Genomic DNA, 70,631 nt, shown 5'->3' with positions numbered 1-70,631 from the left:
TCTCATTGTATTTTAAGTGTATCCTAACACATAATACAGAATTGATTTTACCACCTACAAAACTTCAGAAATAACTCAGACACAGTGAATAAGCTGTAGACTGCAGACAAAATTTCTCATGCAGCTTCAATGAAAAAAGGAAGCTTCTGTCACCTGAATTGTGCAAGTGGCTTTTGTGCTGTGCCCAAGAATTCTACGTTCTTTTGGCCACAAAGAGGTAATTGTAGTCTGTGGGGGCTTTATGGCTGGTAGAGAGCGAGGGTCTGATTTCACATTGTGTTGAACAGAAACCAGGAGGTTCCCTATACAATCAGCCCACAGGGCAGTGGAGTCTCACCTGTACTCTTATAGGCCAGCAGAGGCTTAATCCACTGAGTTATTTTCCTAAATCTTTAATTGGTGGGTGCACAGTTTTAGTTAACTTTCGTAAAGAAACCCAAAACTGTGATGCATATATGTAGTGTAGTATCTTCTTTTAGGTTCAACACAGAGTAAAGTGTTATTAAAAGATATTTTGATAGCTGAAAGTAGAACATGTCATTAAAAGTATTTATTTACCCAATAATGTAGCACAGTTTTACTGAATGATTGATTAAGTTAACCAGCTTTAATGGGGTAATTATGAAATATCTGCCCTCAATTCTGACTATCAGTATGAGGCTCTAATTAAACCTGCCCGTTGTTAAAAATTCCCATATTCACTTCTCCCAGGAACCATTACCACATCAATTCTGGGGCATCTTTAGACCCACCCAGCAACAGCAGGCCGTTAGTCTCCTCCTCTCACACTGGTATAGCTGTGCAGGTGAGAGTTTCCACTTATTATGTTGCCACTATAGTGCTGTTGGCAGGAAGGGGGAGGTGACAGAGAGCAACAGAGAAAGGAGACTCCAGAGGGAGAGAGAGCTCACTCACATCAACCACAGCTGATAAAAAAACCCCACAAAGTGCACGTCAGGTGAGTGGACTTAAACAGATTTTAGATGATGATTTTTTCAAGTGAAATTCAGCTAAATAGAGCTCTGATGTGTGTGCACAGGGAGTCACAGGGTGGTAGGCTCAACAACAGGGGTACTATTGTAGCCAGTGAATGATATAGCAGGGGAATGCTGTGGTGTCTTATGACATTGATATTTCAAATGTTATTTTTTGCATGTTTTATTGATATGTTGAGGTTGATTACTAATAATTTCGGTAAACGTGTGAATTTGTCAAATCAAAATCAGTCAATGTGAGAATCAATCCAAGAATTTCTTCTACTTTTTTATAGATATCATTTAGTTAAATTCTTTGTGTGTGTTACTTTTTGACTTGAGTCATATCCGACTTGATTTCCCCAGTGTGGGATCGATTTAGTTTTGTCTTATTTTAAAATGATCTTATATTGATTGCTCGCAAAATTATTGACAAACATTGGCAGGTTTTCTGTTTGTAGCATTAACACACAGACACCATTTAGTCACATATCCATAAAAAATAGTCTATTATGAAGATAATGCCTTTTCTGTATTCACAGCGGTATCTGTTGAGGGTTTCTTCTGTTATCGTCGAGTTAGTCCTATGATTACATCTTGCACAAGTTACTGGTGCAGCATGATGAAAATGTACATTGTTTATGTAACACTGCTAATAGGAAAGTGTGATTTACAGCATGAGGATTTAGCACCTCAACACATCTCTTGCTGTACTGTCCATCAAACTTAAAATCTAAAGAAATCTAATCTTCACTTTTTCCAGTTAAATTCTGTATTTTGACCTGGAAGCCAAAATGGCCACTGTTGCTGCTCAGTTTCCAGGGTGCAGAGCCCACAGGAGCTCGGTGGGATCCAAGGGAGAGGGGAAAAAAACAAGCCGTGCCGCTTAGCAGTTCTCCCAAGGGGGCTGATCGAGTGACAAACACATTTTAATTGTGTTCACTGATAAACCACTGCAAACAGAGAAAGGAAATCATTTTGTGTGACTATGCAAACAGGAATGACCTCATGAGGGGTTGACCATTGCTGGAAATTGCTTATCACGCTTAAACTTAAAATATCCTGACCATGGTTTTTCTTGCAGGTGCCACTAATGTAAGAAAAAGTGGGTAAAAAAAAAAAGTACGGCTTTAAATCTCACATTTATCAATTTCTTTTATTGTGGCTCAACCAAATAATTATGAGATCAGTTTCACCAGAACAAATAGTGGATTGTAAAAAGAGGAGAACGCAGATGAATTAGCTCTCACAGATCAAAAGAACTGCCCAGGTGGGTTACAATGAATGAGCGCGGCTGTAATTCAGATACCTATTAGCATGGGTAAACAGTTTGAACTGTGCACATTTAACCAACCGCCATAAATATCTTTTGTCAGCACACAAATTTAGATTGTAATCGCTCACTGTCATTGCGTCTGTATAAAACTGTGGACGTTATTAGCAGAACATCCATCGGCTGCTTCATTCATGTTAAATGTTTTACCCTTTACAGACATGACTTCCTTTCAGGCTGGACAAAGAGCTCTTTCCCTCTCTGCCAGTGTGATAATGGCCTCCACCACTTTCATAAAAGACACAGGTATGAGTGTGTCTTTGTTTATTTTGAATCACTGCCAGTGGTCACATACACATTTACACTCAGATGTGCATTGTAGTATCATGTGTCATTAGAATCAGTGTTTTGTCTGTCAAGTCAATTTTAGTTATATAGTCCAAAACCACAGAGCAGAAATTTCCCTCAAATGGCTCAACAATTTGTACAGCAAACACACCCGATCCTTGGACCCTAAAATCAGATTAACAAATTTTTCAATAATAGAATAAAACGAAATACATTCACCCTCTCATGCAGAGCCACTTGCACATAATGCAGTGCAGGTCTTTGAGCAATGTAACGTTGACATGTGAAACCTCCTTCTGCCTGGTGACACTCTTTATGGTTGATGTTTTCTATACAATGCATCACATATCAATTCTACATACTGTAAAAAGTATATATTGTGCCGTGTTGGCTGCAGAATTTATTGGATGAAAACCTTGTAAATGTCATAAGACATGATAGCGGGTGTTTGTCAAGAAATGAATGCAGGTTGAAGCACTGAAACTCCCAAAAGCAAAGATGTCATATTGTGACTCTCTCATGAATAGATGACACATGCATGTTGGCATAGTTACTGTTTTATGCACCAGCGCTACACAAAAGGTCTCACACACACACACACACACACACACACACACACACACACACACACACACACACACACACACACACACACACACACACACACACTCTTTATTTACATTCACGTTTCCATGTCTCCAGCAAACACATCATCTTATATTTTTACCTGTGAGTGGATGCCACGATCTCTGATGCTTGAATTGATTTTTAAAGTTTTTCTCACATAGTAGATGTGCCTAAATGGTGCTTTGATTTTAATGCTAACATGAGCATGCAACCGTGCTCACAATGATAATGTTAACATGCTGATGTTTCACATGTATAAAGCTTTCTATGTTTGCAAGCTTATTTTGCCTGTTTGCATGCTAACATTTGCTAATTAGCACTCAGCGCAAAGTGCTGCTTAGACTGATGACAATATTATTAGTTTTCCACATATTTGGTAATTTTGGATGGTGCTAGAGGAAAAGTTAAGGGAAGATAAAAGTTGTTTGAGATCATCCTGAGAATATCTATACCAAAATTCATCTTCTAATAATATTATTATATTATCTTATATATATATTCATATTATATATAATATCATAATATTAATGTTAGCCTACTGATTCACTCAAAGGAACACATTGGCAGTTATTTGTATGAAGTTTTGTTCCAATCTGTTAAGTAGATGTTGAGATGTTTCAAGTTTCATGGCATTCTTTTCAACAGTTGTTGAGACATTTAAATAAAAACCTCATGGTAGCACTAGAGAAAAAGTCAGAAGATACCAAAGTCAGCAGGCTTTATCCTCTGAGGACCATGAATCTGTTCATGACAATCCATCCCTGACACTAAAAAGTTTCAAGAAGCAACACTTTTCAGCAATTTCAAGAAATTATTCCAGTGTTTAGGGTAACCAATGCAAGACGAATACAGTGTTCCACAGTGAGTAATAAACTCCATTCCACTTTAACTCCATTAAAGTCCATTGTATCAGTGTCACATTTTTCCTCACCAAGGCATGAAAAGGATAAGTTCTCAATCCACCGTCAAGTTAGCAATAATTAATATGCTTGCTGAGAAACATTTCAGGTGACGGTCGCAGCTTGTTTAGGTTTAGGCACCAAAATTATTTGGTTCGGTCAAGGAAATGATCGTGGTTGGGTTAAAGGTGGGGTGAGTCATTCTGAGTGAAGATTGTTGATATTTGTTGAATTTCAAATTCTGCGAATATCCCCTCGCAGTCTGCCAGCTGTCTATTTTGTGTGGGCACTGAAAAAAAAAAGTATACAGCCGTGGCTCTGTAACTGGAAAACGAATGCTATGCCAGCCAATCAGCAGCAGGTGGCATACATGCTCGTGCACTGGACAAGGGGAAGGGGAGGGAAGAGACAGGGGGTGAGAGAAAAGGTAAATCTGGCATGTAATTGCATTGTACGTGAAGTATCTCACGTTGACTTCAGAGTGATACATGTTCAGTTTTCCGTCCACTGAAATCCATATTTTCTTATTATGTTTCCAAAAATGCCAGGCTGCGCTGGTATCCTGCGGCTCCTCCTGTTGGGAATACTTCTGCCATCAGTGTCAGGCCAAACTTCCTCCCCATCTAATGCTACAATACTCTCCAATTCATCCACTGCTGCCTCCACAACAAGCATCCAGCCTCCCAACTCTACCACCCCCATAGCCACAAACACTACCATCAACACCTCTGCAGCCACAACCTCAACCACCATGGAGACCACTATGATGACCACTGGCAGCACGGCCTCCACTGCAGCCACAACAACCACCAGCATCACCAGCCAGCCCCCCGCAACCACCACCACCACCCCCACCTCCGAAAGCACAGCAGCATCTACTACCCAGTCCACCAGTCCCACCATCTCTGGAGGTATGGACCACCACCACTCACTCTCTCAATCCACAACAATCATTGGACTCAGCATCCACCACTACCACCCAGTCCTCCACAGTTACTCTGGAGGCCCAGTAATCACCAGCACAACACGCACTGTATTTTTAACATCTATCACCTCTCATTCAATCAGTACTGCTGCGTAATTCACTGACCACTTCTGCCTCCTTCACAGTTACTTCAACAACCATGACCAGTTCAACAGCCACAACCAGTTCAACAGCCACGACCAGTTCAACAGCCACAACCAGTTCAACAGCCACGACCAGTTCAACAGCCACAACCAGTTCAACAGCCATGACCAGTTCAACAGCCATGACCAGTTCAACAGCCACGACCGGTTCAACAGGCATGACCAGTTCAACAGCCATGACTAGTTCAACAGCGATGACCAGTTCAGCAGCCACAACCAGTTCAGCAGCCACAACCAGTTCAACAGCCATGACCGGTTCAACAGGTGTGACCAGTTCAACAGCTATGACCAGTTCCAGTGGGCCCATGACAGCCTCAGGTTCAACCATGTCATCTTCCCCCACGACTTCAGGCCCCAGTTCCTCAACCTCAATGATGTCCACCAGTATGTCATATAGTACGAATGGAACCACGATGCCATATCCTACTCCAATGAGCATGGCAAGTCCATCTTATCAGAGATCAAAGTGTATTGTTGTATTTGTGTGTTTCTCTTATCCTTCCTCTTCATCCTTTCAGCCTCTCGTCTTCATCATGCACCTTTCATCTCTCTCAAACACAGATATACTGCCCCTCATTCATGTGTAACTACTCAGACTGCTACACTATGTACAACAGTCAGAATGCCACTCAATGCTCTGCTGGTGCCTGTTGTGAGGTAAGTGGTCAAATGATGTTGAGTATCAGCTGATGTATTGCCTTTAACAAATTATAATAAACTGCCTGAAAATGTATTAAAACTCATGTATGTGCTGACATACATGATGGAGTGGTACCAGTAAGTATCTACAAAGACAAAATAATTTTCCCATACTTAACTGTTTTACTGTCTACATTACATAATTGTCTAGTGTAGTGTTATCTTATTGTAAGTGTCGATGACATTCATAGCAATGAAACGAAACGGCAAAAGCAATTGAAAAATGTCTTCTAATGTGCCATTCTGCAATGTATCAGCTGATAAGAAAGACGGACATGTGCTACACTGTTAGCTGCAGCGCCGTCTGTGCTGATCGCTGCGTCAACAACTCTCAGACCAACTGCTCTGTGCACTGCTGCAATTCTACTGGCTGCCTCAACAGCACTTTTGCATCCATGATGATGACCACGACCACGGGTAAACAGACTGATCTTTCACATCCCTCCTCAGTTCATGACTCCCATAATTGTTTTATCAAAGTTATTATCCTCACGTCGTTCTTACAAGATAGTAAATTGTATTGCACTTTTAGTCACAGGTTTGTAATATTTTTAATGTTTTGCCCTTTTCCTTACATGATTTTACTAGTTGAAGCAACAACAGTAATGACAACAACCCCACTGGTTACTACAACAGCTGCCACCAGCACACAAACACCAACAAACAATGTAAGGACAAACGGCTGCATGATTGAGTGTGTGCTGGTATGAATGGATGCATATGCATGAGAAGAAGGCAAGAGAGTTGTGTTTATCATTGAATTCAGTTATCTGTTGCCTGTCTCGGTCAGCCACAGAAGGTCCTTCGACTAACTGCTAGCAGTCAATGTTTATAGAAAATAATTTGTTTTCAGTGTTGACTTTTAGCCAGTTCCCAGTGGTTAGTATCACCCTTTGCTTCTGTGTTGTCTTTTCAGGGAAAAAAATGCAGTAATGGTACATGTACTGGGGAAACTTGCTACACAGGGTTTGGAAATGTAGTCCAAATATGCTCCTCCTCACAGCCACACTGTCAGGTGAGACTGCCAGACATAATGACAAAATGCTCCAACTTCAACAACTTAACACGTTTTTTTGTCAATAAAAGTCTATGTATTCTTGTAAATTACATAAATATTAATACTTAATAGTTTTAGAAATTTCTTCAAAAAGAAATTTTGTCTGGTTTTCTTGGCTTGTCTCTGCATAAGAGTAATAATAATAATAATAATAATAATAATAATAATAATAATAATAATAATCTGCGATCGGCTGGTGACCGGTCCAGGGTGTACCCCGCCTCCCGCCCGTTGGCTCCGGCCCCCCCACGACCCCGAAAGGGATAAGCGGCATAGAAAATGGATGGATGGATGGATAATAATAATAATAATAATAATAATAATAATAATAATAATAATAATAATAATAATAATAATACATTTATTTATATCTTAAAAACATTAAACCAAAGCAATTCGAAACAAACGGATGTTAAACTGCTATTTAAAGGTCTAGATGGTGTCCTTAGGTCCTAAGTCCAGTGGGAGAGGGTTCCAAAGTGTAGGAGCTTCAAAAGCACAGTCTCCTTTTGTTTTGAGCCCAGAGTGAGGAGCAGCCAACAAACAGAGGACCTCAGATTCCTCCTGGTATCACATGGCTGCAGTAGCTCTTTAATGTAGGCAGCTACCTGACCATGCAAGACTCTAAACATAATGACAAGAATTCAACTGAATTGTATGGGAAGCCAGTGTAAAGACATCAGGATTGGTGTTACATGAGACCTTTGTTGCTATAAATAAAATATGGTAAATGTATTTACCCATGAATAGACAGTTAAATATCTCAGTCTCATATTTAGACTCTCAACTACCTGCAGGTCCCACACTGTTTCTCACCTACTATTACCTTTGCAGCTGAAAAAGGAGACTGTAAATTCCAACTTGCAGTGGACAGCAGGCTGCACCACCAACTGTTCTGGCAAAACCTCATGCAAGGCCTCAACACAACCCCCGTGTCATCTAGAGTGCTGCAACGCCACTACAACCTCGTGCCTGTGGTTGAACGGCACCCTGAATGTCCCCTCTTTTGCCACAAGAGGTCCTCATCTGAACACCGAATTGATTGCTTCTTTACTTTGCCTGCTCGCCATCACTCTGTTGTTGTGAGAGTACCAGCATACTCAGCTGCTGTGCGGATCATTAGGTAACCAGAGCTTTGTGTAACTCCTTATTCCTCCAGGGAAAATAAGCTTAGCAGTGCAGAGGTTAACACTCATTTACACCCACTTATCTCACTGATATTCATATGTGATTGTACTGTACAGAATATATTTATGTAATTATGTAAAGGCTCAGTTTCAATGTTAATATTCTTTAATGTTTTATCAGAACTTCCCAATCATGTTTTATCTCTGGTTCAAGACCAATGAAAAATGGCTTTGAACAGTATTTCCAGATGAAAATCAACTATATCAAACTCAGGCTTCACATCGCATCACATTTAGGGTGCAAAACCCTTTATAATTATTAAAATTATATGTTAGACTTATATGTCAACCTTCTTGTCAGTTAAGTTTTAAGAAATAATCTTAAATTGCTAAACACTGTGTAATTTGTTTTAGCCATGACCTTGCCCATAACCTGAATTCTTAAAGAGATTTTTTTCTGGTGTAATGTGCAAGATATGGCCAGAATTTCAGTTTAAAGCATTCAAAAAATTAACTAACATTAACAACACAATGTGAAAAGTAACAGTTCTGATGTTATGTCCAAGATGTCTATGTACTGAGTTGCAGAGATATCTGACATAGTTAGCATGCTAACCAGCTAGCCCCAGCCTATCCTGTCGTCCTGACATAATATAACTCAGGCCTGCCCCATAGATTCAGCTGGGAGATGTATGTAAATGGTGACTTTACTACATTTCTCAAACTTTCTTAGCTTTTTTATTTTAAGAAACAAAAATAAACTCACAAAAACTCACAAAAACATTTTAATCGAACATAAAAATACAACTGTACACCTTCTAAACTGAAGTTTCTCTCTTTTATGGAACGGAGACGAGCTCAAATTAATCATAACACATCGTTCATTCAGACCCAAAAGAAACAAAATGAAACTCACTAAACCATCTTGTTTGTCTATCCACTATTCCAACAATCACGAGCTCTGGTTTTGGTCAAAATAAACTCCTAATTCACTGAGTGAGATGTGAATCCCTTTCCTCTCACTCTTGTCCATGTTCAGCTTCTAAGTGGTTCCCATTGCCTGCAGTGTAAATACCAACAGTCGCCCAGTGGTCCGAGCTCCGGGTCAGTGCAGAGCCACAAATTGGCTAACTGATTTAAAGCCAAAAATACCTTCAGCAATTAACATTTATCAGTTACTCTGCGATATGCTGCCCCCTGTTTGTTTGGAGTGACCTTTGACAGCTGGCCATATCTTTCACATTGCACCTTTAAACTGACGGTGGACTTATTTTTTGGAAGGGGTGAGTGAGCCTAAACAAAAAATTGCTGTTAATATGGTTATATTTTCTTACCAAAAACCTCTCTCTAGTTATCATTTCTTCAAGCCATTTCAAGAGTGACGCAGCTATGACTCTATATGCACTTTATGAGACACAAATGTTGAGCTGTTACAGGGTGTTGTGAAGGTTTGCTGAAGCATTTCTATAGATGTTTTCATAATGAAATGTGCAATTTAGCACTTTTGGCTCCAGATATTTTTGTGAATCGTGAGTGAGATGTCTATACTGTGTGGTTTACAAAGCATATTTTAAGATATAATGGTGTCATGTGAATGTTAAATGAACTCAGAGTTGTTACAGTTTATTGTAGTTTTGTGTACTGCATAAATTGGATTTTGCCTTTAGAATAAATAAATCTAATAACCAACATGTACAAATAAGTCTTCGTTTGATTAAGTCATATTTTATAATGAAACATCCTGATTTATTTTGTGATCTTGTTGTGGGGCCCCCTCATGGGTCCTGACTGTATACAATACAGTTAAAAGTACCTCCACCTAGACCAGCTACAACAGCAAATGCTACCTGTGCATCAGTATTTACAATCTAATAATTAATAATATATGTAATAATATATGAGTCACAGGGGATATTTTTTTCTGTATTCTGTATTATATTTTTCTGTAGAAAAAGTACTTTTACTTTTGATACTTTAATTTTGCTAATAGTGCCTCCATTGTCTTACTTAAGTAGGAATGCAGGGCCTTTAACAGTCACAGAGTATTTCCACATATTAATTATTTTATTTAAGTAAAGGATCTCAATAGTTCTGCCACCAAAGGACAGCTGTGAACAGGTCTCATACTCAAATACAACTGATGGTCTTACAATACAGCAATAGCACGGTTGAAGCCACTAGAAGTGCAGAACAAATAATATTTTCTGCCTTTTACAAGACATTTCTCCCTGCATGACTGCTGGTAAACGCTGATGTATAGGTCAATAGTAGCTTATTGCACATGTCAGCGTATATCAGCCGATGAGCAAAAGAAACTGGAACACAGAAATGTCAAACTAGGTTCAAGGTAATTTCAAAACACTGTCACTATTACATAATTTGTCCACCACAGGTCATTTTTTACAAGGGATCTGTGTCATTTACTTATTTCTTTAGATTATCAGTAATATCATTCATATCATTATCAGATTTTTTTTAAACTTATAATATCGATAATAGCGATCCTACTGTGCGTAGGTCAGTGGTGCTTCTGTTCATCAGGCTCATGCCAAAACTAGGTCAAAGCTAGGTCTGGGCGAAATATCTCAGCATGATGTCAGTTCAGCTATTTTTGGTCTGTTGCAAAAAAAAAAAAAAAAAAAAAAGTTCACCACTAAGGAACAAAATTGACCCAGGAAAGCCAATTTGCCCCTGTTATTTTAAAGCTGAGTAAATGTATTCCAGGTGGGTTTCCCACTTGAACATATTCAACCTCCTCCTCGAAAGCTTTGATTTAAGTTTGCAGAAGCAGGGCATTGCTTGACACTCTGCTGTGGGACGTAATCCTCTTTGGATCACCGAGGCCTAAACCCAAACCAAGCTGAGTCGATGACAGCCCAGATGTGACGTCACTCTGGGCGCACGAAGCGATCCGGAGTCTGTGCGTGGCAGAGTCACGTCGGCCCAGCAGCGAAGGAAGAAGAGAAACATCTGGATCGACAGGGAACAATGTCGGATTACTACACGGGGCTACTGAAGCGTCTCTCCTCCTGCCGTGCGCTCGGCTTTCACTTGGGAGAGAAATAGACTCGAAAGTCCTTCGGGTGTTTTCGTGGGGGAAGCTTCAGGGCAGAGATTGCCACATAAATCAGCAGCTGTCTCGGCTATGGATCAGTCCGTCGCGATTCAAGAAACTTTGGGAAGGGGAGAAAACTGCATCATAGTATCCTTTTGTTCATGCGCTGCTTCGTGGATCATCAACACTTCGGACCTTGTGAGGATTACCTGCTTTAGAAGTTGGACTCCAGCTGAGTCCGGAGGGAGGCCTGGAAGAGTCCGCCTGTGCCACATGGTTGACATCTCTGAGGGAATAACACAAGCGCAATGAAGCTCTGACTTCAATCCAGGCAGAGCATTTAAAGCGCACGTAGCTTTCAGCAGCAGTGTCGGTTCAGTCGGGTGTGACCTGGCCTGCTGTTTGTAGTAAGAGCGTTCAACCACAAGGGGGCAGCTTTGTTTCACCAGCTGCTGCTTTCCCGTTAAAGGCGGGGGTGGATATAAATCCTTCACTGAAGTAAAAGTAACAATACCAACTCAAAAAAAAATACTCCATTACAAGTAAAGGTCCTGCATGCTTTATGTTACTTAAGTTAATGATGTACTGTCAGCAGGAAGTGCTTAAAGTATTAGATCTAACATGCACATTACTTCACTCTTAGAATATTTTGTTTTTATTAATCAAACATGTAAGCAGCATTTCATGAGATGATGATGCAAATATTTAAATTTACGAAGTAACTACAGAAGTCAGATAAATGTCATGGAGTGAAAAGCACAATATTTCCTTGTGAAATGTAGTGGAGTTAGCACAAAATGGAGATACTACATGACAGTACTTGTCATAGGAAGCAAACAAAAGCTTGAAATGTTGCTTGTTGTACCCAAAATAATCATTGGAATGAGAGGAAGGTCACATTTCCTGGTGAAATATGCAAAGTGCCACCCAAGGAACATGTTTCGGCTGTGTCCTTAACTAAACTGTAAACATGCTGTCCAGTGTGATGTCCTCCTTGATAATGTTACAGAGAGCAGACTGCTGGGATTGGTGGAGTCCACAAAAGAACAGGCGTGAGTTTTTACACATAGTACAAATTAGTTATAACGTGGCTTATGTGTATATTGAAAAGTAGAATTGACGGTGACGGCATTATGCAACCCAGGGGCAACAGCACAAACTGGCCTGGAAATGACCACAGAGTTGCATCAACCTGCCTGACACTGTAACCTTAATTATATATTGTATGAAAATGACAGGATTTACTGCAGAGCTGCAAGGATTTAGTATTGGTTTGCATATGTCTTTCTGTTGTGCGTATGCCTTCAGTTGTAAAAATACTGTTGAGTCAGACTGAAAATTAATGTGATTTAGTGTAATTAATATTTCTGTCTGTGATATTTTGTAGAATCTTTATTTATACCCATCGAAGGATGGCCATTACTGCTGATGACGTGTCACTGGAGGACATCATACCCATCTCTCTCGACTTTGCTGTTGTGGAGGGTGAGCTGCTGTCATGTGCTCTACCTCACTGCAAACTGCCAATTAAAAAGGAGGGTGCCAGATAATATCATGTTCCTCAAGATAACTGCTGTTTCTGATGAAATAATGGCATGCTGGTAGTTTCTCTAAAGTGTCTTGACACATTTCTCATGCTGCACTCTTTTCAGTTTCCTCACCAGAGGAACTTGCGGTTGTGGGTGAGTTTCCATCAAAGTGCATTTTTGATATGCTAGAGGGCTGAGCCACCACATGAAACTGAATCTGCGTTCTTCGTCTGATTCTAGGTGGCGATACCAGAGTGAGAATAAGCTACCAGGAAGAGGAGTTAGAGCTCAGACTTCCTTTTGGCTCCCACTCGAGGCTGTTCCTTAGCGAGGTCAACAGGGCGTGGAGTGGTAGGTCAGCCCTCAGACACATACCGTACGTATGTGGTCTGTTTACATGGCATCCAGCTGCTGCTTTCATTGAGGATCCTCACAGCCTCTGAGAAACCCTATCAAGCTAGTGGGAGGAAAAAAGTCTTTTGAAAATGAACATGCAGCGATAACACTCAGGGATACGTCTGGAAAGTACTTTTTATTCAAACAACCCAGTGGCACTTATTACATAATTGGATTTAGTAGTTCAGGTCTTTATTTTCTTAATAAAGTAGACACATGAGTGTGAAGTTGCACAGATAATTTGCTCTAACCATTTGTTTGGAGGAAACCTGCTCAGCCACTCTCCAGTTGCCCCGAGGAAACATTATGTCGCAAAAACATTATGTGGTGAAAAAATTGTAAAAATGTGACATTAGTTTCCTGGGAAATAAATTTCAAAACGGACACAAAAAAACAAAAACATTTGTGAAACCACTGGCACCTGTGCTGTGCAGCTTACACCGGTTTTAGCACTTCAAGTGGGTGGTGTCACGCTGTCCGTCAGTCACGGGGTGTACATGACGCGTGGCTGCCAAAAAGGTGAGAGAAAGAAGGGGTGGAGTTTGGGCGGTGTGCTGTGTGTAGTGAGCCTGTCACAACAGACGTCTGCAATGGGACAAGATGAAAACAATTTAAAAAGGACCTGTAACTTCCTCTTCAGCACTTCTCATGAACTGCTTTTTACTTTCTGCATCCTGTTCATCTGAATGGAGCAGGCCACTGAAAGACTCATGGCCAGTCTGCTGTGTTAGGGGTGTGTCAGTCTTGCTACTGGCTCACTATCTTTCACCGCGGAAACCCCACGTGAAGAGGCCGATATGCTGTTTGTGGTGCATTTTTCGGGGTACTCTAAGATGAGCCGCGAAGGCTTTTAACTTTGCGAGGGATACCAGTGATGGACAGATTACATGACCTGGCACCTGCTGTTGTTAAAAGGAAGAGTGTGAGAAATGGCAAAGGTAAGCAGATGAAAGTGGAATGGCTTCAGTGCACTGCAGCACCTGTAACCTGTGGTCTCATTTAAAGCCGTAGAGCACAATACAATACAATACAAGTGAGACCACAAATGGGGTCAATGAATAAGCATTCTTTTTTGTACTGTGAATCTTACCATTGCTGTTTCTCTAGCTTCTCCGCTTATAAAAGTTCAGATAAGTCCCTTGTTCTGTTCTTCACTCACGTAATATTGCAGACACTGTAATTGTAATTCTCTCGTTCTGTCTGTCTGTCTCTCTTCAGATGTCTGCAAGTCTCCCACAGAGGTACCAAAGTTTGAGTGGATCAAAAAGTACCACAAAGCTGCCAGAGGCCACGAAGTTGTCAGACAGGCACTTGCTCCCCTTGGAACAACACTCACTAAGATAAGCCAGCATCGGAAAACAGGTTTGTCGTCTTATTTCTTTCAACACAAGTTCACAACCATTGTCTTCATTTCGAGTTAACTTGCCTCAACCAGCATTAGAGTGAATGACAAGACATTTTTTAGCACTGATGGCCGCACGCTGATAAAAGTCAACATCAAACAGTTGCATAATAAAACTGGGGTGGTTTTGCAATTACCACTTCTTTGAATGCACTTGGCCCAACCTGCATGAGTCGTAACAAATTTACTCATAACCGGCAGGGCGCCATGTGAGGAAGGACGGCAGCCACAGTTAAGGCCTTGTTCACAGAGATTTTGACATGTCATAACAGAAAAGACACACGTGCAACTAATAACATCGATGATTGCTCCGTTCCATTTCAGTGCCACAGAAAGCCAGCACACACAGGAGCAGAGTAGTGGGTGTGACAGAAGAAAATGGAATGCAGCCAAATTAACCTTACTAATAAAACCAGTGGTTATCCTGCCATGGCATGTGGAAACAACTACCTGCAACAAAAAAATAAAAATGCAAATAGCATAAATGAAAGAGCAAAAACATGATCCCATTTGTTTTCAGCCTGGGATGTAAAATGTTTAACATCATTTGGTTGCCAGGCTCTCAGGGTTTTGGTGCAGATACTTAGTTAATAATCAAACATGTAACCAAACAATTGAGGGCTTTACAAGTATAGTACCTTCTTCTTCTATAAAGTAATTAAACAATCGACACAGAATAGGGAACCACATAAAAAAAAAATGATGCGAAATTCTTTATGAGATGAGGTTCATGCTGGGAAATTTACAATTTGCATGCTCTGTATGTATGAAACACTGTTGTGTAATTTGTCTCATGTTGATGGCCCATTTCACACGAATTTCATGCAACATTATGTTTTTGCATGCTTAGTTAGAGCCATGCTGTTTATAATATGCATGTCACATACAAAGCACACCATGTAAAAACTATGCAAATGCTAAAGTAAACACAAAATCTATTGCTCATAAACACATGCCACTTTTTTCCATTGATGTGGCATTTTCAGTGTTTGAATTGGCTGCATGGGGACATTGCTGCCCAGTTTTTTTCCCCTTAAGCTTCACAGTTATATAAACAAGAAAGCAATTTGCACAATTTAGTTCTTGTTGAAGCGCACGAGCCCTGGCATTTCCGTTTGCATTGTCTGCATAGTGCGTTTCAGGTTGTTGAGCCTGCAGCCTCTGCAGCCTCTGCTGCAGGCAGCAGGCGAAGGCAAACTCCTCCTACTACATCGTTAGCATGGGCAGGTCTCAAACCGACTGGACATTGCTCCTCTGCACAGAATGCGTGGGAGCGGTGCAGGGAGATGTCTCGGGTGATGAGAGACTCTGGTATGAAAAATATTCTTACATTTGTTTGTTTTCGCGGTGGTGACAGGAAATGCCGTCGCATCAATCTGTGGCATTAGTTTACTGGTTAGCTAGCGTTTTGGCTAACGCTAGCGGGTACCGTGGTAACCTTACTAAGGTAGTTCTTATTTCAAACAAGCTAGTTTTAGCCTGATTAGCTAGAGGGCCAGTGTTCGTCGGGCGGATTAATGTATTTTTTTTTTAAGTCCTGGTGTTATTATTAATGCTGTCTCAATACGAAGCTACCGTGAATGTTAGCGTAAGTAGATGGTTGGTACGCTAGTAACGGCTAATGTTGGTCCCGGCTAAATGCAGTTCATAATGTTAGTGGTCGCTGTATGACAGTAAATGACACACCTGCTGTGGTTTGTGCTGCAATAACGTGTTTTAGTGAAACAGCATTGTGTCATTCATCGACGCAGTTTTTTTTTTTTTTTTTTTTTTAATCTTGCTTCTGAGGCAAGTTGTTGTTTTAATCCTCTGCCTGTTTTCAGGTTGAGACTTTCACCTGCGGCTCATCCTCTCAGCTAGCGTAGCCTGTTAGCTTGAAATCAGTTGTCTGTAAACTTTGTTCGACCGCCTCTAAGGTGTTTGCTTTGCGTCCACATGAGTGGAAAGCCTCTCTGTCAATCAGGACCAGGTCGGCTAAACGTTAAGGCGAACCTATTTTTTGAAATTTGTAACTGCGGATCTTTAGTTGAGAGTGAGGAGAAATCACTCGCATGGTTCCTCTGTAGTTTATCACCTATAGTTTTAAATCATGAGGGAAGTTGTGCAATGTTGACCTTTGTGCAGTTTTAATTCTGAAGAGTCTGGGACCTGATATAACAACTTGACAGTCATAATCACCACAGATGGGAAAGTGTAGGCGTGTGAAAATACAGTTTTCAGAAGTCAAGTGACTCCCTCCACAGTGGTTGAAAGTTTAGTTAAGCTCATTAGCTGGTTAAGAACACTAAAGGATGTGCAGGAATGTAAAATATGCAGTGTGCAGTGCCCACACACGGGACCCTCGTCAGGGCTCATTCAGGTGCTGCTTGCAAAAAACATTTGCAGACTTGGTTGGGTTTACTGCTGAATGAGTCATTATGAACATAAGAAAGGTATGAAAGGCAGCTTTCAGGTGGAAAAAGCCATGTGCCGTGCATCTTCGCAAGACTAACACGTCGAGGCATCACTGTCTTCAGCGTGGCACAAACAGGAGTGAACAGTCTGTAGTTTATTTAATGACACCACAAGCTGGCGCTTTCACCCTATTGTTGATCTGAGACTGGATTTGTTTTAATTCTTGTTGTTGCCTGTTCACGTTATTTTCACAAAGAGGAACTGTATTATGCAGCACAGTGGTAATTGTTTCATTACTCTTCTACTTTTTCCGGATACAGAAGAATAAGTGTTGATGTGTTTTATGCCACTTTTGATTTGCCCCATATTCAAAACAGTTTAGAAAGAACTCTGGAAATATTCTGGAGATCTTCTGGAGGTTAAGTCTGAAAACCCTTGAGTCCATTTGACAGTGACGTGTGGGGCTTTCTATTTGTCCACAGGGAGCTCTTTTACCTTCTCAAATGTAGCAGTCCTGTGCTCATTTCTAAAAGCATTTCACAGTTTGCTGCTGGTTTTCTCAGTCAAATAAAGGGCCATCTTCCACTCCTTTTCCTGTTCACGTAAATGACAAGATCGCTGTTCTTTAATTAAAATGTCAATTGATCTTGTTGGGAGGGGGGGGTTTGTAGTTGACCTTTTGTTTTGTTCTTGTTTCATTTTTTACAGATGGAAAAAGTGAAACAGACAGCGAAAGCATTTCTGACGTGTTGACCTTTTTTAGTAGTTGGTACACAGGTCATAACCTGTTTTCTTAGAAACGTTGGAGGGATGAGAACATTTCCTTTGTGAAACAAAGATGCAGCAGAAAATAATGTTGTGCACCCACAGTAGTAATAATGATAAAAGGCAGTATAGTTTTTTGTTATAATTGACTCAGACTTTAGTGCTCCATAGCTGTGACAAAAATCATACCTTTGTTGTGCTGCTGGGATTGGTGCAGATTTCTTATTTTACCTTTAATTTAGGATTGTTTAAATCGGCTCACACACGAGACATGACACACAGCTCTTCCCCAGTGCACCATACTTTATTCACCAAACTTTTTTTATTTTTTTGCATTACAGACATCTTTTTCTTCAAATGTTCTATTTACAAAATCCCCTCATTGTTAGTTCATACAACAACTTTAATAAAATAGTGACACTATTCAATCATACATGTAAATTGCAAGTTTGAAGAAAAGGGTGTGTGTAAAGTACATGGTCAATGTGTTGTAGATAAGGATGCCGGAAAAAGCCTCACACACCACCCTGATGAAGGCAAGATGGCTGAAAACATTTGGTGAAGTGTTGTTCGGCATGTCTTCACTTTGACAGTGCACTGGTCTGCACCTAGCTGTGTGTGTTCGCTCTCAAATTAGGAATGGTAATTTTTTATCAGCATGATCTTGATGGAATAAAAAAAAAAGAAAAACGTGGACGCCCAACAGTTTTTCTTGTAGTTGGTCAGGTGCGCTCATAATGTAGCCCGTTACAACTTTGTCCAGTTCAATTTCCTGCTCAAAGAACCTGACTTTTCCTTTCAGGGGAGCCAGCTGTGTTCCCTGCCAAGCTGCAGGGCACAGGGGCCATGCTGTCTCATACTTCACACTCGGCCATTAAATCCAGCTACTTAGGATGCAATAACTGTAGCCAGCTGCAGAAGACAGCCACAGTCGATTGACCGCAGCAACCGAGCCCTGACTTGGCAGTTTTGTGATTGACTTGTGTGTTGCTGTGTGTGTTTGCATTCATTCTGAGTCATAATTGGCTTTAATTCATTCTCCATATTAGTTATTGAAAGGCTGGAATATGTTCTCCTTTATTAGAGCAACTTGTCTCAGCCTGTCAATATTGAGGGCAGAGTTTATGGTAATCTTGATGGGAAGTTTTCCAGCCAGGCACAGTGATACTTAGTCTTCACTGGCACAAACAAGATATTTATTTGATTCAAAGTGCAGGCAGTTGTGACTCATTGCCGAACTGTGCTGTAATGCTGCCGTTTACCTTTAACCTTACAGACACTTAAATTTCCCTTTTGTTTCCCGTTCTTCCCAAACAGAGAAATCATCGGACAAAAAGGGAACTTTAGAAAAGGAAAAAGGCTCTAATAGTAGCACAGAGAAGTCCACAGCATATTCAAGCCCAGAGAGGTAAGCCTTTTTATTCACCTCTCAAAAAACTGTTAATTGTTGTTAACATAGTCTATGTCCATGTTTGCTGTCTTCTTCCCTGCCTTTTGCTGATGCGGTTCGAGGTTTCTGGGTGGGTTACCGCCACCAGCAGATCAGTGGGATAGTATGAAATCATATATAGACCGGAATGTTTATCGCATGGTTGTGCTGTTATAAGAGACCAAATGAAACAAGGATGCACAACGAGCGCTGCAACTGAGTAAAGGTTAAAACGTGCACTTGTGTGTTAAGTACAAGTGCATAAAAAAGCAAGAATTACAGTGATTTGAGTGTTTTCCTCCACCAGGTACCAGTAGGTACTGTGTACGTGCCCTGCAGCAGCCCGGTGATGAGTGTTTAATGCTTGTTAAGATGTTAAAATTGAAATTGCAAATTTGTTCTGTCCAGCTGTTTCACCATTGAGGCCACTCTTGGAATGAAGAGAGTTTGCATATTCCTGGAAGATTACAGGGTCCAGGCGTATTACATTTCTTCTTCTCCCCTCAGCCTCATTCCATATTGACAGCATGGAAATTGAGCTTGTCTGCATAGCCTGCATATCCTGTTGTCCCTGTGGTGATCTACTGTACATTAGGCCGTCAGTCTAGAGTAGCTTTTACTGTCTCTGTTATGCCCTAATTTTATTTCTAGCTTTTAGGAGAGGTATGCCTTGATGCATTTGTGCTGACTATCCTGAATGTGAGCTGGCACTGTATATAGGTAAAAAAAAAATCGAATCAACCAAACGATGATTATTTGTTCCCTCTGAAATCACACCAGTGTGACAAATGACCCAGTTTCTATCTTGGTCTGTCTCTGCTCATCCCCACGCCTAACTGCTATTTCTTATCTCCTGGTGTTCAGTCAGGGCACCTCCAGTCGAGAGGACCGGGATGACCTGGTGCGCTCCTCCAGCCACACCCCGTCTAACAAAGCTCAGATACTGGCCATGCCGCAGTTCGGCCTGCGAGACAACCTTATCAGGTGTGAGCTGCTGAAGAATGAGGACCTTTACACTTATCTGCAGGACTTCAGGTATTTAACTCTTCGCCGCTTGTTGTCAGAACTGAATCTGTTTAAAAATGGACATGTGTGTGGCCGATTGTTGCAGGCTCATGGATGCAGAAGTAGGTGATCTTGATATAATTGCCACATCACTGTCATAGAAAATCAACTCCAGTCATGTGTTGACACTTTGGGTGGGTCTATGGGTGCTTTCACATGTTGTTTAATGTAGAGGAGTGTGATACGGCCTTTCAGTTGCTCAACCTGAAACAGTTAAGAAGTTGTATAGATTAATGTATCGAGAAAACACAACATTTAGCCTACATCACAATCCCCAAACTCTTTAAACCTCATATTATTGTATTATCATGATTTATTTCTCAACTCAACGTGGGAAAGCTCTAAAGTTTTAAATTTAGGAGGTGAGTCGGGATCTTTTCACACTATACGGTTGTGTTGAGCTGTACTCTGCTGGCCAGTCAAAAATCTAAAATAGTTTCTGAAACTTTCTAGGAAGGACAGTTTGTGCTGGAACAGTGTGAGTCCAGACTGTAACTGTGAGCATGGTTAAGATCCTCGAAGTGTTATGTAAAAAAAATGAGTCAACACCTGTGGGTTTGTATTTCTGTATCCTTAGCTCTTTGCTAATTTAAGCATCAGTGTCTCAGACGCTGTCAAAAAAAGCGACAACCCAGTGCATTAACACACCGGAGCTCGGGTTGTAGCTCTTCATCTCATTTCTTATTTATTGTAGAAATTAATATTCATGTAGAGACCAAGACATTTTCATGAAGGGATTTTTGTTTCTATCAAATGGTTGTAAGATAAGCATTTGCTGAAGTCAGCATCATGGTTTAGCCATTAACCACACTGCCACCTGCTGGCATGTCAGTGCCTTTATATTTACCCCAATGTACAGATTATGGCAAAGAATTCAAAGGAATGTAAATAAAATGGGAATGAAAGTAGGAAAATTAGATATGAAAAGGTTAAAATATGACAACATCTTTGATACAAAGAAATGGAAAGGGAAATATTCTAAATGCTGTGTTGAAACATGCAAAAATATTAAAGCTGTTCAGCGTCAAATTGAAAAACTATATCAAGAAACGTGCCATCTCGGTGTTCCTGACACCAAAAAGCTCCGTGTTTTAGGCCAATCCCCACTCCTTTCTGAGTAGAATTTGCTTATTGGTGCAGGTTTCCTGCAGGTGCTCTGATTTCCTCCCACACCACAGACGTGATGCTGAGGTCAATGTGGGACTTTTCTGTAAATTGTCTGTAGGTGTGAGTGTGAAAGTCTATGTGTTACATATCTGTGACTCAAAACCTCTCCAAGATGTTTCCCTACCTTTTTCTTAAAGCATGCTGGGAAGCCTTCTGTCCCAGCATGACCCTGAATAGAGATGAATAGGTTTTAAAAATGAACACATACAAAAGTATACCCAGAATTTGTGTAGCTTAATACTTAATGAGGATTTTGAACATGTGTGTCAATAACTTTAGGATGTACGATGTGAGTGGCTTATGAGCTTCAACCGTAGTCTGTATCAGAGACCACAGATAGACAGAAAAGGTTGCATTGTTCTGGGACAGATGTGCATTGTCTCCTTTTCATCTCGTCTTACAGTAAATACAGCGAACTGTTCTGTGTACTGACTATACCTGCTGACGTGCAGATTAGAAAAAAAAAAACTCAAGAGAGCAGCGGTCTGCTGGGTAGCCGGGGGATGGACCATTAGGCCACAACGTGTTGTACAGTGTGATGACAGTCAGCATAAAAATAAAGAGCTCTGTGCTGCTCCTGTGCAGTTGCATGAGCAGAGCAGCAGCTGCCTGAAGGTCAGAGATGAGGGATATTGAATGGAAGGAAGCTGATTTTCAGTTCTGGAGCCTGCAGAATAAATGTCAGTGGGGGTGTAAATGACTCGGGCTTGGCCCTTTTACCACTTCTCATAATGGAGGTGCCCTACAGCAAGGCATTTACATTCCAGTAGTCAACTGACAACCTGTTTTTATTCTCTGCAGTCTCTATGCAACACATACAGCTCCGAGGTGTGACCGTATATGAGTGTAAGGGCCTGGGTATATTCGATCAGACCTACTTCTTACGACGTGTGATCCAACCAAGTCAGAAGTTGAGAGTGTTGATAGTTGTTTCAGACGGGGGGGATAATGGTTGAAATATTGGGATAATGGCACACATTTCTGTAAAACATTCATAGTGTTGCATTCTGTTATTTTCGTCAAAAGTGCAGTGGTCGAATGGCTTTGGGAAGGGGGATCCCAAAGCCATTCGACCATCCAAAAACAGTTTTGATGCAGTCCCTTAAAGGAACAGGATCATTGCTGAAAAAACATTTGTACTCATTCAACGTACATATATCTAGACATGAGCCAGTGAGTACTGCAGTAAAGCAGCAATGCATGAGTTCAGCACAGACTGAGGTCATTGTTTCACTGTTTGAATCTGTCCTAGTTGAACTGGAAATTATAGAAAAGACAAGTTTTGCTTGAACCCCTCACAGTCAGCAGGGTTTAAGCAGTTTGTGGCGCTGTTTTCTGCTCCTTTGTGCCCACTTCTCATCTGTTCCCGTTCTGTTTCAGCGTTTTTCTCGGCACATACAATGTCAACGGACAGACCCCGAAGGAGAGCCTCCGTCCTTGGCTGAGCTGCACTCTCGACCCTCCTGACATGTACTGCGTGGGGTAAGTCACATTCACCCTGTTGGAGAATAGCTTTGCAGTTCTCTGCCTAATCCCGTTTCACAGACAGGCATACACTTCTCAAACCTCTGACAGATGTATGCAATATTGATCCTGGTTTAAGTAGGAGGACGTGACCACCCACAGGTTCAGCCACGTGTCCACTGATCCTGCCTACGTTTCAGTTTACTACTTTGGTGTTGAGGAGGGAAAAAGTTTTGACAGTACAATGAAGGCACTTTGTAAAGCTCAAAAATGTGATTGTGAAGAAAAGTTTACCGTTTGTCTGTCCTGGTAGTTTTCAGGAGCTTGACCTCAGCAAAGAGGCTTTCTTCTTCAATGACACCCCCAGAGAGCTGGAGTGGACGAAGGCTGTGTCCGAGGCCTTGCATCCAGATGCCAAGTATGCCTTAGTAAGGAAGTCTTTTTTTTTTCTTTCCTTGTTTTGATAAACGTAGTTCTGTTGGTGTTTGGACTGGACCTGTGAATGTTACTGCACAGCCTGCATATTCTGTCTGTCCTTAGAGCTTTTTTAGTTCTTTTTAGCTTGGGGGCTGATACCGTATTCAGTTTTAACTGGTGTTACTAAATATTTTCAAGCAACCTGGTTTGTGTGTTTGTTACATTAATGTGGCAGATAACTCGTGCCTGTGGCTGCAGTCCTTGACTACATTACACAACACCATCGCACTGCATGGATTATTACACAGGATAATCCTAAGGAAGTCACGATACCCTGCTCATTTGATGAGCTTAGTCAGGCAGTTATTTCTTTTCTTTTTCTTCCCCGTATTCGCTTTCATCCACTTCCCTTCTCTCAGTGTGCTGACTGGCTTATTAGCTTCCTCTTTATTCGCTGGGCTGTTTTCTTCTCGTCATCTTAGGGCTTACAGGATGTCTGCAAGTCACAGTATCAGTATAATGATGTCATTTTTTTCATCCGCTGTCAATGCTCTGATTAAAACAGGCTTGGCTGAACTGACACTGAAAAGCTCAGCAGGGAGAAAAAGAAATGTTTTCGCCCTCATATTTGAGTGTTGGTTCATGTAGGATTGACAGAGACACTTAAGACTGTTTGTCTCTTTCCATGCAAAACTGCTTCATATTCTGGGTTGTACTTTTTTGCTTCTGCTTTGAGATGAGGTTAACGCTAAACGCCTTCAACTTTAAATATAGTCATCCTTACTAATTGCTGTTGAAAAACAGTTAAGATGCTGATAAAAGCACCTTCATACTTTAAATATCCAGCAGATTTGCATGTTACATTACTATGGATTGTTGTGCATCTTTTCCCTTTCCTGTATGAAATGATATTCTACTCGTCTTCTGGTGCAGGTGAAGTTGGTGCGTCTGGTGGGCATCATGCTGATCTTCTTTGTGAAGAAGGAGCACGCAGAGTTCATCTCAGATGTGGAGGCTGAGACTGTGGGCACTGGCATCATGGGAAGGATGGTAAGGGGTGATTCTACGGGTCTTATTCTTTCATGCACCGGTCTTTGTGTAGGTTTACTGGTTTACTGCAGGTTATAAACAGCACCGAGCTGTTTAGCAGTCTTGATCAGAGCTGATGCTTCAAGCAAGCTTCCCTTTTCTGTGTCGACAGGGCGTGTATATTACACAGTGTCACTCATATCCATCTTCTTCCTATTTTTGCTTACATAGCAAAACATTAAATTACTTTACTTCCCTTTTCTGATTTACTCTCCTTTATCTTGCATTGCCAGAGATGCACCAAAATGTTAATTATGCCACACAAGTGGTGAGTTAGTATCAACAGTACTGTACACATCAGCGATCGATGAAAATGAACATTTCAGGAAATCAAAACATTTGCGCTCCTACAATGACACTGTTGTTTCATTGACATAACAACTGTAGGCGTATGGCAATAAAGAAGGTGATGTTATGCGCAAAGGTTTTGTTCTGATGGTGTCTTGTTTTTCCTTTGGACTGCTCTTCATTTTAGAGCTCATTCATCTTGATCCAGCAGCTCCAACTTCACTCCTCATGCACTGTTGCAGAATAGGTTATTCTTGTCTCGTATGTGGCTGTGCTTACTTAGCAGTCTCTGCAGTTTAGAGCAGATGGCTGGCTGGTGACCAGTGGGGGCCTTTGTAAGGCTGCTCCATCCTCCTGCAGAAATTAGAACCTGGTTTATGGTCTGCACCCAGGACCATCTGAAACACGTCACAGTGTTTGCACAATATCAGATTACTGTCAAGCAAAGAAGCATAACTGCATACTGTGTAAAATGGCTGTAACTGTCATTTCTCTCTCTCCCTCTTTATTTCTTCATTTCAATCACTCATTGATTCGCAGGGAAACAAGGGTGCTGTGGCAATCCGTTTTCGCTTTCACAACTCGGACATCTGCGTGGTCAACTCTCACCTTGCTGCTCACATTGAAGAATACGAGAGACGTAATCAAGACTACAAGGACATTTGCAGTCGTCTCCAGTTTCGCCAGCTTGATCCTACCCAGCCTGCACTCACTATCATGAAGCATGAGTACGAAACCACTGAAACACTGTAGAGTTAGAGTGGCACCATTCTTAAGAAACATTTAATGTAGTCATTATGGCACTACATCGAGGGTGGACTAAGAATTTATCATTCAAAATAGCTTTATGCTGCCATTTTTACTTTAAATCCAGACGTTTGAATTCATGTTTAGGAATCGAATGTTGTGTTTGTAGTAGCTGAATAAGGTATATATTGATATTAAAGATATGTATTGCTAGTTCTTACCCAGTATCAAACTGTGCTTCCCTCACCAGTGTGATTTTATGGATTGGAGACCTCAACTACAGAATCAGCGACCTTGATGTCGACAGTGTGAAGGAGCTGATCAGCAAGAAGGATTTTGAAACGCTGCACAATTATGATCAGGTAACATTAACAATGGTCTCCTGTTTCTGCTGTTTCAGTCTTCTTACCTCATCGGTCGTGTTATGAGTGATGGTGTTAACCAGCTGCGTTTGGTCCTCAGCTCAAGAGGCAGATCGATGAAGAGGCTGTGTTTGCTGGCTTTGTGGAGGGAGAGATTGATTTCCAGCCCACCTATAAATATGATGCCGGCTCTGACAAATGGGATACGAGGTAACCTCATACGAAGGCCTGAGTGCAAATAGCAGAACGCAACATATTTAGTGAGATCATTCTTTGAAGATATGAAAATGGTCAGAGTAAGGATAGTTGCAGAATGAAATGTGAAGTACTCCAACAATGGAACTGCTCGTGTTGTTTATAGCACACACAGAGCAATTCAGCTCATCCCAGAAATGTGAAAATGCTTCATTGTGTAACAGTTCATTGTTTGTTTGTTCAGGCTTTCTGGTCTAACAGCCTTTGACTGGGGAAAACATCTTTGAACGTGTTCTACATTAAAACCACTTTAGAAAGAGCTGCTGTGAATCACAAAACTGCACCATACTTTAATTTGCACTGGTGGCCTTGATAAATCACTTTAGCCACCCAGTTTTCACACTGTTAATTAACGTTATCAATAAACATGGCTCACGGTTAATGTGGCCCTAAATTGCATGAGCAGTGTTGTGTGATATTTTCTGCTCTTGCACCTCTTTCTAAGAGAGTTACTGAACAGAGATCATATCATTAACTTTGAAGCACATGCAAATACACTGTAATAATGTAATTTTTGCCTTTTTTATGTTGATAGTTTTTCAGTAATGTATGTAATACACGTATTTGAGCGTGAACGTTTGTTCTTTTTTCTGTATTTAGTGAAAAGTGTCGAGTGCCTGCATGGTGCGACCGGATCCTGTGGAGAGGGAAGAACATCAAGCAACAGCATTATCAGAGTCACATGGCTCTGAAGACCAGCGACCACAAACCAGTCAGTTCCCTGCTTTCTACCGGGGTAAATGATTCAGCTTTTTAACTCGTCTCATTTTAAATGTTGCTCCTTTTGGTTTCTGTTCTTTTAGAAACAGAAGCTGTAGCCCTCCTTTTGTAACTCATGCATACACTATTTTTGAAAAGTAAGGCAGCGGAGAAGAGTGCAGGGCTGGAACAGTGACTGTAAAATTAAGCACTGGCTTCCATGAGTTCACCTGAAGCACGTTAAGTTTGTCTCACTCTGCTTTTTTCCCAGGCTCTGTCAGCTAAAATGAAAGAAATGTTGGTGTTTGTGTTTCATTTTTCAGTGCCAATACAGCTTTTTCCAATGCAAGTGTCTCAGTGTCAGTGTGTCTTTTTACAGTGCCAAATTTTATTTTCGATGCCAAAATTTGCAGTCACTATTCTCGCTCATAGAAGAGATGATAAATCAGTGGAACATGCATTGAGATTCAGCTTGAATTGCTCCCTTCCGTTAACAGGCTCTTATTTTTTGTATAGGCTGCATCATGTATCTATTCCAGTATTGTTTAAGGGTTAATAACACAGATGTCTATCCTGCATTGTCATCTTTCTTGTCTGGTCCTACAGATAAAGAGAGTAAACAGCGATGCCTATAAGAAGACCTTTGAAGAGATTGTACGCAATATAGACAAAATGGAGAATGAATGTATTCCATCTGTAACCTTGGACAAGCGAGAGGTAAAGATTTATAATCTACAATAAATGGCCTTCTCATTGTGTTCCTTTGATGAATTCAGTAAGTAAACCACCACTAATGAAACTGTGTATTGATTTCAGGCTGCGAGCTGAATGCAGATATTTAAAGGATACATTTCAAACATGAAACAGAGTAGATTTTTTCCATCTTGCCTCATGAATCTAACCCTCTTCTTTCAGTTCCACTTTAAGGACGTAAAATACATGCAGCACCAGGCAGAGACACTGAGCCTCTTCAATGACGGGCAGGTCCCGTGTCAGTTTGAGTTTATTCAGAAGCCCAATGAGCCCACGTACTGCAAGCCCTGGCTCACAGCCAACCCTCCCAAAGGCTTTATAGCTCAGGGTGAGTAGCACATAAAGTCAGAGATTCATCCTGCAGTCACAGATTTGATTGTATTAAAGCACTGATGTCCTGCCTTTTAGGTTTTTAAATATTGCTTAGTAAACCATGAGCTGTGAGGCCAGATCTCTTTGATGTCGACTTACAGTTAGGCTTTTCAACACAGATTAGAGATGTCATGGTGCTTTACAAAGCCCCAAAAGTACTACCTTAGTAAGTGCATCTAGTGACCGTAGCACAATATAACAATTCACTGTGGAAGCAGGCATCAGTTGAATTATGACAGTTCAGCCGCAGCCTTACATTGAATGTGCATCTCTCTCAACATCTAGGTGGTAAGGTGGACATTGAGCTGGAAGTTTTTGTAAACCGCTCAACAGCACCTGATCTTAACTCTGGAAAGGAGCAGATCGAAGACATCCTGGTGCTCCACCTGGAGCGTGGCAAGGACTACTTCATTTCTGTGACAGGAAACTACCTGCCCAGCTGTTACGGCACCTCCATCCATTCATTGTGTCAGATGAGAGAGCCCATCCAGGATATGCCACAGGAGATCCTCCGTGAACCGGTGAGTGCTTCCATGTGCAGAGGCAGCGTCTGTGTCCTTGAAATACCACCACTGCACTCAGAGTTTCTTTGTACTGCATAGTATTTTTTTTTTTCTAAGCTTTGCAGATTTGGAGTAAAATACTGAGTCCATTTTTAGCGAACTGCTTATCTTTGTTCTGTTTGTTCTCAGCCTCAGGCGGAGATGTCTGGAAACGAAAATGCAGCAAACACTGAAAAGCCTCTAGACATTCCTAAAGAACTCTGGATGATGGTGGATCACTTGTTCCGTAATGCCATCAAACAGGTCAGAAGATGTGTTTTCTTGTTTGTAATTTCATATCCTTGAAACGGAGCATGTAGCTTTTTGCCTCCTTATTCCTTCTGATAAGGACAAATGAAGCTGCTGCGTGCCACAAGAAAGTAGTAGGCGTTAGTTGCACCTGTCAGCCAAGTAGCTTTGTAGGCCTTTGCATTGATTTGGTGGACGGAATTAATCTTCATTTTTAAAAGCCTTGATTCAGGTAATTTACACACAGGATTGTGCTTTTAATTTTAATTAAATCAAAGTCCATTGCAGCTCCAGTATGCCTCAAACCAAAAGAACATTTGCTTTAGGCCACATGTGATCCTCTTTGTTATTTAATATTGCTTGGTGTTTTAATAAATGTGCTTTTAAGGACGCAAAGATTTCATATTTATTGTCCTCTACTTGCAGGAAGACATATTTCAGCAACCTGGGCTCCGGAGTGAATTTGCAGACATAAGAGATTGCCTTGACACTGGCATGCCAGATTCTCTCCGTATCCTTCACAACTATTGCCATCATGATCAGCAGTGGAAAAAAATCTTTATTAACAATATCTTTATAGAATATTTGAAAAGGGAAAACCGTGTAGTCCATGCGTTTTTTTTTGTTATTTTGACATTGCACCCTAGCACAGTGGGTAGGAAATAAAACGATAGAGGACGCAGATCTCACACTCAGCTTGAAGGCTTTTTGTAATCACCTATATTCACGTTGGACCCTTTGAGGCAATGCAACAGAAATGTAACTTTCCAACTTCTGCACTGTTTTTCTGTATAAACAGTCCACACTATTTGATCCTTGTCTTGCACCAACTACATTTCAAAACATGCAGATTCTGCTCAAGTATTATGTCCTTGACTCTGTATTGACGTGCAGCGGGCAGTAACCACTCAGTGGCAGAAGCCTTGCTGCTCTTCCTAGATGCCCTCCCAGAGCCTGTGGTTCCCTTCTCCTTTTACCAGCAGTGCCTAGAAAACTGCTCCAATGCCAGTCAGTGTGAGAAAGTGAGTGAGACAACCCACAGTTCATTGCTGGTCACCATTAATTTATTCCGAGATGTGTTCAGTTGCCGCTGTTTTTGATGGAATGTTAATTTCTTTTCGCTCCAGGTAATTTCCATGCTACCTCAGTGCCATCAGAATGTGTTCAACTATTTAGCTGCCTTTCTCCGTGAGCTGTTGAAGAATTCTGCTAGCAATCGTTTAGATGTCAATATCTTGGGTAAGGAAAGGAGTTGGGTTGCACTACAATTTTTTTTTCCATTTGTGAATGTGTGTTATTTGCTGTTGACTTGTGCTTTAGTAGGAATGTTGAGGGAGTGAAGATAAACTAACGAATAAAGCAAAAGAGAATGGAAATTGAATGAAAATCATGTTTGTTGTTCTGTTTATGACTACAGGCTTGTTTGCACTTAGCATCTTTTCTATACAACAGTCAGTTTCTGTCAAAGAGCATGACCAAACTTACCCTGTATAAATAAAGGAAAGAAATTGTGGTAACATGTACATATGATGATTAATTTAAAGTAGCTTCTCATCTTCTCTGTCACATTTGGTTTAAACATGCAAAAGAACTGACTTGTTAATAAAGAGTACAACAAACAAAAGGAACCCTATGTTACATCATGCAGTGTGAATAATTTCTTTTCTTTCTGCATAGCCACCATTTTTGCCTCCTTGCTCCTGAGGTCACCTACGAAGCAGGATCTTGCAGAAAAGAGGAAGACTCAGGAGTTCTTTCAGCACTTCCTGACCCAAGGGTCTGCCTAGATGGAGAACTTGAAGCTGAACCTGAACACTAAAAACTGTACAGTCCAGTATTTGAAATAAACTGTAATGATTTCTTATATTCTTACGTTTCTCTTTGTATAGATATAGAGTATAATTACTGTCAAGGACAGTTCTTATCTGATATTAGGTTGTGTCAAAGCAATGTTTGTCATTTGTTGGTACACAGCATTTATTGTATATCATGGAACATCTGTAGAGATAACAATTTTTAATGTATGTATATTTTATTTAAAAAAAAAATAATTTGTATTTTGATGTTTCTGATCTCAACAGCATATTGTTTTTCTATATAAAATTGTTGGAAACAAGGTGTGTGTCACTGGTGATTTTATTCTCAAGCCTTGTTGCCCATCACAAGCAAAGAAATTCTCACTGACACGTTTAGTTTTGTCAAAATGAGTGTATGTGAAAGAATATTCTTCCCTACATTCAGCTTATTGAATCGCAATTGCCATAAAGAGTTAAAGTTGAATCTTTGGGAAAATAACGTTTCATGTTTTAATTCAGCATTAAGAGTAATATTTAATTTCCCATAATTCATCACGAATGGCTGTGAGTCTGACGTTGTGTAGTATCCTAGGGAGGGGATAGGAAGAAAGTGCTAATCATCCAAAGCATAGGAATAAGGCTTAAAATTGAACACAGGTAAATATATTTTAATGTCAATTACTTTTAGTCGATGGTCTTAAGCGTTAGCATGTCAGTTTATCACTTGGTAATGCGAAACTTGTTATCCTTGCAGGGGACGATAGGTTATGTCAATTGTCGACAGTAAACAGGCTAACGTTAGTAGCTAGCTCTCTCTCTCCCTTTGCTATGAGCTAAAATGCTACTAGCTAGCGAAGCTATGCATGTGTAGAGAAATGAGTGATAGTTCACTTCGCTAGCGTATAGCTAGCTGCCTGACGTTCATTTAACTGTGGCTCTCGTAAGATGAAAAATTGTTACTGGCTGTCAGTTATGTTGACTCTGCAATCAGGTCACGTGAAATTAAGAAGCGGTAACAACCACAGATTTGGTGTTAATAAACAAAGTAACGTCACGGTTTGATATCGGTTAATAGCAACCAGCTAGCGTCATATCTCTTTTGCTAGTAACGATGTGATCAGTGTGTATTCTGAAATAACGTCAGGCTGGTAGTCCCACACGTTGTAACATTACGGCTAAGTATCTCAGTATTGTGACAGTAAGTTAGGTAATTGTTACTTCATTGCCAGGCCAGTCAAAGGGGTTAAGTTTGCAGTTTCTGCGTGTCCGTCAGGCCACTGTGTTTGTAAACCGCGCAGCATTGCATACGTTAGCCAGCCATGTCGAGTCTGGAAAAGTTAGCTGGCATTGTTGTGTGAGTGCGGTATTTTTGATAAACGTTACTCATAACGTTTTATAAAAGCTAGCCTGAGGCATTTTAATCGATTGGAAATCACCAAACATGTAAGTTACGTTGATATGCATGTAGTTTAGCGGTTGCTGTCTCGTGACTTCTGTCATTGAAATCAGAAAGTTCTAGATGTCGTTGTGGTAACGTTTCCCCTAAACGAGGCTAATATGTCCCCTTATTGGTTGCTTTAACAAAGTAGTGTGTCATTTTATAATACTGAAAGTAATTAACTAACTTCCCTATGATCTGCACACGGAAGTCTGCTTTAGTAATGGACCCACATATTTACTTAAGCGTTCAAACCTGTCAGATAATTCGGGGCAGGTTATTTTCATTAATTGAAATTAATTTGGAGCCCATTCTGAGGAGATGGGGCAGGTTTGCCTACTGTTCAAATAGACTCTATGCTAAACAGCAGCAACATTCAGGTTTCATACATCACATATCTGAAACAATCCACCCAGAAAACGTGAGGTCTGCCCCAACTCTCTGTTCATTTACATTGAGACCTAAATCTTCTCTGTGTGGCACAGCCTTTAATGAAATTCAGGTTTTTTCTTTTGACATCAAATCACATCTTGCATTGAACTCAGATTTCACTTTAATTTGCATTCTCCTGTTTATGGGTTTTTTTCAGTTTCTACCTGTCTATCTGTCTTTTATATTTCACTTGAAACTCTTTTGTGTGTGTCTTTTTATGATACCATGTGTTTCCTTTATATCTGTCTTAATGCCTTTTTATGTCTTATGTAAAGGTCTTTGAATTGCATTGCAGTTGAAAACCTCTCTTGCCTTGAATTTCTTAACTATGCAGCTAATTGTAAGAACAACAATAATTTTGCTCATTTATTTTCCAGGCTGTAACATTAGTGTCAGTGTGCAGTCCTCCTTGCAGAGGAAGGAGAGGCACCAGGGACCATGAGTGAGAATGGCCCTCATACAGAGGCGCCCATGTACTTTAAGGTGGAGGTGGATCACCTGGAGCGGGACGACGACGAAGAAGAAGATAAGATCCACTATGACAAAGATGATGACCTGATCGCTGAGCCTTCGTCGTCCTCTGGTCGGGTGTATGACCGCACCACAGTGCTCATTGAGCGGGACCCCATCCGGCTGGATGAGGAGGGCGAAGAGGAGGGCCACTGTGGAGGGGATGAAGATGGGGTCACTTTCCTAACTGAAGGGGAAGGTGATGGAGATGAGGAGGAGGGTTCTCTCACCTTTATGACTGACCCTGATGGCATGATGCAGGGTTATGTGCACCATACCATTTCTCCAGACCAGATCCAGTTCACAATAAATCCAGGCTCTACCCCCATGCCCCGCAACATAGAGGGGGCCACCCTCACTCTGCACTCTGAGTGTCCAGAAACCAAGCAGAGAGAGGTGAGCCAAAATAATTACAAATACCTATTACTTCGAATCGTAAATTCAATATAAATTTAGGTGCACAATGATTTCAATGAGAAGCTTTGTTTTGTATTAAGGTTTTATGCTTCCACTTACTGGCATATGGTTTAAATTCATTTTCACATACCAGTTGCAACTCAGGTGAGGGTACAGTACTACTGAAGTAACACTTGGTTTTGTTTAGTTATTGCTGAAGTAGTGCTTGGTTTTGTTTGGTTATTGCTCAAGTAATGCTAGGTTTTGTTTGGTTATGGCTGCAGTAATGCTCGGTTTTGTTTGGTTATTGCTGATGTTATTGCTTGGTTTGGTTTGTGGACGCGGTTTCAGTCTTTGCAGCTAACTGCTTAACAGCACAGTAGATTGTTTAAAGATGTAATGGTCTTCGAAGCAGTGGAACACACTATGTACCAATACTGGAAGTGTTTTTTTAACATGCATTTTCTTGGTGAAATGCAAAGTACAATTGCAAATACATTGATGTGCTAGATGGTCTTTCAAAATGAGCTTCCCCAGCAGTTTGAACATGGTTGCTTTTTTGGCTTAGGTGGAAGTTAACATCTCAGTGCACCAAAAAAAAATCAGCTCTTGTCTCTTAGTCGAGTCACCCTGCTTTCACAATTTTTTTCACCCAGTGGTAGACTTTGGCTTAGCCCACTCACAACCCACTCTGCCTCCTATCTGTGTTCACATAGAGAATCTGCCATATTTTGACACCTATCCCAGCCTAATTAGTGGAAGTTGACTATAAAACCATCTGACAGTGAGTGTACACTGGTAAAGCAGCTGGTCCTTGCTGAATATGAGGCAGGGTGATGGAAGACTGCAGGAAACAATGAAATCCCAGTCAACAACTCAGTCCTGTGTTTAGCCAGTTGTTTCAAATGTCAGATGACACACACTATGCCACCATCAAGAAAAACACCATCTGAAGTTCTGAAGACAAACACATAACTAAAGAAGCTGTTAATTATTGATTTGTGTCAACATCTATTATTTTAAAGAGATTGCAGCTAGATGTGGATAGTAGCATCATTAGATGGGAGTACTTGTGTATGCACTGTTTTTCCTAATATGGTTTAATCAGTGAAGATGAAACAAGGTATTGTTGATGAACTGATAATTTTGTTGATATCAGCCCAGTTTTCAAACACTGAGGAAGAAGTTATTTTATTTTAATTAGAGACCCCACTGCCTTCACAACAGCAACAAGAAATATAGGGAGAAGGAGAATGTCCTGAATGCAAATTAGTGATAGAAACTTGCTGGTTCTCTTTTATTGTGAATGTGTGAAGAGTTTGTGGTACCTTTTCTTGTCACATAAGTGGTAAGAAAGTGCACAAATAGTTAATATTTCCAAGAAGACTGCAACAAGAAAATGGCGCAACACTGTTCTGATGGCTCTGAGTCATGAGAAAAGGACAGACAATTCTTGGTGATTTATCACATCCCCTTTTCAGTGAAAATTATTTGTTGACTTGAGGTTGAAGGTACAGGGCGCCATCTTTAAGAAGTAATGTGCCAGTAAGTCTTTTTAATACACCAGCATAATATCACTAAACAAACAAATCATGAAATATGATACTGTGTGTGTGAGTGGAAGTTGGTTGTTATTACTGCTAAATACTGAGTGCTGTATTTGTTTAATCTGTATGTATCGTCATCGTCTTGTTCACAGTCATTGTGCTTGCAGTGTTGGTTGGTTGCCTTTGTTCGATTCATCTGTATTGTTGTTTTTGTCATTGCTATGACATTATGACTTGATTTGCTATGACATTGTTATGATGATTACCACAGGCACAGGATGAATTTCCAAGAGGACAATGAACTAAAGTATTCACTTATGATAACTCCCTATAGGGAAGTGCATATGCCAGAAAATGGAAGAAACCTCAAAGAAAATTAAGCTCCTTTTTCTATTTTGTCAAACATAATTTTGGTTTTTCACATAAAATAAAGCCTAGTAAATAATGTCACTTGCGCTGCTGATGAGCACACTGTGGTGATGTATACACTGTGTGCATTCAATTGATTGTGTATGACATAAAATTTTTTTTTTAGCCACCCTGCCTTTTAAAGCAAGATTAGAAAGTGGCTATTTCCAGTGAACATCAAATAGAAAATTCCAGCCTTCTGTGCATCAGGTGTAAGGAAAAAGGCCTGATGATGAGCAGCATCAAGCACTTAGCATTATTGCTGTAAATACTCTGACACAACCATTTAATTTGTAATGAAGTGGTCTTTTCCACAGTGCATGTGGGAGCCCAAAGCGTGCAGTGCTTTCCCACAGTGATCGAACTGATGGTGAGGAGTCACGATGGTGTGGGAGATGAACTAAGCACAGAGCTACAAGCTTTAGCAGGCTACCCACAGTGGCTTTGCATGGATGTTTGCTTAACAAACCATCTCTCCCACATCCTGAAATCTGAATGAATGGGCTTTGACTACCCATCAATCAGATTAGCATTTGTTAGTGAGAGTGAAGCGAAAGTTAATCAGCTGTTTTACACTTTCTCTGTATGTATAACAGCTAAGAAGGTTTTGTCCTTTTCAAGGTATGATTTAGATTGTAACCAGGTGTGTCCTGATTAAGTTTAATTAGATTTTTTTTAAGTGGCAAATGTATCACTTAAAGCACCAAAGAAATGTTTAACTTCACGAAGAAGCATGCATTAGCACTTCAGTGCTTATTGTCCTATCGTTCACATAGAGGCAATTTCTAATAAACTGTTGAGAACTTTGTTTGGATTGCAGATTTGGTTGCAGTTTCATCCAAAATTCTCACAAATCAAATATCCTGATCCTGAAGATTTCATGAATTTTGACAATACAATAAAACTCTAATTTTCCAACTTTGCTGGCTACTCATAAGTGGGGAACTACTTGGTCTCATAGGCCTGGGCTAAACATGCAGTCTTTTATCTTCAGAGCCACACTTATGGGACATTTTATGGTAGGATATTTTTTAATATGTATTTATTTTTGGATAAGATCTTGGAACAGGATCGGGACAGGAAGTTACAGGAATAATGTTAGCTAAGAATGGGATTTGCTCGTTGAAGTGGTCAACCACAAGTTTCCTCTCCCTGACTTCCTGATCAATATAGAATAGCATTTTTTGGAAGAAGAGGAGAATGAACTGCTTTTATTCACTTTGCCCCAGGGCTTTTGTGTGAGGAGAGAGCAGGAGCCTGCCTCACTGCAGTGGGGATTCGTGCTGTGAAACAGCATTGGAATAGGGTATTGCATGGGGGTTAGTCATCATCGCTGTCCTTTATGCACACTCGCTTCATGTGCTGAGGGGTGGCTGAGTCATTGAGTTCAAGTCCCATCTGAAAGGTCACTGACTCAGACTGTCACTTCACTATAGTATGGCAAGGCTGATACTGAGATGAATTAACAAATTACTTTCTCGCTGGCTTTTGTAAATACAGATTAAAGACTATTTAATTGATTTTAAGATGGGTAATGTTATCTTTTGCCTTAGCTAACCCCATGTTTTGGTGCTGATTTCCCTCTCCTGTGCTTCCTTTACCAGGTGAAACGTTATCAGTGCATGTTCGAAGGCTGCACGAGGACATACAGCACGGCGGGAAACCTGCGGACACACCAGAAGACACACCGGGGCGAGTACACATTCGTGTGCAATCAACAGGGCTGCGGAAAGGCCTTCCTCACCTCATACAGCCTCAAGATCCATGTCCGTGTTCATACAAAGGAGAAGCCGTTTGAGTGTGATGTGCAAGGCTGTGAGAAGGCCTTTAACACGTTATACAGGTAAGCCTTTTCACAGTTTTGTCTAATTTCTTGTCATGGTACTTTTCTAAGTATTGTGATACTGTATGTTCTGTTAGCAGCCTTCAGGTCTCTTATAAGGTGGATCACTGGCCAAAAATCTGAGTAATACAATCAGTTATAATGCAGGTCTTGACATAAGGTACGTGGCCCAACCAGTGTTGTTACAAGACAGACATTTTCAGAATCAATTATAAAAAAATATTTTTGATGTTTTGATTTCACTAGGTTCATTTCCACTTTGAATCTATCTTGATCAATGCCAGGGATATTCCTCATTCGTTGCATTTTCAGATTTAGATTTTACTGTGATCTGAAGCAGTCCACATCTTGGCCCTCTGGTCAGTTTTGGTTCAGTTGCTATGACAGCATGTCAGGGGCTTGGTGAAGCTGTGCCACTGCCATCATCTCCCTGTCAGAGGCTGTTACTCAGGGCAGCCACCGATGGCACACGGGTGGATTCTCTTCTCGACAAATTTGCTTTCCAACCCCATCTTCCATGACATGCAGATTCTCTTCTGCCACCACCACTAAGAGTGTTTGCACTTTGTTCAGTCATTTTCCTTGTCTGATTAGATTCTGTTGTCACTTGAATGTGGACTCAACTGTCTTCCATCTGCGTTTTAGGCTTTCTTAAGATGAGTGCAACAGGAATCAGCACGTGCCATTTAATGCAACTGTGCTTTGTTTCTCTCTGAGTGGCTCCTATTGGGGTTTAATGAAACACACTTGATTGTCTCTGCAGACTAAAAGCACACCAGAGACTTCACACAGGCAAGACATTCAACTGTGAATCAGAGGGATGCACAAAGTACTTTACCACACTCAGCGACCTGAGGAAGCACATTCGCACACACACTGGGGAGAAGCCATTCCGGTGAGCATTTCCATTATCACACCAGGTTTAATCCACCCCTAGCAGAAGCTGAAAGAACTGTGATACTAATAGATACTCACAGACAGCTCTTTTTGTCAGTTTTAATGTTTGCTGTTCATTGTTCATTGTTGTAAGCATTTCTGACATTGTTTTTTTTTTCTTTCGTTGATTTTAGATGCGACCATGATGGCTGTGGCAAAGCCTTTGCTGCTAGTCATCACCTAAAAACGCATGTACGGACACACACAGGTACAAATTACACATATTTGTTGATTTCTCTATGGAAGCTTGAAAAAGGACATGTTTATTTTGCAGCTCTGCCTGATTTGCATTTACATTGTCACCAGTGCCTCCCACACATAGTTAACTAAATAGGTTTTCACTGCAGCCTGAAAGATTGTGTGGTTTTGTGTTTATTATCTTCCTTTCAGAAGTCTGTATATAAATGCAGTTAAAAGAGCAGTAATTAAAAAGGCTCTGTCCATGTGCACTTGTATTGATTGGACAAATAACTTCCCTAATTGTACTTGGCTGTGCTCTTGGACCCGATATCTTCGAAGATACTGTAAGCGTATTAAATTAGCTTCTCGAGTACTTATTTTGCCACTTGCTGGCTTATTTAATGTATCCTTATCTACCTCTAAACTTCCATATGGAAATGCCCTTAAGTTAAAGAAGGTGACCCACTAGATCTTAATAATTATAGATCAATTTCTATTATTTTCACTACAATTAAAATGTAGCTTTTTTTAGCTCAGTTTTCTTGTTTGTCCTTGTCTTTTCCTTCTTTTTTGTAGTTTATATCTTTGAAAGAATGTTTTTGGAAAATGGAAAAAAAGTGAAACAGATTCTGTGCTAAGGCTTTATTGTTTTATTGTTTTTTATTGAAACACAAGTGGTTGTTACTTATTATCACCAGGGTGAGGTTTTTGCCAATCTGCTATAGTTTATGTCATATTGTTATAGTCTAGGAAATAACATGCAGTTATCTAAGCCGACTTGTAATGATTAAGCTGTGAAGATTAGCTCTTACTTTTCTGTCTCTACTCATTCTGTAGGGGAGAAGCCATTCAACTGTCCCAGTGACGGCTGCGAGAAGACTTTCAGCAGCCAGTACAGTCTGAAGAGTCACATCCGGGGCCACGACAAAGGACAGCCCTTCAGCGTTACCCTCACCCATCCGCTCTCTGAAGTGAGTCACAGTGCAGCAGCTTTGTAGGACACTTCTTCGCTCAGTGTTGGCACGGATGTCATGTTCTCCATGCACAGCCCAAGAGCAACATGACACTGTGGTGCTTATATTATTCACTTAGTTAAAACCTTGTGAATGTACAATGTGACTTTTGATGCTGGGGGCGTTTCTCATACGCAACACTTGTGTTACGCTTTCACTCAGATATGACAGGTTTTATTACTGCATGGACGGCATTCTAGAGAGCTTGCTCCTTGAAGTAAATCCTTAATTTTCTCATTAGCATATAGTTGATGTTGCATTATTTTCCAGTTTCCCTGTCTTCTTTGCATGACTCAGCACTTGATCCTACAGCAGTGGCAAGTATAATTAGGGCCTATTCATCTGTTAATTACAGGATGCAAATCACTCGCTGTGCCTCAGTGACTTGAGCCTCATCTCTACAGACTCAGAGCTGCGAGAGAACATTCATAATGTAAGTCTGGCTTTTTTTCTTCAGCTTTGTCAAACAGATGTCGAGGAGCTGTCAGGATAGTCAGTAAAGATGTCAGTTAACAGGCAGCTATTTTGACATCTAAGTTCAGATGTCACTGTAATAAAAGGAAGGGTTTTTGACTGTTTTAATACTTCATAAGCTCACATTCATTCATTTGTATTTCAATACAGGCTCAAAATCTGGACCTCAGCGTGACCCCTGTGAAAATATTTGAGCTCATGTTCCAGAGTCCTGAAAATAGCGTCAGCCAAGATGATGCTCGTCCCAACGGTTAGTACATCTCAAAACCTGTCAGCTTGAATTGTATCCAGTGTTCTTGTTCACTTATGAGTTTTTCCCCCCCTTCCTCAGAGAGCCTTGCCGAACCCTTCAACCTAAAGACCTCTACTCAACCAGTAGTGACTGATGCCTCGTCTCTCATTTCTTTCTCTCTCAATCCTACCTCCTCATCTTCCTGTTCCCACACAACTGCAGTCATGGAGGCTCCTTCCCAGCTCAGTCAGAGCTCTTCCTCTCAGGCCTCCACCCCTGCCTCTGCCACCGCCACTGTCAGCTCCGCACAGCCTCCCCCTTTCATGCAACTAACTGGGCCTCAGCAGATCTCTGATGTGCCTGGCCAGGCTTCTGTCCAAGCAGCAAGCCATGTCACCCCCCAGCATTATGTGGCACTGCCACCCACATTCCTGCAGCCAGATAGTGCCACCCAGACCACTCCTCCACCACAACCCATCCCCGCTCCTCCACCAGTGGCTCCAGCACTGACCACCACACCACCGGGCACTGCTGCTGTATCTGTTGCAGCCACCACAACAGATGCTCTGGCAGCTGTGGCTCAACCTGTGCCTTTGGCCAACAACCCTGTCCCCAGCTCTGGCCCTGGTTTGCCTACCACACCTGCCACCATCACCATAGCTCCCACCCAGAACCTGCTGCAACCCAGCCTGGTCATGTCTGACCAGAACCTCCAGTGGATCTTGAGCAGTGCTGCCAACAGCCAGCAGAACCCCGAGCAAGCAGTGAGTCATGCTCTCACACAGTGTTTACACATAGAAATGGTGACTTGATTTGTACTCATGTTGATTTTGTGGTCCGTTCTTTAAAAACACATGCCTACATGTATGGAAAGAGGCATATCTTGCATTTTGTAATTCTAAGGATGCTCATGTCACAGGATTAGCTAAATACACTGTGCCATGCACATACAGTAAGTGATAACAAATTAATGTGCAAAGTCATACAGTGGGGAGTTGGGTTTTTTCAGTATGTTCAGCATGGACTTCAAATAGGTATTACTTTTTATCAGTACTACTATTAATGCAACACACATACACCTGCCATATCAGTTCAATGCAGATCTGGTGACAATCAGTCTCATATTCCCTGGCTTTTTATCTATTTATTCTAATCCTGTGCTTGTTCAATTTTTGTTCACAGCCACATCAGGGAGCTCCAAAAGTGGAAAAGGTTTTCTTCACTACAGCCATACCAGTGGGAGGAAATGCTGGTAAGTGAATTATTAAATTACTTCATGTTGTGGAGATTAGCCAAAAGGCTGTAATGAAATCATGAATTTGTTTTGACAGTGCCGTGCTTAGCTTTGATGGGATTAATTAAATGGTAGATTGGTGTCCAGAGAGCTCCACTAAGATACTTCTGCAACAGCAGTTTTATTGTACAAATGCAGTTCCAAGATGCTGACGTTCAACTAATGCTCAGTGCTAGAACAGTTGAAACAATATCCCATCATTATATTTAATAATAAAATTGCACCACAGGAGCAATAACATTCAAAACATTCAGGAACTGTGAGTATTGTTGTGCAGCCTTGGGCTGGAGATGATTGGTTTTCATGATTCAATAAAGAATCAAATTAGGATGGATGGATCGCTTAGTTTATAAAATGGCAGAAAAGAGAATCATAATCTCCCAGACCTCAAGTGTCGTCTTTCAATTTCAACAGTACAAAACCCCAAAAATATTAAATTTGCAATGATATAAAGTAGCAAATCCTCACATTCGATGAGTTGAAATTAGAGAATGTTTGGCATTTTTTGCATGATGAATAGCTTAAACACATAATCAATTAGCAAAACTCTCGACAGATTTTCTGTTCAACTTCTTGTTTCAGCTTCTCTATCATCTTTAAAATCCTTTTCAAAAGAGTCGTGGCTAAGTGTGATTGCTCTCATGTGTTAACTCTTCAAGATGCTGTTAAGGAACATGTGATCACTTGCTTTGAAAGTCATCAGCTGATCATCTCTTGAGGAAAAAAGGAATCCCTCTGTCACATTCTGGACTGAGATTTCTCTTTGTTTTCAGGCAACTCAGTCCAACAGATCGGCCTCAGCCTGCCTGTCATCATCATCAAACAGGAGGAATCCTGCCAGTGCCACTGTGCCTGCAGGGACTCTGCTAAGGAGAAGAGTTCAAAGAGTGCCTCCATTGTTTCAGCCCCTGCACCGCCACAACCATCACAGCCCCCTCCTCCCCCACCATCACAGCACCCAGAGCCTCCGCACCATCCAGCCACCTCATCTCCCTCATACTGCCTCCCTGAGTCTTCCTCCAAGGTGAATGAGGTGAGGCTGGAGGCCCCCTCTTCTTCTTCCTCCTCCTCCTCCTCAGCTCAGACTTTCTCCACAATAGTGGGCAGCACTGCCACCAACCCTCCCTCAGCTGAAGGGTTGGCCAATATGGACGTCTCGGACTTCCTCTCCCTGCAGAGCCCTGAGACAGCTGCCAACATTGAGGCTCTGCTGCTGGTCGCTGATGACTTCAACATGGCCACTGATGGCAATCCTTAGAAGAGCTGCCTTCTGAGTCTGGCACCATGTGTTGTCTGTTGTGCCCACTCATCCACAGGCATCAATTCCACCCACATCTCGAGTCATTCTCCACAGTGATGCCTCTTCTTTCTCCCTATATAGTGTGTACATCGAACCCCCTGTACTTGCAGTGCATTCTGTTCTGTATGGCATTGCACAACATATATAGACGAACTATGACTAATCTCTCTGTTGAGTCTCATTGCAATAGTGGAGTTTTCAAAAACAGGAGTAGTTTGCTTCTTGAGATTTATCAACTTTAAGGCTATTTAATGCAGGGACACGGCAGTAGATCCTTTGTTCTTATCAAACTGTATATAATGACCCCTTGATATCCACTCTGAAATTATGAAATGATACAGATGAGTGTTGTCCAAGCACTGATGATTTAAGAGTTCCATTTTCCTGACTTGAAACGCGGCCGAGCAGGAAAACAAAACTTGTCTGTATATCCTTGTACTGTACTACAGGTCCTAACAAATGCTTAAAGCTGGTATGCAACTGACCAGAATGCACTGTATATTAGAGGAATTTGGTATAATTTTATCAAACATCGGACCCAACAGGATTTTGAAAGGGTTGGCCACACAGACTCTCATACAATATGATTTCCTCTGTGTTTTTATTTGCTAGGAACGTTATAGTAGTCCAGAAAATGTGATGATTCTTTTCTACGTCTTTTGAGAGTTATTGACTAAAAGAGAAAAAGAACCTGTGACCAGATCTGCCTGTCTTTGAGTGAAATTGAGTCAATACATCATTAAGTTGCCTATAACTTAAACTAATTTAAGATTGTACATGTTAATTTATTTTAATGCTCGATTCTTTCATTATACTGGTAATATAATCTTCAAGATAGCAGAGATCTATTATTAATTTATTTCAATCACTTGTATTTTTAAGTAGAGCTGTTTTTATGTTACTGATTTTTTTTTTTTTTTAAAGAACGTAATGGGTATTGCTAGAAGCAAGTTTTGAGAAAAGAGGCACCTATCGTAGACTGCACAGTGAAGCAAATTATCCTTTAGGATCTGCTTGTTTGCAAGAAGTGTCCACAATGAAAGAGTAATGAATTACTGTCAACATCCCATGTTTTAAAGGGTTGTGACCCTCTCAGGGATGCATCAAGTCATAACTGATCCTGGTTCTCTTAATTTGTTCCTCAGACATACGTTTTTCTTACCAGATGCCCCATTCTTGCAGTAGCCCTATGTTTTGCTGCACTCTTCCCTGTTTATTGCACACTAACTTGTAAAGTGAGTAATCTGACAGCTCCTCAGCTGAGATGCCACACCACTACAGATTTTTGTATACAACTGCTGTAAAGTAGCATTTAAAAGATGGTGTCCTGGCGACCGTGTAAATACAGTACATTTTAGTGTAAACATCTTTGAGAAACTTGTAGATTATTCTAGAATTTGTATTTTTGTATAGACTTTTGAATAACTAACTCCCAGAGTTTGGAGCTAACGTATCCCTGCATTCTTCCCCCAGCCACATTTATGCAGAAGAGTTTTTGCTGTGTTTAGTTGAATAGTTCTACTAGCAGCTGGGCTTTTGTACAGTCCCCATAATAACAAAATATATGTAACACATAGCCTCCTCTTCAGAGTATGATTTAACAGTATTGTTTCAATGGGACACAATGCAATGATGATAGGGTGAATACATTATGCCCTGTATAATAGAGCGTAGAGCTACTTGGCCTTACAACATAACTGTTCTACGAGCCTCCTTGCCTTGACAGTCTCTGCTTCAGACTTGCCATTGACATGCCAACACACACATTGTCATCGAGTCTCAGGCAATCAACTCTCAGCAGCAGATCACAATGAGGCAAAAGCACTGAGACAGAAAAGCTTGTGGTTTTCCTACAGTCTATATTGTTTTCCAGCTGTCTGTTTGGAAACTCATTCATGGATATGCAGCATTGCTAAAATATATATATAAATAATCAGCTTCATGACAGATGCAGTTGATACGTTTTAGGTCCAAACTGAAATACATGTCACATTACATACAGCCCCCCCCCACCCCCTTTGCCATAATTTAGAAGTGGCACTTTCCCTTGATTCATATTTGCCAAGAAGGCAGTGAGATATGTAATGAAAGGCTCCAGTCACACATTTTGTCCTCTAAATCATTCCACATATGCTGTATTAGTGTCTCCACTTGGCTCCATTGGAATTCAAAATGGTAATTTACTCACCATTTCCCCACTAAGGCGCTCAGTGAAATTCCTGCCCGAGGCAAAAGCATACCATCAATATCTGTATCCTCATACATGCATACCGGCATTGAACACAACTATGCAATTTTAAGTGTGGCATTCACAAGTTTAAATACTGACTCCAAGACTAAAAGATTATTTATTCCTCCCTCTTTCAAACGATATTCTGCTACAGCCGTACATGCAGAACTCCAGAGGCAAACGTCGCCTTTTGGATGCATACAGATTAAGCATGCTCTTTGAACTGCGGTGTATTGCATTTCATTTTCCACATTTGGAGTGGTGTGAATCTAGACTTCGTAGTGGATCCATCCAAGTACTGTTCCCATGAATGTTGCACCACAGCTTTGCTTTTACATGCTGTTGAAAACTGGATTTGTTTGAAAGAGTACTTAATGAATGATTCTGTTTTAAGAATTATTTTTGGTCAAATGTGTGCATTTTTTTCTTTTACACTCTTCATGCGTGAAAATGTTTCATTTTGCTCACTCTGTTTATGTAATCGTCTCAGCCTTTCACTTTTAAATTACATGTGGACATGGATAACGCGTTGGCTCATGTTCACCAATGACTGTCAAACTTACAGCTGATATTTGTTTTAATCAAGCAGAGGATTTTTTTTTTTTTTTTTTGACTTCTGGCCCAGGTTTGTGTTTCTGAAGTTTACCAGAAGTGGTAAAGTCAGCAAGTCACTGATGGTGACATTTGTTTGGAAGCACATTGTTTGATCACAAATGTAAAGCCAGAGTGTTTATAGAAATGGAAAAATCCTGCCATCTTTTTCCAATTAGGCAGTATTAACAAAGAAAAAAGGCAGGGGAAACTATATGCTTCCAAAGGAATGTCTCGACACCCAAAGAGTGAGGAAATGTTGAGGATTTGTATTTTTTAGAAGAATGTACAATGTGAAAATGTTTGCTTATGCTTGTTTCATATAAAGTATTATAAATAACTTTCTGAATTGAGAGCAATATAATAAAACCTTACCCTCGTCACTGAAATGTTTCTGCTGCTTAGTCAAGTCTTTACAGTAAAATTGACAGTTGATCTTAATAGAATTTATTGAAATTACATAAACAGAAAGGCAGCGGGATGGAGACTGTTGCACTTCTGGTCACTTCTGTGGCGGTAAGGACACATCCTGGAGCGATTTTCTCTGCGGAGCATAACCAAGATTAACTTTCTGAGTCTGCAGTAAGTCACAATGGTGTAAGGAGAGAAGAGAGCTCACCACCAGAACGTCACTTAGATCCTTCAAGTCGTTCAGGACCCTGTTGCACAGGGTTATCTTCTCAGACAGGCTCAGTAATCTGTCATTGACTTCCTCCAGGTTCTGTGGGGGGCATAGCATATTAGTCATCAGCCACCAAAAGTTGAGCTTCATATTTTGTCTGACCTGTTTAACTGGTGAAACACCCTCATCCGTCTGCAGGGTCATCGTTTCATCTGTGCAATCTGTAACTGTTTAACAAACATGCTTTAAGATTTATTGATAATGTAGCAACTAAGCTGAAAAGCTGCTTGTTTGGTTGTTTTTTTTTTACCTGTGTCTGAGGCCATGACTGTAGATGTGTTATTTGTCCTGTAAACTCTGCATTTCCATATCGTGTCTGTGTTTTTAAGCAGGTGCTTGCAGGTGGTTTAAATTTTCCTAATTAATGAGTAATGAGGAGGGCAGACAGGTGAGGTCATTACATCAGAAACATGTCAGTGTCTGCTGGGGAAGTTTGAAGAAATGCCAGAATATACTTCTACAGATACTATGTTTCCAAAATAATAAAACCAGACTAGGTTGTTTCTATAGCAAAACTATGTGATACCAAACTTAAACAGTTAAAATATGTCAAGGATTTAGGGGTAAATACAAAGACAAGGAAAGGAAAAAGTAATGAAAGTGATTCGGCAGTTCAGATGATCTTTCACAATTTAAATATATTGGTGGTTTTTTTTATAAGGTTGGTCGAGTATTCATTTCAGTACAATGTTAAACATGTTTTTGGGATTTGAATGTATTTTGGGGGGGATACAAGACTTTGCAAAAATTATAAAAAATAAACCAAATGTTACCACGAATATATTTAAGGACAACTATTAAAAAACTGCAATGCCTTTAACCATCACATCTTTCAGACTCATAGGTCCATATCCACAGAAAATTAAAAAAAATAAAAATAAATAAATTGTTGTTCAATAACATCAATGTGATTAGAATGATTAAAGAAAAATTCCTCAAGGTCCAAACTTTCCCACCACTGGTCTCTGAATCAGTGTGCTGGCCCTTTAAGAAAGTCAGCATCATTGTTTGTGGGCGTAACCCGGAAGTCTTATTTCATCAGGCGACAACATGTTACCCGGCTGCGAGGGGGTACATCCGTAGCTGTAGCTTTGATTTTATGAAGGCCATCCTTAACGTCGCCGCAGAATTACTCAAATCCAGAGGGGCGAACAGTTCAGCCGCAGCTCGTCGACTCGGAGGAGAGATGTGTAAAGAGCTCAAGACCAAAGTGCTGCGTTTGAGCCCCCCGACTCCCAATGGGCCGTCCGTTCACCAGGAGAGCCACACAGGTTAGCCGTGCCATTCACAGCGGAGGTGCACGTGGCTGCACAGAGACTGAAGCTTTAGAAAACAAGTGAATGACTTTGATGGATTTCAGCGACTGAAGAAAGATTTGCATAAGTCAGAAGTAGCGTAAACATTGCAGCGTGTTACATCAGATTCCTGTTTTTTTCCTGTCATGTTTGGCATCGACCCGCCCACACCTACAGGGTTTACGTCAGAGTTGAGTAATCACGAACAGTGAGATACACTCTGCCCAAAACTGCACATCAAAGCTTTATTTAGAAAGTCGGCAGATGTTTAACAGCTTTGAGAGCAAGTGTCCTGATTCTGTACTGAAATAAAATGAGGAATTCAAATGATGGTATGTCAAAAGAGGAGTGAAGTGATTGTATCTACGTAGTGAATGTATGGACATTTTATGTATTAGACTTGCTGAGTGATGGTGCCTCGTTATGGAGAGTGGCCTTACATCACTAATTCATTTATGTGTAAGCATCAATTGACCATAGCTACCTCAAGCATGGAGTTAAGGAGTAGAAACTAAAGCTTTTTACCATATTTCTAAGTTCATCATATGTTTTTCATGCTGACCCTTATTCTGTGTGGTGGCTTGTGGAAAAACCACAGCGACACCTCCCTCTGGAACGCAGAGTAGATGTATGAAGTAAGAAACAGTATTGAGCCGATGGGACTCACAATAAACAGATTTTTAATAAGAATTTTTGAAATGATGCAGCAGAATCGGACATATCCTGGTTTTCAGTCCTTAGTAATGAGTCCAGCTGCAAGATATCTGAATCCTACACTTCCCACAATGCAACTCAACAGCTGTATGAGACCCAGATCAGTGGAGTGTCCTTCATGAGCAGTTCTAGAGCGATATATGTTGTTTCAGTCCTCGTCTGCTGCTCCAAACTCCCTCTCACAATATGCAGCTTCATCAGTCCAACACGTTGCCATTGAGTTTAGCAGAAATGTTTTTTCTAACCCATCAGTCTTTTGTTAACATGTTTGCTTTGCGGTGGTTGACGCCTCATCGACCGGCCTTGTTGCTTTTGAACTGCAGATGGTGCTGAAATCCTCAGTTGCACGGTGAAAGCCCTGAAGGAGGGCGACCTGGTTGCTGTGCCCACGGACACCATCTACGGCCTGGCGTGTCTGGCCCAGAACTCCGAAGCCGTCAGAAAAACCTACGACGTGAAAGGACGAGACGCCCAGAAGCCGCTGGCCATCTGTGTGGGGGAGATTCAGGATATCTATAAGTAAGCGTTTGCACATGTTTCTGCTGCTTGGCCACCAGAGTGAGAGGAAGGCTTTGATTTGGGACATTTTGGTGGAAAGTCAACCTAATCTGATCTTTCCAGTTGAGCGACAGTTTGATGCACATTTAAAATATCAGCAGTCACTGTTGTGTTTTGATGTCCGTCCCTCAGAACACTCACCAGACTGCTCATCTACACGGTCGTGGAGGAACTAGTCTTCACTTCGAGAGATTGTTGATATTCACTGACTTTGAAACTCAGTGAATGTCTCCTCATGCTCTGCTAGCTCGGTGTGTGCGCTGTGCACAGCCCTGGCTTTGGAAATTGGAAACACACAACACTATTCCAGCCAATCAGCAGCAGGAGGCGTTCGTGCTCATGTACAGGAAAAGGGGAGGGGGGGGGGGACTGTAAATCATGCATGCTAATGTGAAATCGCATTGTAAAGAGGGAGAGACGGTAATACAAACAATCTTTCTCCAGAACGACCGAGCCCAACTTTAAGTGAAAGTTCTCACAACACACTGGAGAAATACTTCATAACAAAGTAGGAGAGTTTATAACAAAGCATAAGCTTAAGCTCTTCGCGTATTTTATAAGCAAACACCTGAATTCGTACAGTTACGTCATGAAAAATACCTCAGATTTATACTTCAGCACAGCACGTAAATGTTCTGAGTTACATTCACCTCCACAGACGTGTTAGTCATCCCCAGAGGAGTCACATGGAGAAGAGGCAGAGATCCTGTCTTCACACCGCCGAGATGCGCTTTACATTTTGAGCGACAGGCACACCTGCTGTCCCAGAAATCCCACAGTGTTCATTAATTAATTCGTTATGTAACTACTAAATCAAAAAATAAAGCAGACTACCAGAAGGCAGCATCCTGGATTAAACACTGAACGTCAGTAATGTCAGCACTGTACCACCAGCTTTAGAAGCACCGCTCAGCATTAACTTGCTTGTGCGTCCGTGAACAGGTACTGTAAGGTGCCTGTGAAGGAAGCGCTGTTAGGTGACCTGCTGCCCGGTCCCGTCACTCTGGTGTTCGAAAGATCTGAAGCCCTGAACGCAGATCTCAACCCCTTTACTTCGGTAAGTCCACTCCCTGAACGGATATCACTGAAAACAGAACATCCACCTGTTGCTCACGTGCCCGTGTGCTCTTCAGCTTGTTGGCGTACGCATCCCAGACCATGCCTTTATGAGACGCCTCTGCCAGATGTGTGGGGAACCGCTCGCACTCACCAGCGCCAACATCAGCTCACACACCAGCACCGTGGCCGTGCACGTAAGTGAAAGAGCGTGGGAAAGGACAATAATCTGAGGGATTGGAGCCTCGCATTCGTTATTTATTTTCAGCGTGTTTCCCAGCAGCTGAATTTGGTGTTTTTTTTCCCTCTGAAGGAGTTTCAGGAGCTCTGGCCCAAACTTGCAGTGGTGGTGGATGGAGGACCAATAGGAGACCAGAGCCGTCTCGGGTCAACAGTGGTCGACCTATCAGTGCTCGGCAAATATCGCATCATCAGACCTGGCTGGTGAGTCCACGCAGTTGTGTTGTGTATTTTTTTTTTTTTTTTCATCTCTGCAAATGAAATCATGCATACTAATAATATCCACAGAATTTATGACAGGAGCATTAAAATTTTAGCAAACATTTAAGAAATCATGTTTTAGATGGATGTGATGATGAGATTATTAGACAGCCATGTAAAAAAACAGCCCAGCGAAGGATGCAGTGGTTCAGATGTCAGTAATAAATAGATATTGATCATAGATATCTGGAAACGGTTTGTATGAGACTGATGCTGCAGTTTGTCATCTGATAGTGGAATATTGAACAGAACTGCATCATGGCTCGTTGCTGGACTGATGATTTCTGTGCCTCCAAACACACGTGCCACATCCCAAATCAATACTACATGCTGGTTTTAAGCAGGTTTTACTATGCAGTGTGTTCACAGTGGAAAAGTGACCGTATGCATACTAACTACAGTTTTGAGCGTGTTGTGGAGGCACGCTACTCTCCCACAATGCATGCACAAATGCAAAGGAAATGGAGAATGGTTGCAGGTGGAAAATATCAAAATAAACAGTGGGGGGTGGTGAAACGGCCAAAACGAGTAAATTTGCAATATTGGCAACCGCATTCACACAGAGACAGAGACACCCACTGACCTCCATGGCAAATTTCAGCCTCCTAGGGCTAAAACTGAGGCCACCAACACAGTGAGCTGTGGAGCTGCTGGTCGTAGCTAAAAATCCTGGATTTTCCAATTATCACGTTCTATGTCTTAAAAATGAAGTGAACTGGAGACGGAGTGAATATACTGTGTGCAACACTGGAGCGTAACGTGACCGTACCATCAGCTCTGCTGTTTACGGGAGAAGCGAATAATTCGCACCCGAATCGAGCGCAGGCTACTGTCCGCCTGCATCACACACCTGCCAGTGTTTTTGGTTTCTGCTCTGCTTCCTGCAGCAGCAACAGTGTCGTCGCGATGTAGTCCACCGCTGGGAGGACGAACCTCCTGCAGCACCTGCGAGGATTCGGCATCTCCTCTGCTCGAGCACGTGCAGACAAAACGGAAAACACTCTGAACTTAGAGAGTAATCAGTGGTGCTTTGCATTAATTCGTGTGGACTCAAACATGGCTGCAGTTTCCTACACTGCGCCACCTCACCCTCCCAAACCACCCGTGTTTACTCTGAAGGCGACTCAGTACATTAAACAAGAAATGACTGTAATTCTTTTGCAGCGCCCTTTCCTCCACGGTTGACGTGCTGGAGCGCAAACACGGCCTGTCAGAAGACTTGGGGGAACAGTGACCTTTGAACTCGCCACACTCCGCAACGCACGCTGAGACGCACAACCGGCCTCGACCCGGGGTCTTCCTCAGACAAGATGAATCCTTTTCATGCTCACATGGAAGAATTACTCTTTCCTTGGAAAGACTTGAACTCAGGAGGCTCATATTGTTCTGGTGGCTGCTTTGAGGACTGCAGTAACTTTTTCCTTTGATGACCATATTTTCTGCCTTACTATGTGTTTGCTATGTGGGATTTTAAACTATAAAGCTATATATCTTTTTGTATTGCCAAAGCAACGTGTCTGAGAATACAATCTTTTTTAAATTAAATTATGAATCCCCTGTATTCTGTCCGTCAGTATCTCAGAGTTGTGTTTGTTCGGTGTGAAATTCATCGGCCCACTTTAGAAACTGGAGCATTTTTTTAAATTCTCATCAGCAGACATGAATTTGTTTTGATGGATTGCACAGCCACAATAAAAAAAAAAGTTTTTCTCTATCACAGTCTCAGTCGTGCATATTTGAGACATACTTCTGTCGTCACTTCTCGGTGTCGGGATTTTACTCATTGATTCTTAACGGAGCGTGAAATCGAGAGTCAGATTGTAAAGGTTTAAGAAAAATAGCAGAATCAACTCAGAAGTGCCCTTCACACCCAGAGACACATGAGAGAGCATGCTTTTATCCTCTAAAATGCCTTTCTAAAAGCAGCTTTTACTGTAACAGACAGCAGGATTTTATCAAATCTAAATCACATGAATCCATTTAGTGCCCCAGCGAGCGAGCGAGCGAGCGGTACGTTTTTATTCATGCAGCCTCTCGAAAATACGGAGCGCTGGCCTTAACACTTAACTTCTGATTCTGCTGTTTTCACTCAAGTATAGGAAGGTCGTTGGTGCCCACAATCGCTTATTTGCATAAAGGCAGTTGCACCAATATTGATCTGTCAATATTAGGAAAAGTTTAGCAAAATTCTGACACATTTTACCATCATAAGGCCAGATTCCGCTGACTGTCGGACTAATGGACTGACATACCGACACCGACCGTTTGTTGTTGTTGGAGAGGAGCAATGCTCATCTGCATCCTATAATTGTATTTATAACACTTATAATACTTGAAGGGTATTTTACTTACCAGCTAATATGCTTTTCTTGACATTTCTCCATGACGGATTTCACTGCTGAAGCTTCTTTGACAGAACCTCATTGAAGTATTCTGTAGTTTTTTAAATCTATTGAGAAATAACCTTTTCCACATCCTTACAAAGAGTTAAATAAGAAAATTCACAGAGGAGAAGGTTGCCAAGCACCCAGTGGACACTCCAGGAAGTCACTGCACCCGGTCAAGAACTAGTCCAGCACAGAACCCCTCATAACACCTCAACTTGTCAATTTGTCAGTTTTTGTTTGGAGTAAAACAAATGAGATATAGCGTCAATAAATGAGCTTTAGTGATGCTGGTTGGTGAATTTTCTTACTGTTGGACAGAGCTAGGCTAGCTGTTTCCCTCTGTTTCCAGTCTTTATGCTAAGCTAAGCTAACTGGCTATGGTAACATACAGATAATGAGAGTCTAACTGTTTACCTGAAATTAAAGTATTTCCCAAAATATTCAACTGTTCTTTTTAATTTCATAAGAATGACGTTCAGGATGTGGGATTTTTGGTTGACAGCTGCAGTGAACTTCATTTGGCTCTTCACTTGCATGCCCAACCCCTACGTACAGCTTTTAAAACAGCATTTCAATGAACCCTCTGAACCAGAGTCAGTGTTCATGTCTCATTCTGTTTGAGAACCACTTGTAGATGAAAACAAAACCTTAGAAGTGTCTCTTTTGTAATCAATTCTATTATTTAACAGCAGAAAGGAAAATGAGGCCCTTTGGTGGTGACGCGTAGTATATATGGATATCTCAGGCAGGAGTTTGTTTGAAGCAACTATTCCTTAAGTTGCATTAAGTGAACAGAGATTAGAGACAGGCCTTCAGAGCATTTTTACAAGCCTGGGCTGTCAGTATCACCTTTTAATGCTGCTTTACCGGAAAACTCAACCAAGACAGTCACACCACCAACATGAGTCCTGCAGACCAGCACGTGTGCACAAATATATTCACTCACAGAGACTCTCACATCTGCTCAATTAAGGGTAAAAGCATGTCCTTATGCACTGGTGTCTACACTGATCAATATCTATATTCACTTCTTTTGTTCTTTCTCTCTCATGTGTACACACACTTCCACTACAGCATGCTGTTTCCTGTCCGCCTGCCAAACGCTCACATGAGCCACTGCTCCTTCTCTTTGTTGAACTGCTCAGCCCAGCGGCGGGTCAGCTCCAGGTAGTGATCGGGTCCATGTGGCTGATAGTCCAAGTACACCCGGGTTACTGTTTTTTTGGGCACCGCCCTCTCTATCTGCGTCCCCTCGTGCCACTCGTTAAAAGATGTGATGGCGACCATCTCCGGCCTCACGTTCAGCGCCGCCTGCAGGGCCGTCTCATAGTACCGGCCGTTCACCCTGTTGCGCATGTTGTGGTTGTTCCACGGCCGGATGCTGGTGTCAATGTAACCAGGTCCGACGCAGGGGATGAAGAGGAGATTGTTGCCGTCACAAAAAGCTTTGATGGCTTTCCAGTTCTGGTGAGAGGAGCCGAAGGAGAAACCGTTTGAAGCAAAGTAAGTGTACATGCCATCGAAGCCACCTGCGAGGATGTCGTGCTTGTGGCGCTCCTCCACAATCAGGGCAATGAAGATGGAGTCATAGGCCGAGCCGCGCACACTGTGGGAGCCGGTGGGAGTCAAAAATTCAGACCAGGACTCCGGTGGAGTTAGGTAAGAGTCGTAGATGTAGAATAGAGGAAGACTTTTCCCCGTGCTGGAAGTAAACTTGTAGAAGGCTCCGTGGTCTCCGTACCTTAAAAGATAATAATACAGTACGATAAAAACAGAGTTAATTAGTGCTGAATCAATTAGTAGATTAAGGATTAGTTGATTGAACTGATGGTTTTGCAAGGCTTCCTGTAAGTAGTGCAACTAAAAATGTAAAGTTTCTTCTGAGCTGTGGAAGACAAAAGGCTAATTAAAAGTCAAGAGGACTGATCCCCTGAGGAGTGTTAATGTGGTTGTCACGTGTTAATGCAAACGGACCATTAGATTATTAGATTTTGTGTGTTTCAAGATGACATGATAATAACACAAGAAGAAAGAGTTTATCCCTGGGGAGCACAAATCTGCTCAGCAAGTGTCTTTCTTGGAAACAAGTGGATATTTTGGCCTGATGGCACTTAAACCCCTTCACAAGCCACTGACCACCATCGGCCAAGTCATTACAAACTCATGCTGTGTAGCCAAATGTGGCTCAAACTTGCAGAAATGTACTTAAAATTCAAGTGGAGAGCCAGAAGTTGGTAAAGATGCCAAATATGTTGGGTTGAATTTTGAGGAAATGTGAACAGAATGATGCACAAGACATAGAAAATATTTTAGTTTCATGGAGTGATGCTGCCAAACAAAACACAGGGTTGCATCTTTGACTTAATAAATACATAATTGTAAAAACCTTAACAAGGTTATAATTGATATTTTTAGAAAAATGTATCAAATGACAACATGAAAGGGATCACTCGGCTTTATGGAGCTTTATAGTGAGTTTCAGCTCATTGTTTAGGTGTCCAGCCTACAACTTTACTACTTTGGTTCACTCTTTAGCATTGTTTAGCGTTAGCATTGTTTTTGGCTGCAGCAGGCAGCTGTTGCAAATATAGAGGACAATTTAGCAACTTAAAAGCCAGATATTTCCCTCAGCAGTTGGTGGAGACCAAAACAGAGCTGAAAGCCAGAGCGGATGTTGGACTGAGATTCGCCAGGTGACCAGAGACATAACTACAAATGAATGATAAAGTTGCTCCATCATTTCTTGATGTGTAAATGTGCAGCTATTGCCTAAGAAGATCAACATATCAGCTAAAAGGTGAGGAAATGTCAATATCATATCTTGTTTCCATTGCCCCCAAGTGGCCAAAAAAGTCAGTTATTGCAGGTAAATACTACACGGGATGAAAGAAAAGGCCATTGAGATTAGTCTTCTGGGTACCATGAATGTCCACTGCAAATTTAACGGAAACCTGGACGATAGTTTTAGGATGCCTTGTCAAGGACAAACATGTTGGTCAAGAGAAAATTAAGACCAGATATTGATGTTGAGAAAAGGTCAGCAGGTAATTGACTCTTACGTTAATAACAATCTAACCAGTAGGTGACCACTAAAGGTCACTATCGAGCCAAAATATGGAGACTTGCTCGCCAAGTCTTCTTTAAACGTATTGCAAACTGAATATCTTTGGAGGTTTTGGGCTTTTGAGTTTGTACTTGACGGGTGCTCCTTTTTACAGCAACCTCCACACTAAAGGTCAAAATAGCTTTTGCATCATAACTCATTCATAAGTCATGAAACTGGTCTTGTATAATCAGAAATGCTTTCTAAAAGTATTTCAGTTTTGCAACTACTGTTTTTTTTTCTTTGTTTCAACTGTGCATGAAATCTTAATGATTTGAGCGGAGTCGCTGATGAAGAAGTGCCTACCTGTCAATGATATACTTGATGTTGTCATGCACACTCTGGTCGTTTCGTCCTCTGTACGGCTGGATGTGAAACGCAACCTAGGAAAACATGTAGAAAGACACACGCCTTGTTGGTTTCCATTCATCAGATGACTGCCATTAAAAAATGATACCACTGTCAGCACTCTCAGATGACCTCAGCAAGTATTGACTTAAAAGGGGAGACTCCTCAAAGAGGGTTGACAAGTGTGACAATATGAGTCTCTGGTTTCTAATTAAAGTTTGAAAAAGCGCCAGGAAGAAAACAGCTCGATAAAGTGCATATTATATTAGAGTTTTACTATTCTAACTGTGCAAATCAAGTTAGTCATTTTGACCTTATGTGGCCCTAAAGCATAGCATGGCATCAGACGTCTTGCACCATGTTACAGATGACTATACTTGTTTACAGGTTTTTTTTAAAACCCCATGAATAAAAGAGTATAACACTGAGTTTGGCAACCAGTACAGCACACCACAGTTAGCCATTCAAGCAGATCCTTTGAACAGGATGTGACTGTAGGAGATGTTTTTCACCCTGAGTGGTGCCCCTCTGGGGACTTTTGTAACACTCAGTTTATGGCTCACTTAGACAGGGGTATTTGCAATTGATGAACAAAAGCGGCAGAGGAATGAGGGACCTGAAGTGACACGAACACAAAAAGTGCTTAAGTTGAATATTTTAAGGCATGACCAGAGAATTCAGCTGCGTTGAATAATGTATGATCAAAGTGAAACACTTTGACACCATGGACTTCCGAGGGGAACAAAGTGGGGGGGGAGGGCTTTTTAAGATGAACGGCAACTAAATGGATGCATGATGTGTTTGGTGAGGCTGAGATAACCAGGGTTGTATGATGCCTGTCTTATCCCTGGTGAAAACATAGTGAAAATCTGCATTTAGTCCAGTGTTTCGCTTGGAGAGTTAGGGTCTACAGCCATGCAGCCTTGCGGTTCTGTGAGGCTAAATGGTAATGTCAGCATGCTAATGTATTACAGCAGCAATGCTACTTTGCTGATGTTAAGCAGGTTTCATGTTTACCATGTTCATTATCTCGGTGTAGCGTGTTAATGCGCTAATATTTGCTAACTGGCACTAAAAATAAAGCACAGCTGTGGCTGATGGGAATATCATGCCTGCTGGTGGCGCTAGAGTGAAAGTCAGGGGATCACCAAAGCCATTAGGGTTCATCCTGTGGGTACTGTGGATGTCACGGCAATCCATCTTACTGAGATATTTCAGTCTGTGTTAAAGTGGTCACTGACAGAGAATGTGCAGGATTAAACAGACATGCATCACTATCTTGATCAAGAACTGCACAGTGAGCCTTTTTAGTATGTTTTTTTTACACACTCTCTAGGTCACACCACCATGCCAAAGAGGAAGATTCATCACTTTTGCTCCATGAGAGCTGTTTGACTGCCTGACAAAGGCTTGATGCTGAAAGGTGTTTGCAGGTCTAACATGGTCATGTCATAATAATGAAAGCATTTCGATTGTTAAAAAAGGGAGTTTTCTTATGATTTTTAGGGACTTCATAACAGTGACAGGGGACATTTTCCATTTTTCTCCACATTCAGTCTTTGTTGTGCATTTTTTAATGGTGTGTCGATTGAAATGTTCACTGCAGGAAAGCTATACTGCAAGCGTATGGCACACAGCACTGAAGATTTTCTGTGGAAAAAGGGCTGTTGGCACACAGAGTGTGTCACTGTGACATTGACCATAATTGCACTAATGGATTAAAGTGATGTTTGGAATTGGCTAAAGCCTAGCAAACTGTTTTAAACTGCAAATGTCTATAGATGAACGTTCAGCTGGAGGCAAGAAAAACAGAATCGCTTCTGCCACTAATGGAGATGCTAAGTGCTTTTATGTGCAACAAAACGTATATTTTGGTGATGTTGGATGCACTTTGCTGGCAAAACACCAGTTTGAGGAGAGATAGAGATAGAGATCCCCACCATCTGAGCAAATCACAGCCTGGGACGAGTGTTTATGTAGCCATAACTCTTGGGTGGACTTCTTGTAAAGTAACAGTCCAGTGAAGTGTGATCAAATATGAATACATTTTGAAAAACTGTAAGGTACTAGAGGATGTGAAGCCACATAATTATCATCTACAGAGGCTGTTATGGTGTGTTCACTGCAGTGGATTGCATGCCTCGAGAAAACTCAGCTCATTTTCCAAACACACCGGCCCATTACTCTGTGGTAATTTAGAAATAAATGAGACAGAGACGACGCATTTTAATACCTCATAAACATTGACAGCATGAGCCCGGAACAACCCCAGCATGATTTATGCTGAGCAGAGGGGAATTTAGTGCCATGTCATGCCGAAAGCACAAAGGGAAGGATTTGAGCCAACACAATGATGAAGGTCCAGACCTTTCTAATAATTAGATCAATTTAAACAAAGCTGAGCATATTTCTCAGTCAAAGCCAGTGGACAAACACTACAATGGAGGGTCGTGTAAGACTGAACCTAACTACTCAGTGCATCTGTGGCTGATGCCATCGTAGGGCGCCCATGGGCCTTATCTCCCTGGGTACATGCAGCTACATGGCCTACATACTGGAGAGGATTTTTACAGGCCCTCAGGGTGCAGATTGTTCAGGGAGGCAAACTGAGTCATGGGACCCATGATGCACATTTCCCCTCTGCTTCCAATCCCCTCACCACCACCACCCTGTCCCCATCAAACCGCCCCCACCCTCCCCTGGGCAGAAGGACTATTTCAGCTCCACTTCAAGCTGAGGTCAAGCAGCAGCACTACTGCGGTGGAGGCTCCATGTGATCTGCTCTCCAACTCCACCGTACAAAATACAAGATACGCGAGCGGTGTGTGGGTGCTGCTGGAGTACTGTTCAACTTATATAATGAAAAGTACATTGCTTTCTTGCAGCATTACCCAAAGAGGGGTCAGTGTGTTTTTAGCTGTGTGGTGTGGGACTGCCAGTATGATGGAAGCTGGATTTGCTTCTGGTGAGCTAGCTCTCATTCATCTCCATTTTAAGCCACGAACACGCAGTTATGCTAAAAATGCAGTTTAGTGTATGTCTCTCATTTAATGCTATGGGTGTTCTGTTTCACTGTGACTTGAATTTATTTGTTAAAGATGCAGCAAGGAGTGGATTAATCAGTTGGCTGATAATCTGTTAAGTAATTCAAGTATAAATGCCCAACCAGTCTCTGGTTCCAGCTTCTCAAACATGAGGATTAGATGCTTTTCTCTTCATAAATAATAGTGAACTGAATCTCTTTGGGTTTGGGACTGTTTGAATAAACCAGCCAATTTGAATATGTCAACTCAAGGTGTCAGAAATGACAACAGGCATTTTTCACTGTTTTGGGGGGATCAATGGGGGCCCAACAGCATTTTTTTCCCCTGGGGCCCTTAATAGATTTATCCAGCCATGAATCTCATAAAGGTTAATACCATATTCATTCCCCACTGGGCAACATAAAACCACCATAAAGATTAATTTACATGCTGTCTTAAATCGCTCCATCAAGCAGTCAGGAGAAGCGCAGAGCTCACTGTGAGCATCGTCCTCCTGCTGTGACAAACGAGGCAAGACCGGACAGGACAGGAAAGGACGAAGACATCAGATGGAAAGCAAAGTGCATATGGACAGCTGTCCCTCTCTCACAGAATAAGAGCGTGAATTGTTTTCTACATGTTCATTCTTCCTGGTGTTTTTTGTCCCATCTCTATCATTTGCTCATCTTTTTTCAGCAACAATGCAGTTTTTGGCATAACTACACAGACTCTCTATAAGGTCCTGACGTTTCACAGCTTCTCATGTATTGACACAATGCATTTCTCAGATTGGCTAGTAGCCACTTTGCTATTCAAAGCAGACTGTAGATATGTGTGTTTCCTGAATCCCCATTTGATACAATTTTGGCTGTGGCCACTGCTCCCGTGGGACCATCTGTCCTCCTCACTCGGGCTTCCCTCCCTCCTTTTAGTCTGCCTTTCAGTAGAAAAGAGCAAAGAACTGTTTTGAGGTTGTTGCTTTGGAAGATTTACATTATAGTTCCAAATGATGAGAGCTGAAAGTTCTTTACCTTGTCAGCAATCTGCTGAAATTACACAAGAAGAGGCACTCCAAACATAACTGTCCTTCTGTGCAGAGGGAGTGGGAGGAGTTCATCAAAAACAAGGAGAACTGGAAGAGGACTGCTTGGAAAGACTGCACTTAACATGCACACAGAAGGCTCTCTGATTGTGATCTTCTAAGTGCTTTCATAAAACAGAAAAATAAGCACTTCCTCCTCATTTCAACACTGAAACGTTCAGTTGATTTGTGGAAAGCATATCACGCTCTGCTTTCCCCGCACACGCCTCCTCCTCGCTTTTTATGAAAGTGTCACACTTGCCGGGTCACTGATGACAAGAAAGCGCAGCATTAAATTCTATCTATTAGCCTCTCTCCTGCCAGCATTATGTGTAAATCCTCATCAGCTCAGCGATGCATGTCTAATCCGGATGCTCTTGTCTTGCCCTTGCAAAGATGCATTTTTTCTTTGCCTGCAGCCAAACAGCAGACTAAACAAACGTGATATCAAATCTGACAGACTGGCCTGACAAACCTACTGCCTCTCATCAGAGCTGTTTATAGGGAGAACAAGGCCAATATGTGTCACATCGCTGCTGGAAAATGAATTAACTTTATCTTCACACATCAGCATGCAAACACTGGCATGATAATGAATCGTGTTACTTCCAGCTGCTTTGCTTTGTAATTAACCTTGGTGGTAACTTAAGAAAGTTGTAAATGCACCATGTTTCCTTATAGCTGTGACGTTATGTTCTCATTTTAACAGAAAATAGGAACATATTTTATTTATCGTCTCTCAAATGCAAATCAGGTGTTCTTGGTTTAAAGTTGGGTGGTCTGCTCAGGAGACAATAGGCTGTCTGCAGTCACGTGACGTTCAGTTTAGATGGAGGGACACAACTGCAATGGATGAGATGGGTTAGTTTCTATGAAATTATGAGAGAAATGTACAAACACAAAATTAGAACATATGTTGGATGAGACCCTTAAGTTTGTTTGTTTGTTTGTTTGTTTGTTTGTTTGTTTTACCTGCTACTGAGGCAGCAGATTTAACAACTACCTGCTCATTCAGACCTCGTTCTGCTCTAGAAACCAACTGAAAACAGATAAAAGTATGTAGGCAGACAACTTTCTTGTACCAAAGTGCTCCAGGATGACTGTTGTTTGTTTTTTTCAAAAGTGAGTAGCTTTTATTTTCCTGTGGATTAACCGAGCTACAAACTTTCAACTCTGCGGTGTTGAACGTTGACGTTCAAGTTCCGGTTGTTTGCTACGTTAACAGCTCGCTAACGTCCGCTGAAACGCCGCTAAAGACCTGGATCGTCTCCAAACAAGACAGAGTACGTTATTTATGTTTACCTGTTTTAGGTGAAACTGTTACGGCTGATTTAACAAGTGTTTGTTGTGTTGATTGTAGCCATAACTTAAAATCTATCACCATAGATTTAAAACAATAGCTAATGTTACCCCATTTCCACCATTATCCAACTCGACCACAGACAATTTCTTGCATTTTCACCCTTATGAACAGCAGTGTTTGGTACTCAATAGAAGTTCCTCCTAGTTTCTTGGTTTGATCGATCTGAGTAATCGTAAACGATGTAAAAAAGACATTATCAGTGTTTGTTTTTGTGCTTCTTATGCAGAAAATCACTTCCAGCCCTCCATCTGCAGCACCACAACAAAAGAGCGATGTGACATCATCTGCAAACAACCTACTTATGAAATGAATCTAAATTGAATTGAATCTTTCCAAATGAAAATAGATATAAATATTAAAAATGCTCATTGCAACTTCCAAAATATCATCATATTAAAATGTCCTGTTTGACAGTCTAAAACAAAAACATATTCAGTTTACAATTATAAATGACAAATAAGAGCAGCAATTATCATATCTAAGAGTCTAGAACTAGAGAATATTTAGTCATTTCTCACTGTTGTTGCCTGAAAAATGATTGAAAATATGTTTGTTTGTTTGTTTGTTTGTTTGTTTGTTTGTTTGTTTGTTTGTTTGTTTGTTTGGGTTTTTTTTTTTTTTTAAACTTTTTTTTGTATTGATAAAATACTGCCGCTTTATCTGGTTCTTGACCCCCTTGCATGCCATCTGGCTTTTTACTTCAAAGATGTTGTGTGTTGTGCAAATGCTGTTGGTGCATTATTAATGGGACCTGCTTTGACACAGGAAAACTCTTACAAGCCTGTCTCTCGCTCGTCATTTCAAATTCATACCGAACGTCAACCTTGTATCTCTCTTTCTCCCTCCCAGTCCCAGCTTCACCTTCGCTCTCTGGCTGTATCTGGTGAGCATCTGATATGAATTGTATCGCATTATGAGCAAGCTTTCCCTGTGAATGTTTAATAAGCCGTACAGGAGGAAGAAGGACTGACACGGACAATTATTACCTTCAATGTGTCATTTTCCAACCTAATTGGCAGCTGGTCACATGGTTTTGTTATCCCCCTCCTCTCCACCCGGCTGATGTGCTCCCGAGCTCATTCATCCTCACTGAACAACTGATCCAGCTCTTTGACCTGTTTTTTTTTTTTTTTTTGCTCTTATGCCGGAGATGTCACTGCAGCTGCAAACATCCGGAGTCAAATCCCTGAGTAGCACAAACAGCTTTATAGGAGGCAGCAGAACAAGTTTAAAAGCTCTCAATCTTACTCTCCTGTGACAAAAAGAAACTGCCGCTTCTGTGTACAGCAGGATGGCTGGTTTGAGATTACTCTCCTGAGCAGTGTTAAAGCTCTCTGCTCACCTCTGTGAAGCATCAATAATCCTTTGCTGTAGCTCTCGTGTCACTGTGCTGTAAGTAAGATGAATGGATGGAGAGGTAATGGACATACAGGCATATTTACACATAGAACCTCAGCCTCCTTCATATTCTGGCAACCATTCAGAAATAGAACAATGGATATCTCTCCAGACACTGACATTTGCACTGAACAAGCTAGAGCTTTTAGACAACTGGCATACTTTAACACCACTATCCAGCACAGTGTCAGTTATACCCTAGCCTGTAGAAAGTCAGTGTGCACAGTCTGAGCTGGCAGACTGAACTTCATAGAGTGCCTCAAGGCTCTGTGCTTGGCCTGCTTTTATTTCCTCATAATACTCATTTCTATGCAGATGACAAGGTATTGTATAACTGTGGATCTTCTCTCCCAGATACAGTCTATAAATACAGTTGGTCCACACTTTACATTAAGGTACACATATTCACCATTAAATAGTTCCTTATTTGCATGCATATTAATAGCATATTGGCTCTTTTTGAGTCATTATAAAGGACTATTTTCATTTATATTCTGGGTGGATGATACTGTTACATTTATTTCAGAGTTAACCTTGTCTGACCTTGTTATTGTTTCATCTGCAAATTTTTATGTTCATTCTGCAAAAGAGGCTCTTTCAGTAGGACTTACCTGGTTCAACAAACAAACAAACAAACAATAAATAAATAAATGTAAACATCTTTTGAAAATGCCACCATCATCATTATTGGTAGAAAATCAACTCTTCCATCAACAGCTGCTGACTAAAAAATTGATAAATAAATGCTGAACAATCAGCATTTATTTTCCTGTGACAATATGGAATACTCAGTAGAAATTGAGCTGAATTATCACACTTCAGAACAGATTTGATTCATTGCTCTCCTTCGAGCCGTGGACTCTTTCCCCATTTTGTTTCAGGTCTCTTTCACACACACACACACACACACACACACACACACACACACACACACACACACACACACACACACACTCAAAATGTGCTGATGCCTTTTACCTTGAGGTTGTGTCTATATGCAGCATCCAGTACAGCTGGTACCATATCCTCACTGGGTTCCCCATTGTCGTCAGCCAGGCCGGGAGGATACCAGGACAGGACCAGAACCCCTGGAGACACACAGAAATGCATGAGTCTGATCATCCATCCAGGACCAAAGTCACTAATACCTCAGAGAGCATCTACTGCTGAGAACCTCTGTCCAAAATGCATATGAACCTCTAAAAGTGTTATACATTGTTAAAATGATGTATGGATTCCATGCTGATTGTAAGTAATGCTGACAATCCTGTGGGGAGAAGCGGGTGCTGAAAAACTTGCTATCATTAATCTACTATGAGCTTTCCTCACAACCTTTCACATAGTTTTACAGACCAATTTGAGACCACTGAACAAACAGTCAGTGCTCTTTTATTGAAAATGCTGTAAAATTTCTGCCCTAGCAATCCATTAGAGGAATTACTACACACATTTCACATGACTCGGACAGATGCTGGTAAAGTTTGCACAGAGTGAGCCCATGGGCACAGATGTCAAAGCATTCTGCATTTCTTTGTGGTGATTTTGTCTCTTCCTGGTTTTGTCAGTGTTTGTGGTTGATTTGGTTCCGTTTGTGATCCTTTTGCAGTCGAGGTGCATCTGTGGTTGTTGTGCATCTCTTTGTGGTTGTTTTCATCTCTTTGTGGCTGTTGTGAGTCTCTTTGTGGTCATGTTGCTTATCTTTGTGCTTGGTGTTCATCTCTTTATGGTGGATTTCCTTCTCTTTATGGTTGTTTTGCATCTCTTTGTTGTTGTTTTGCATCTCTTTGTGGTTGCTCTGTGTCCCTTTGTGGTTGTTGTGCATGTCTTTGTTGTCATTTTGCTTCTCTTTGTGGTCTTTTCTGTGTCTTGTATGCCTACGTGCCCATCACCCATATCCTGCACGTGATTGACGAATGCATCTGTCATCTTTGGATTATTTATTACGTCTTGTTTTAGTAGCAGTCTCTCTGCGCAGCTCGAGTGTGTGACAGCTCATAAATTCCAGCAGAGAAATGCTTCCTCTTGCTCTGATGCTGGCTGAGAAATAACTTCATATCAGCCACAGCGGTGCCTGGCACCAGGGAGGATCTGGCACATCGGATATGCACTCAGAGCTAATTCATTAAACTCATGTCCGCTTGCTGTGGAGCTGTGCAGACTATTAGATTACAATACCCAACTGTGTCTGTGTGTATTAAGAATATGGTCACTGCTATTCATTTTATTTATGGGCCTCTGAGAAGTGGTGGGGAAACAGTCATCAAGCCAAGTGGAACTATTTAGAGTCTGTCTGGCTGTGGTGTCTAATTAAATGGATTGTTTTAAATAAGAATCGGGAAGCGGCACTCTCATGATCCATCTGTCAAGGCGGTGAGGTTTCAAAGGAACGCCTGGTCTGGTCATCTTTCTGCACGGTGTACAATAACCTACAGAGCCGCAGGACAGAAACATCGGGGCCTATCATGTGTAGGCTGCTGATGGCTGGACACACTGGACTGTTACTCGATACCAGGCTACAGGACACTGCTGTCTTTTAGGGAGGCCATACTAAGATTAACAACACACCTATTAATATTTCACGAGATGGCCAAACAACGTATGTAAACCAGAAGATCTCGGAACAAAAATGAGGGACACTAGAACTGGGTGATAATTTAATACTGTTATTTTATTCAAATCTTGTAACTGTGATACACGAACTTAACCAGAGACAGATATGCATCTTTTAAATTTAGATCATTTCAGTCCCCTTGAAGATTTTATAGATCTATAATCAAATGTGTTTTATGGCTGTTGCCATAGTTTTTACTTAATCCAGCACTTGATTGCTGGTTGACTGGCTTTAGCTGTGTCCTGACTGTAAATGTTTTGTCCTCAAGTCTCACAAAAAAGACATCGTAATCTCAGTTCGATTACCTAATTTAACAGATCTACAAAAATATTACCACTGACTGACTCTCAGTGGAAATGCATCCTGATGATATGGCCATGTTATTACTGTTTCCAGCACAGAAAATTAGCTATTGACACTTTTTTTACATTTGCATGTTGATTATTTTCAATGAGGTGTTTGCATATTAATACTCTAAAATATATACTTCCTAAGATCCTGAAATGAATTTCGACATCATGACCCAGCCCTCTGAGCTGAAAAAACACAGCAAATAGACCCACACTCTAACATTTCCTGAATCAATGTTGAATTCTGATTGTCAGTAGGGTACTCAACTTATAATGTATAGGAATAAGAAGTTGGTGTCTTGATAACTGGAGCTTTTTCTCCCTCTGTGCTGCAGGAAAAAGCGGGAGCTCAGCTTTGGGGATCTGAGCGTGTGGGGAGCTGTCCGGCGGATCTGTGGTGCTGAAAATGTTTCCGTGCCCCTCAAGCGAAAGGCAGGCAGCTTTGCGCTTATACAGGCTTAGATTTGTGTGTGGCTGCTGAGCACGAAAAAGCTCAGCTCATTTTTTCTAGAAACTCAGCCCCCCCCCCACCCCCCCACCCCAACTGCATCTGTGAACTGTACCTGCTGCAGAGGCTCCGATCTGCTCCATGTGGGACTCCAACACGTCCGGGTCCCTGGAGCTGTACGGGTTGAGCTCAGGGTAGAAACTGGAGCCGATGTCCTCTGGCGGCATGTGTCTCCCTCTCGGGTAGCTGGATGCGATTTTGGGGTCCCAGTGTGGAACCAGGATGTGGTCCCAATGGATGTATTTGCCGTCCATGTGTGGGTTGCCGTACCAGGTGTAGTAAAAAATGTGAACATCATAAAATATAGTCCCCTCGGGACCGGAGTTGGTCAAAACTGCTTTGGTGTTGCTGGCAGCCGGGCGGGCTTGACCCGGGGACGCGGTGGCCTCACGGGACACGGAGCGCCGGTCCATCTTCCCCCCGATCATCGGCAGGAGCTCCAAGCCTGGAGCCAGATCCGAGAAACCGTCACTGGGCTTCAGGGTCCTCAGTCCCATCATGGTCCCAAAAATGAACAGCGTAAAGAGAAAGAGAGCGATGCAAGCTTTCCTCCGTAGTCTCGCCATGTTTGGCTGGAATCGGCGTGGATGGCACCAGGAGCGCAAATAAACCTCTCTCCGTGCCGCTTCTGCTTCACCTCACAAGCTACGAGCTACTCTTCAAAGTGTCCCGCATCTGCAGATGGCATGTCCGTCTGAATTCAGGACTGAAAAGTGCCTACATGGTTGCGGTCCAACCGACACAGTTGCCTGTGAGGTTTTCAACTTTCTCCTGCAGCCTCATTTTTTGGCATTCCGCTGTGCTTCGTGTGGTAGACACTCACTTCCCAAAGCGTTTGCTCTCCTTCAGAAAATGGGACTAACCGAGTCTATTAACGTTGTCTCCCTTCAGCTCCTCCCGGAGGAACTGCCTACAATGTCGCTTTGAGTGCTGTGACAGCGCGGATGTGCCCGGCGTTGTTCGCTTCACTCACTGATGTCCAAACTGTCTCTCTCTCCGAGCTGCGTTACTCTTCCAGCCGCCTGCCGCGTCCCACCCAGAAGCTGATCCGTCCACCTGACACCGGACTGCTGGTCGATGTCGGGATGCAGAGTGATGCTGTCTGGTGATAGTGTCCGGAGGGTTTTTCCAGCCTCCGTGGTTGGTTGGTTTCTCATTCGCACGGTCCTTTTTGGATATCAGAGAGGCGGGACTCTGATCTCTGTTTCGCCTGTTTGTGCATGTCTGTAGATCCGTGCGCACGCAGAAATACAACGAAATACAAGAAAGAATAAAAACATGAATGTTGTGTGTAGATCAGCAGCTCAGATCAAGTTAATTTATGGTCTTGTTAGTATGTCGGAAGCGATAACATTATGGCTCATTAAAGAGTATGTGAGTCTTTAGCTGGAGACACAATTGTCAAAATATTGGTTTTAAAGTTCAACCTCCAGTGTTTGATAGTCTGACCGTCTGCGCGGTGGGTTCAGGGCTTTGCTGACATCTAGTGGTCATTTTGTAGAACACATTGGCACTTCTAATTTATATTTGATCCAAAACAAAATACCCCTTCACTTCTTCTGATTTCGCGCAGCATTAATGCGCTTAGACGGTTTATTTGGGAAGCAACATTTCACCAGAGGCCCGTCCTGCGGTTTGCTGTCACTCACATGAAGCAAACAAAACCTAAATCTAAAAACGTGAGTGTACAGGCTGAAATGATGTCACAGCGCAGCCGGGTGATGCCAGATCAGGAGACAGCCATCTTTGCAGTCCATCAGCCTGTTGCGCTTTGGCTGCGGTCCAGCAGCGAGAGCCAAACGTCTTGGCTTCCGGCCAAGATAATCCACTGACACCCCCCCACACACACCCACCCACCTACCCACCCCCCACTGGAAACGACCGGACTGCTGAGACATCATTAGATCGTTTTCCTTGTTCATGTAATAGTTTGTCTTGGTATAAACTCACTATCCCCAAGCAAGCTGCGCTTTAAGTTAAATGTAGTTTAATAAAGTAAATTTCACTCTAAAATGACAGATTTTTTTTTCCAGATGTCCACGTTTCTGGCAACCAAAGGCAAATGGAGAGAGTATTACTGATTTTTGACAACATGATGTGAACAATCAGCTTCTGAGGTTGCCAATTTTTAGTGAAATTCTGACTCTTCGATATTAAAGAGGAAGGAGTCGGAGTATTTAAACTGTGGAAAAACTCGTAAAGGAAATATGTGATGCTGCGTTTACGGCCCATGGTCATTCCTGCAAACTTTCCCCAAACCGCGCAAACAGCATATTGCATATTAAATTGCATATTAAATTACTCAAACGTTGTATTACAGGTTGTGTCATACGAAATCATTTTAAAACGTCATGAAGTAGTCAAATGAGGACACAGACATATTTACCGTACCCAGAAACACACGATAAACAAGGAAGCAAAATTAATAGCAAAATTTTGCTGGAAAAAATAAAGAATGAATAATAATAATAATAATAATAATAATAATAATAATAATAATAATAATAATAATAATAATAATAATGAAATCGTTTTATTTTACCAGTTGCTTCAGTACATCTTAGACTTACATTGTGGTTTTGTTTTACGCTACAAAATAATCCATCTCAGGTCAAGAAGTCTATTTATGGCCAAACTTCTTGTCTATTTCTTGAAATGACAAACTTTTATGCATTTGGATGTAAGTTTGCTTTCCCTGATGCGCGCGGTCATCATTTACATATTTTAGGATACCTAATGCTTTAATTATGTAACGTTTAGGATCATAACACGCGCGTTTTGCGGGTCCACAAGGGGTCGTTGTGGTCATTGTGATGAAATCGACTGGTCACCTCTGAAACATCGATCAGGAGTTTTACACACACACACACACACACACACACACACACACACACACACACACACACACACACACACAGGGAGAGAGAGAGAGAGAGAGAGAGAGAGAGAGAGAGAGAGAGAGAGAGAGAGAGAGAGAGAGAGAGAGAGAGAGGTGTTAATGGGCCTCGAAAAACACTGAAAGATTGAAATAACGTTAATCTCCAAAGATAAATGAAACTAAATCAACCGACAAATCCTCAGCTATTAAGAAACTCTTCTTTAAAACATAAAAATATAACGAATGTAAAATAAATTGTGCTCATTTTCTCGTATTTGTTGCCACTTAAATTTCAAATGAAAATGTATTTATTTATTTCTTACTCTTAGCTGTGGCTTGATAATGAATTACTCGTGCATTAGAATTTAAAGCGCCCTTGTTTTAAATTGGGATTATTTTTAATTCATTGATTCATCTTGTTTTTGAAGTCACCGTTGTTAAACACTTCATTTCGCCATCTTTTGGTGACTTCGGCTCTGGACTCTTTCAGCTCGGTTAAAAGATCACTTTCCTCTGTCTGTGATTCATCCATCACTCCACAAGGACACGAGTCAACATCTTAACATGATGTGATCAATCACTATTGATCCATCAAATCGTTTGACCAGCTCGGCTTGTTTTCGTGCTGCCAGCTCCTCTTGGGGGCTGTTTTCCACAACACTTCTGTGTCCTTTTCTTTAGTTCAAGTCCGCTTTCGTTTTCTACTATATTTTATCTCTCCACCTCGGTGGTTTCACCCAGTTTGGCTGCTTCCTCCTCTGCCGCATGGGAGGAAAACACTCCCCCCTGAACGCTTCATCTGGATTTCCATTACAATCATTGTTTTAGCTGGTTGACATCAAGCAACCGACTCATTGATAGCAAAGAAACTCGTGGCAAGACACAGAATAAGATCTGGAGAACAATGATGTAACTATTTTGCAAAACATTAACTGGAATTATAATATTAAAAAAAAAAATGTATGTTTCAAACAGGCACTACAGGCTCCACCAGGTTTTTCTTCTTCCTGTTGTCACCCTACCTTTAGTGCATGCGCTGCCAGCATTCATTTTAATGGGGTAAATTCAATTCTGACCATTTTTGGCTCATGATTTTAGAGAGATATGGAGAAACAGCTGAGTTAAAGCAAGTGTTTTACAATTGGACATAATGGTCCTTCAAATGATCTTAATTCTGGATTCTTGAAGTCACTTCACTGACCGAGTGTCATCGAGTTTTGGATGGAAATATCACAAGAATGAGCCTTTTTTTCGTCAAAAGTGATTGGTCACCTCCCACATGTGGGCCCTTCCATCAAACTATCTATCCTTGGGGACTATATATGTGAATCACGTGGATATGGCCGAGTGTGTGTGTTAGAGGGGGGTGCTGGATGAGAAATGGTCATTTATATTGACCAGCGGAGCTGACCACTTCAGGAGAGAGGCGACAAACGCGCCTCAGAGACGCAAAGACCGCGGCAGCAGTGGACGCTGGGAGCAAACTGGCCCTCAAACATGGCAGAAGGTATGCTGGGAGCCTTTGTGGACTTATCTCTGAGAGTGGTTGAAGTGGTTTCTGAAGGGGATGGGTGTCGTTGCATT

The 70,631-nt window shown here is 41.5% G+C and overlaps 4 protein-coding genes across 7 annotated transcripts; 3 read left to right on the top strand and 1 right to left on the bottom strand.

Moving 5' to 3' along the window:
* The first annotated feature begins 11,179 nt into the window (after positions 1-11,179).
* Positions 11,180-30,685, top strand: inpp5b (inositol polyphosphate-5-phosphatase B). 3 transcript variants are annotated; one of them, XM_070966599.1, is made up of 23 exons: positions 11,180-11,333; positions 12,159-12,239; positions 12,575-12,672; positions 12,840-12,869; positions 12,957-13,067; positions 14,331-14,474; positions 18,991-19,081; positions 19,967-20,137; positions 22,715-22,816; positions 23,112-23,226; positions 24,149-24,265; positions 25,133-25,320; positions 25,590-25,701; positions 25,802-25,911; positions 26,557-26,692; positions 27,262-27,372; positions 27,571-27,736; positions 28,066-28,301; positions 28,479-28,586; positions 28,998-29,082; positions 29,466-29,593; positions 29,699-29,810; positions 30,249-30,681. In XM_070966599.1, exons 1-23 carry the CDS (start codon positions 11,278-11,280, stop codon positions 30,356-30,358), a joined length of 2,718 nt encoding a protein of 905 aa, XP_070822700.1. In that variant the 5' UTR covers positions 11,180-11,277; the 3' UTR covers positions 30,359-30,681. The 3 variants fall into 3 exon arrangements, with proteins under 3 accessions (XP_070822700.1, XP_070822698.1, XP_070822699.1); XM_070966597.1 differs by lacking the exon at positions 11,180-11,333 and having other exon boundaries at positions 12,166-12,239; XM_070966598.1 differs by lacking the exons at positions 11,180-11,333; positions 12,159-12,239; positions 12,575-12,672; ... (1 more) ...; positions 12,957-13,067; positions 14,331-14,474 and adding an exon at positions 15,677-15,825 and having other exon boundaries at positions 28,473-28,586; positions 30,249-30,685.
* Positions 30,686-30,938: 253 nt separating this feature from the next.
* On the top strand, positions 30,939-45,577 carry mtf1 (metal-regulatory transcription factor 1). Of its 2 annotated transcripts, none has more exons than XM_070965897.1 (11): positions 30,939-31,024; positions 32,615-33,143; positions 36,703-36,941; positions 37,705-37,836; positions 38,012-38,085; positions 38,895-39,028; positions 39,426-39,503; positions 39,695-39,794; positions 39,876-40,540; positions 40,959-41,028; positions 41,844-45,577. In XM_070965897.1, the coding sequence occupies exons 2-11, from the start codon at positions 32,676-32,678 to the stop codon at positions 42,326-42,328; spliced, it is 2,445 nt and encodes an 814-aa protein (XP_070821998.1). In that variant the 5' UTR covers positions 30,939-31,024; positions 32,615-32,675; the 3' UTR covers positions 42,329-45,577. The 2 variants fall into 2 exon arrangements, with proteins under 2 accessions (XP_070821998.1, XP_070821999.1); XM_070965898.1 differs by having other exon boundaries at positions 39,999-40,540; positions 41,844-45,571.
* Positions 45,578-46,893: 1,316 nt separating this feature from the next.
* On the top strand, positions 46,894-51,291 carry yrdc (yrdC N(6)-threonylcarbamoyltransferase domain containing). Its single transcript, XM_070965895.1, has 6 exons — positions 46,894-47,144; positions 48,206-48,401; positions 49,383-49,497; positions 49,574-49,693; positions 49,810-49,940; positions 51,162-51,291. Exons 1-6 carry the CDS (start codon positions 46,973-46,975, stop codon positions 51,229-51,231), a joined length of 804 nt encoding a protein of 267 aa, XP_070821996.1. The 5' UTR covers positions 46,894-46,972; the 3' UTR covers positions 51,232-51,291.
* A 383-nt stretch (positions 51,292-51,674) lies between these two features.
* Positions 51,675-67,586, bottom strand: LOC139333464 (glycoprotein endo-alpha-1,2-mannosidase-like protein). Its single transcript, XM_070965893.1, has 4 exons — positions 66,225-67,586; positions 63,679-63,788; positions 55,794-55,870; positions 51,675-54,125 (listed from the first exon to the last, which is right to left on the bottom strand). The coding sequence occupies exons 1-4, from the start codon at positions 66,733-66,735 to the stop codon at positions 53,489-53,491; spliced, it is 1,335 nt and encodes a 444-aa protein (XP_070821994.1). The 5' UTR covers positions 66,736-67,586; the 3' UTR covers positions 51,675-53,488.
* Between the last annotated feature and the right edge of the window lie 3,045 nt (positions 67,587-70,631).

Source organism: Chaetodon trifascialis, chromosome 7 (assembly GCF_039877785.1).
Source record: "Chaetodon trifascialis isolate fChaTrf1 chromosome 7, fChaTrf1.hap1, whole genome shotgun sequence".
In the NCBI taxonomy this organism is placed as follows: Eukaryota; Metazoa; Chordata; class Actinopteri; order Chaetodontiformes; family Chaetodontidae; genus Chaetodon; species Chaetodon trifascialis.
Note: the sequence above shows the minus strand (reverse complement) of the source record. Positions and strands in the feature narration are given on the sequence as shown.

What these genes read in the sequence shown, in the direction of transcription:
- inpp5b (XM_070966599.1), top strand. Translation starts at nt 11,278, where the DNA reads ATGGATCAGTCCGTCGCGATTCAAGAAACTTTGGGAAGGGGAGAAAAC. An exon ending in CTGGCATCATGGGAAGGATG is followed by an intron (nt 24,266 to 25,132) that starts GTAAGGGGTGAT and finishes ATTGATTCGCAG; the next exon opens with GGAAACAAGGGTGCTGTGGC. An exon ending in TCCGTAATGCCATCAAACAG is followed by an intron (nt 28,587 to 28,997) that starts GTCAGAAGATGT and finishes CTCTACTTGCAG; the next exon opens with GAAGACATATTTCAGCAACC.
- mtf1 (XM_070965897.1), top strand. Translation starts at nt 32,676, where the DNA reads ATGAGTGAGAATGGCCCTCATACAGAGGCGCCCATGTACTTTAAGGTG. An exon ending in TCACCCATCCGCTCTCTGAA is followed by an intron (nt 39,029 to 39,425) that starts GTGAGTCACAGT and finishes TGTTAATTACAG; the next exon opens with GATGCAAATCACTCGCTGTG. An exon ending in AGCAGAACCCCGAGCAAGCA is followed by an intron (nt 40,541 to 40,958) that starts GTGAGTCATGCT and finishes TTTTGTTCACAG; the next exon opens with CCACATCAGGGAGCTCCAAA.
- yrdc (XM_070965895.1), top strand. Translation starts at nt 46,973, where the DNA reads ATGAAGGCCATCCTTAACGTCGCCGCAGAATTACTCAAATCCAGAGGG. An exon ending in GAGATTCAGGATATCTATAA is followed by an intron (nt 48,402 to 49,382) that starts GTAAGCGTTTGC and finishes GTCCGTGAACAG; the next exon opens with GTACTGTAAGGTGCCTGTGA. An exon ending in ATCTCAACCCCTTTACTTCG is followed by an intron (nt 49,498 to 49,573) that starts GTAAGTCCACTC and finishes TGTGCTCTTCAG; the next exon opens with CTTGTTGGCGTACGCATCCC.
- LOC139333464 (XM_070965893.1), bottom strand. Translation starts at nt 66,735, where the DNA reads ATGGCGAGACTACGGAGGAAAGCTTGCATCGCTCTCTTTCTCTTTACG. An exon ending in GATCGGAGCCTCTGCAGCAG is followed by an intron (nt 63,789 to 66,224) that starts GTACAGTTCACA and finishes GTGTGTCTCCAG; the next exon opens with GGGTTCTGGTCCTGTCCTGG. An exon ending in CATATAGACACAACCTCAAG is followed by an intron (nt 55,871 to 63,678) that starts GTAAAAGGCATC and finishes ATGTTTTCCTAG; the next exon opens with GTTGCGTTTCACATCCAGCC.